This window comes from Oncorhynchus keta, unplaced genomic scaffold (genome assembly GCF_023373465.1).
Source record: "Oncorhynchus keta strain PuntledgeMale-10-30-2019 unplaced genomic scaffold, Oket_V2 Un_contig_1888_pilon_pilon, whole genome shotgun sequence".
In the NCBI taxonomy this organism is placed as follows: Eukaryota; Metazoa; Chordata; class Actinopteri; order Salmoniformes; family Salmonidae; genus Oncorhynchus; species Oncorhynchus keta.
This window is the reverse complement of record NW_026281161.1, coordinates 154683-226771: the sequence shown is the minus strand read 5'-3', so window position 1 is coordinate 226771 and position 72089 is coordinate 154683. Positions and strand designations below refer to the sequence as shown.

Genomic DNA, 72089 nt, shown 5'->3' with positions numbered 1-72089 from the left:
ATAAAACCATAGGAGCTGATTCACTTCTAACTGCAGTATAAAACCATAGGAGCTGATTCCTTCTAACTGCAGTATAAAACCATAGGAGCTGATTCACTTCTAACTGCAGTATAAAACCATAGGAGCTGATTCACTTCTAACTGCAGTATAAAACCATAGGAGCTGATTCACTTCTAACTGCAGTATAAAACCATAGGAGCTGAATCACTTGATTCCTTCTAACTGCAGTATAAAACCATAGGAGCTGATTCACTTGATTCCTTCTAACTGCAGTATAAAACCATAGGAGCTGATTCACTTGAACTGCAGTATAAAACCATAGGAGCTGAATCACTTCTAACTGCAGTATAAAACCATAGGAGCTGATTCACTTGATTCACTTCTAACTGCAGTATAAAACCATAGGAGCTGATTCACTTCCAACTGCAGTATAAAACCATAGGAGCTGATTCACTTGATTCACTTCTAACTGCAGTATAAAACCATAGGAGCTGATTCACTTCTAACTGCAGTATAAAACCATAGGAGCTGAATCCTTCTAACTGCAGTATAAAACCATAGGAGCTGATTAACTTGATTCCTTCTAACTGCAGTATAAAACCATAGGAGCTGATTCACTTGATTCCTTCTAACTGCAGTATAAAACCATAGGAGCTGAATCACTTGATTCACTTCTAACTGCAGTATAAAACCATAGGAGCTGATTCACTTGATTCACTTCAAACTGCAGCCTTCTGCCCCACTTATTACAGAGTCATTAACTTACAGTGGGGCAAAAAAGTATTTAGTCAGCCACCAATTGTGCATGTTCTCCCACTTAAAAAGATGAGAGAGGCCTGTAATTTTCATCATAGGTACACTTCAACTATGACAGACAAAATGAGAAAAAAAATCCAGAAAATCACATTGTAGGATATTTAATGAATTTATTTGCAAATTATGGTGGAAAATAAGTATTTGGTCACTTACAAACAAGCAAGATTTCTGGCTCTCACAGACCTGTAACTTCTTCTTTAAGAGAGTCCTCTGTCCTCCACTCGTTTCCTGTATTAATGGCAACCTGTTTGAACTTGTTATCAGTATAAAAGACACCTGTCCACAACCTCAAACAGTCACACTCCAAACTCCACTATGGCCAAGACCAAAGAACTGTCAAAGGACACCAGAAACAAAATTGTAGACCTGCACCAGGCTGGGAAGACTGAATCTGCAATAGGTAAGCAGCTTGGTTTGAAGAAATCAACTGTGGGAGCAATTATTAGGAAATGGAAGACATACAAGACCACTGATAATCTCCCTCGATCTGGGGCTCTACGCAAGATCTCACCCCGTGGGGTCAAAATGATCACAAGAACGGTGAGCAAAAATCCCAGAACCACACGGGGGGACCTAGTGAATGACCTGCAGAGATCTGGGACCAAAGTAACAAAGCCTACGATCAGTAACACACTACGCCGCCAGGGACTCAAATCCTGCAGTGCCAGACGTGTCCCCCTGCGTAAGCCAGTACATGTCCAGGCCCGTCTGAAGTTTGCTAGAGAGCATTTGGATGATCCAGAAGAAGATTGGGAGAATGTCATATGGTCAGATGAAACCAAAATATAACTTTTTGGTAAAAACTCAACTCGTCGTGTTTGGAGGACAAAGAATGCTGAGTTGCATCCAAAGAACACCATACCTACTGTGAAGCATGGGGGTGGAAACATCATGCTTTGGGGCTGTTTTTCTGCAAAGAGACCAGGACGACTGATCCGTGTAAAGGAAAGAATGAGTGGGGCCATGTATCGTGAGATTATGAGTGAAAACCTCCTTCCATCAGCAAGGGCATTGAAGTCGAAACGTGGCTGGGTCTTTCAGCATGACAATGATCCCAAACACACCGCCCGGGCAACGAAGGAGTGGCTTCGTAAGAAGCATTTCAAGGTCCTGGAGTGGCCTAGCCAGTCTCCAGATCTCAACCCCATAGAAAATCTTTGGAGGGAGTTGAAAGTCCGTGTTGCCCAGCAACAGCCCCAAAACATCACTGCTCTAGAGGAGATCTGCATGGAGGAATGGGCCAAAATACCAGCAACAGTGTGTGAAAACCTTGTGAAGACTTACAGAAAACGTTTGACCTCTGTCATTGCCAACAAAGGGTATATAACAAAGTATTAAGATAAACTTTTGTTATTGACCAAATACCTATTTTCCACCATAATTTGCAAATAAATTCAGCAGCCACTACTATTAAACCATTGGATCCCGCCCTTCTCTTTAAACACAGGTGACAGTTTTAATACTCACTACTTGTTAGAGGAATTTAATTACTTAATGTTCATTAACCAATTAAATTGTAACAAAGCAAAACACTATGTTCGTTTCTAATCATTGGTAAGGTTCTTATTTGCATAAAATAGACAGAGATCAGGCTCAAAATGAATCAGTAGCGTTTATTCTCGAGAGCTCTGGTCATAATACCATGTACATTGGTTTATATACCTCACATTTCGTCATAAATGTCCCTCCTCCTCTCAGATACAATGGAAATATAGTTCACAAGCCTTCTCACATTGTCTGCCACCTGTTAAAAAATCTACTACAAGCCCAAGGTCTCCCCCCTCCCTGGGTAGAGACAGAATGTCCTGTAAGGAACACAGCATTCCAGCCGGTCTGATGATAGCTCCATTAGTTTCTAACAAGGAACAGAAAGTCCTTGTTCTAATTCTTGACTAAAACTACACACGTTATATTCAGTATTCTGATTATAATAAGATTCATACATTCATACAGTACCAGAGTACTATTCTGTTTAGTTATAAGCTAAATGTATACATAATTTAGTCGTTATTCATAAAAATCCCATAACACCAGTGCATACTGTATTAGAAGGTTGGCTGGTCCTCAGTGTTAATACCACTACATACTGTATTAAAAGGTTGGCTGGTCCTCAGTGTTAATACCACTACATACTGTATTAAAAGGTTGGCTGGTCCTCAGTGTTAATACCACTACATACTGTATTAAAAGGTTGGCTGGTCCTCAGTGTTAATACCACTACATACTGTATTAAAAGGTTGGCTGGTCCTCAGTGTTAATACCACTACATACTGTATTAAAAGGTTGGCTGGTCCTCAGTGTTAATACCACTACATACTGTATTAAAAGGTTGGCTGGTCCTCAGTGTTAATACCACTACATACTGTATTAAAAGGTTGGCTGGTCCTCAGTGTTAATACCACTACATACTGTATTAAAAGGTTGGCTGGTCCTCAGTGTTAATACCACTACATACTGTATTAAAAGGTTGGCTGGTCCTCAGTGTTAATACCACTACATACTGTATTAAAAGGTTGGCTGGTCCTCAGTGTTAATACCACTACATACTGTATTAAAAGGTTGGCTGGTCCTCAGTGTTAATACCACTACATAGTGTATTAAAAGGTTGGCTGGTCCTCAGTGTTAATACCACTACATACTGTATTAAAAGGTTGGCTGGTCCTCAGTGTTAATACCACTACATACTGTATTAAAAGGTTGGCTGGTCCTCAGTGTTAATACCACTGCATACTGTATTAAAAGGTTGGCTGGTCCTCAGTGTTAATACTCACTACTACATACTGTATTAAAAGGTTGGCTGGTCATCAGTGTTAATACCACTACATACTGTATTAAAAGGTTGGCTGGTCCTCAGTGTTAATACTCCACAGGCAGCTACCATACTGTATTAAAAGGTTGGCTGGTCCAGTGTTAGACAGTACTCACCACTAGCCACTGTATTAAACAGGTTGGCTGAACTCCTCAGTGTTAATACAGTGAGCTACTACAGGACTGTATTAAAGGGGTTGGCTAGCTAGAGGAGCCAGGGAGAGACAGGCAGACAGTGAACTAACTAGTGGAGCCAGGGAGAGACAGGCAGACAGTGAACTAACTAGTGGAGCCAGGGAGAGACAGGGGTACAGTGAGCTAGCTAGAGGAGCCAGGGAGAAACAGGGGTACAGTGAGCTAGCTAGAGGAGACAGGGGTACAGTGAGCTAGCTAGAGGAGCCAGGGAGAGACAGGGGTACAGTGAGCTAGCTAGAGGAGCCAGGGAGAGACAGGGGTACAGTGAGCTAGCTAGAGGAGCCAGGGGTACAGTGAGCTAGCTAGAGGAGCCAGGGAGAGACAGGGAGACAGCGAGCTAGCTAGAGGAGCCAGGGAGAGACAGGGGTACAGTGAGCTAGCTAGAGGAGCCAGGGAGAGACAGGGGTACAGTGAGCTAGCTAGAGGAGCCAGGGAGAAACAGGGGTACAGTGAGCTAGCTAGAGGAGACAGGGGTACAGTGAGCTAGCTAGAGATGCCAGGGAGAGACAGACAGACAGCGAGCTAGCTAGAGGAGCCAGCGAGAGACAGGGGTACAGTGAGCTAGCTAGAGGAGCCAGGGAGACAGCGAGCTAGCTAGAGGAGCCAGGGAGAGACAGGCAGACAGCGAGCTAGCTAGTGGAGCCAGGGAGAGACAGGGGTACAGTGAGCTAGCTAGAGGAGCCAGGGAGACAGCGAGCTAGCTAGAGGAGCCAGGGAGAGACAGGCAGACAGCGAGCTAGCTAGAGGAGCCAGGGAGAAACAGGGGTACAGTGAGCTAGCTAGAGGAGACAGGGGTACAGTGAGCGAGCTAGAGGAGCCAGGGAGAGACAGGCAGACAGCGAGCTAGCTAGAGGAGCCAGGGAGAGACAGGGGTACAGTGAGCTAGCTAGAGGAGACAGGGGTACAGTGAGCTAGCTAGAGGAGCCAGGGAGAGACAGGGGTACAGTGAGCTAGCTAGTGGAGCCAGGGAGAGACAGGGAGACAGCGAGCTAGCTAGTGGAGCCAGGGAGAGACAGGCAGACAGCGAGCTAGCTAGAGGAGCCAGGGAGAGACAGGGAGACAGCGAGCTAGCTAGTGGAGCCAGGGAGAGACAGGCAGACAGCGAGCTAGCTAGAGGAGCCAGGGAGAGACAGGGGTACAGTGAGCTAGCTAGAGGAGCCAGGGAGAGACAGGGAGACAGCGAGCTAGCTAGTGGAGCCAGGGAGAGACAGGGGTACAGTGAGCTAGCTAGAGGAGCCAGGGAGACAGTGAGCTAGCTAGAGGAGCCAGGGAGAGACAGGCAGACAGCAAGCTAGCTAGAGGAGCCAGGGAGAGACAGGGGTACAGTGAGCTAGCTAGAGGAGCCAGGGAGAGACAGGGGTACAGTGAGCTAGCTAGAGGAGACAGGGAGAGACAGGCAGACATCGAGCTAGAAACATCTAGACTAGACAAAACTAACTGATCTAGAATATCAGATGATCTAGTAAAAGTGATTTAGACAGAAAAAGATGAAACCAGATGATCTCCAGACAATTAATGTTATTTATTTGATGACATTTAACCTACATCAAATATTATCTGTTATATTGACAAGATAGTCGAGTGACAGCTCTAATAATGAAAATACATGTTCTCAAAGATGGGAGGCGAGATCAGGTGGGACCATTCTAGCCAATGAGAGGTCAGATACACGTGTAAACAAGAGGCACAACTCCTGATGTAAATGTGTTTTTTTACGGAACTTCTATTTGAGCAAACTAGCAATTACATTTTTTGTTGACCAAATTTGTCTTTTTGATTTTTTTTTAATGGAGGTCAATGAGAAAGTGACTCACTTCGTGTAATTATCAATCAATGAAATTGATTTATATTTATAAAGCCCTTTTTACGTCAGTTGATGTCACAGAGTACTCAATAGAAACCCAGCCTAAAACCCCAAACAGGAAGCGATGCAGATGTAGGAGCACGGATATATTATTTCTGGTTTTAGTATTTTCTGAAACCCTCTTCCTCTCTGCAGACATCTACTACAGCGCACCAGGGCTGCCCAACACTGCTCCTGGGGCACTACTACCCTCTAGTGGTCAACACTGTTACTGCAGCACTACTACCCTCTAGTGGTCAACACTGTTACTGCAGCACTACTACCCTCTAGTGGTCAACACTGATATTGCAGCACTACTACCCTCTAGTGGTCAACACTGTGACTACTACCCTCTAGTGGTCAACACTGTTCCTGGGGCACTACTAACCTCTAGTGGTCAACACTGTTACTGCAGAACTACTACCCTCTAGTGGTCAACACTGTTACTGCAGCACTACTACCCTCGAGTGGTCAACACTGTTCCTGGGGCACTACTACCCTCTAGTGGTCAACACTGCTCCTGGGGCACTACTACCCTCTAGTGGTCAACACTGCTCCTGGGGCACTACTACCCTCTACTACCCTCTAGTGGTCAACACTGCTCCTGGGGCACTACTACCCTCTAGTGGTCAACACTGCTCCTGGGGCACTACTAACCTCTAGTGGTCAACACTGTTACTGCAGAACTACTACCCTCTAGTGGTCAACACTGCTCCTGGGGCACTACTACCCGCTAGTGATCAACACTGCTCCTGGGGCACTACTACCCTCTAGTGGTCAACACTGTTCCTGGGGCACTACTACCCTCTAGTGGTCAACACTGCTCCTGGGGCACTACTACCCTCTAGTGGTCAACACTGCTCCTGGGGCACTACTACAGGGTTGGACCAATAGGAGGGTCTCTCTCCAGGAACAGGGTTGGACCAATAGGAGGGTCTCTCTCCAGGAACAGGGTTGGACCAATTGGAGGGTCTCCCTCCAGGAACAGGGTTGGACCAATAGGAGGGTCTCTCTCCAGGAACAGGGTTGGACCAATAGGAGGGTCTCTCTCCAGGAACAGGGTTGGACCAATCAGGGTCTCTCTCCAGGAACAGGGTTGGACCAATAGGAGATCTCTCCAGGAACAGGGTTGGACCAATCAGGGTCTCCCTCCAGGAACAGGGTTGGACCAATAGGAGGGTCTCTCACCAGGAACAGGGTTGGACCAACAGGGTCTCTCTCCAGGAACAGGGTTGGACCAATAGGAGGGTCTCTCTCCAGGAACAGGGTTGGACCAATAGGAGGGTCTCTCTCCAGGAACAGGGTTGGACCAATAGGAGGGTCTCTCTCCAGGAACAGGGTTGGACCAATAGGAGGGTCTCTCTCCAGGAACAGGGTTGGACCAATAGGAGGGTCTCTCTCCAGGAACAGGGTTGGACCAATAGGAGGGTCTCTCTCCAGGAACAGGGTTGGACCAATAGGAGGGTCTCTCACCAGGAACAGGGTTGGACCAACAGGGTCTCTCTCCAGGAACAGGGTTGGACCAACAGGGTCTCTCTCCAGGAACAGGGTTGGACCAATAGGAGGGTCTCCCTCCAGGAACAGGGTTGAACCGATAGGAGGGTCTCTCTCCAGGAACAGGGTTGGACCAACAGGGTCTCTCTCCAGGAACAGGGTTGGACCAATAGTAGGGTCTCTCTCCAGGAACAGGGTTGGACCAATAGGAGGGTCTCCCTCCAGGAACAGGGTTGGACCAATAGAAGGGTCTCTCTCCAGGAACAGGGTTGGACCAATAGGAGGGTCTCCCTCCAGGAACAGGGTTGGACCAATAGGAGGGTCTCCCTCCAGGAACAGGGTTGGACCAATAGGAGGGTCTCTCTCCAGGAACAGGGTTGGACCAATAGGAGGGTCTCTCACCAGGAACAGGGTTGGACCAATAGAAGGGTCTCTCTCCAGGAACAGAGATGATGACGTGTTCTGGTAGATTAAACCCACTCCAGACATATCAATGGTTCTGGTAGATTAAACCCACTCCAGACATATCAGTGGTTCTGATGATGTTCTGGTTGATTAAACCCACTCCAGACATATCAGTGGTTCTGATGATGTTCTGATAGATTAAACCCACTCCAGACATATCAGTGGTTCTGATGATGTTCTGGTAGATTAAACCCACTCCAGACATATCAATGGTTCTGGTAGATTAAACCCACTCCAGACATATCAGTGGTTCTGATAGATTAAACCCACTCCAGACATATCAATGGTTCTGGTAGATTAAACCCACTCCAGACATATCATGGTTCTGATCAATGGTTCTGGTTCTGGTAGATTAAACCCACTCCAGACATATCAGTGGTTCTGGTAGATTAAACCCACTCCAGACATATCAGTGGTTCTGGTAGATTAAACCCACTCCAGACATATCAGTGGTTCTGGTAGATTAAACCCACTCCAGACATATCAATGGTTCTGGTAGATTAAACCCACTCCAGACATATCAATGGTTCTGATGATGTTCTGGTAGATTAAACCCACTCCAGACATATCAATGGTTCTGGTAGATTAAACCCACTCCAGACATATCAGTGGTTCTGATGATGTTCTGGTAGATTAAACCCACTCCAGACATATCAATGGTTCTGGTAGATTAAACCCACTCCAGACATATCAGTGGTTCTGGTAGATTAAACCCACTCCAGACATATCAGTGGTTCTGAGATTAAACCCACTCCAGACATATCAGTGGTTCTGGTAGATTAAACCCACTCCAGACATATCAGTGGTTCTGGTAGATTAAACCCACTCCAGACATATCAGTGGTTCTGATGATGTTCTGGTAGATTAAACCCACTCCAGACATATCAGTGGTTCTGGTTGATTAAACCCACTCCAGACATATCAATGGTTCTGATGATGTTCTGGTAGATTAAACCCACTCCAGACATATCAATGGTTCTGGATAGATTAAACCCACTCCAGACATATCAGTGGTTCTGATGTTCTGATTAAACCCACTCCAGACATATCAGTGGTTCTGGTAGATTAAACCCACTCCAGACATATCAGTGGTTCTGGTAGATTAAACCCACTCCAGACATATCAGTGGTTCTGGTAGATTAAACCCACTCCAGACATATCATGGTTCTGGTAGATTAAACCCACTCCAGACATATCAGTGGTTCTGACATATCAGTGGTTCTGGTAGATTAAACCCACTCCAGACATATCAGTGGTTCTGGTAGATTAAACCCACTCCAGACATATCAATGGTTCTGGTAGATTAAACCCACTCCAGACATATCAATGGTTCTGGTAGATTAAACCCACTCCAGACATATCAATGGTTCTGGTAGATTAAACCCACTCCAGACATATCAGTGGTTCAGACCCATATCAGTGGTTCTGGTAGATTAAACCCACTCCAGACATATCAATGGTTCTGGTAGATTAAACCCACTCCAGACATATCAATGGTTCTGGTAGATTAAACCCACTCCAGACATATCAATGGTTCTGAGATCTAAACCCACTCCAGACATATCAGTGGTTCTGGTAGATTAAACCCACTCCAGACATATCAGTGGTTCTGGTAGATTAAACCCACTCCAGACATATCAGTGGTTCTGGTAGATTAAACCCACTCCAGACATATCAGTGGTTCTGGTAGATTAAACCCACTCCAGACATATCAGTGGTTCTGGTAGATTAAACCCACTCCAGACATATCAGTGGTTCTGATGATGTTCTGGTAGATTAAACCCACTCCAGACATATCAGTGGTTCTGATGATGTTCTGGTAGATTAAACCCACTCCAGACATATCAGTGGTTCTGGTAGATTAAACCCACTCCAGACATATCAGTGGTTCTGGTAGATTAAACCCACTCCAGACATATCAGTGGTTCTGATGATGTTCTGGTAGATTAAACCCACTCCAGACATATCAGTGGTTCTGGTAGATTAAACCCACTCCAGACATATCAATGGTTCTGGATGTTCTGGTAGATTAAACCCACTCCAGACATATCAATGGTTCTGGTAGATTAAACCCACTCCAGACATATCAATGGTTCTGGTAGATTAAACCCACTCCAGACATATCAGTGGTTCTGGTAGATTAAACCCACTCCAGACATATCAGTGGTTCTGATGATTAAACCCACTCCAGACATATCAGTGGTTCTGGTAGATTAAACCCACTCCAGACATATCAGTGGTTCTGGTAGATTAAACCCACTCCAGACATATCAGTGGTTCTGGTAGATTAAACCCACTCCAGACATATCAGTGGTTCTGGTAGATTAAACCCACTCCAGACATATCAATGGTTCTGGTAGATTAAACCCACTCCAGACATATCTGGTGGTTCTGGAGATTAAACCCACTCCAGACATATCAGTGGTTCTGACATATCAGTGTAGATTAAACCCACTCCAGACATATCAGTGGTTCTGATGATGTTCTGGTAGATTAAACCCACTCCAGACATATCAATGGTTCTGGTAGATTAAACCCACTCCAGACATATCAGTGGTTCTGGTAGATTAAACCCACTCCAGACATATCAATGGTTCTGGTAGATTAAACCCACTCCAGACATATCAGTGGTTCTGGTAGATTAAACCCATGATGGTTCTGGTAGATTAAACCCACTCCAGACATATCAGTGGTTCTGGTAGATTAAACCCACTCCAGACATATCAATGGTTCTGGTAGATTAAACCCACTCCAGACATATCAATGGTTCTGACATATCAATGGTTCTGGTAGATTAAACCCACTCCAGACATATCAGTGGTTCTGAGATTAAACCCACTGACATATCAATGGTTCTGGTAGATTAAACCCACTCCAGACATATCAATGGTTCTGGTAGATTAAACCCACTCCAGACATATCAATGGTTCTGGTAGATTAAACCCACTCCAGACATATCAGGTGGTGGTTCTGATGATGTTCTGGTAGATTAAACCCACTCCAGACATATCAATGGTTCTGGTAGATTAAACCCACTCCAGACATATCAGTGGTTCTGATGATGTATCTGGTTCTGATTAAACCCACTCCAGACATATCAGTGGTTCTGGTAGATTAAACCCACTCCAGACATATCAACCCACTGGTTCTGATGATGTTCTGGTAGATTAAACCCACTCCAGACATATCAATGGTTCTGGTAGATTAAACCCACTCCAGACATATCAATGGTTCTGAGATTAAACCCACTCCAGACATATCAGTGGTTCTGGTAGATTAAACCCACTCCAGATATCAGTGGTTCTGGTAGATTAAACCCACTCCAGACATATCAGTGGTTCTGGTAGATTAAACCCACTCCAGACATATCAGTGGTTCTGGTAGATTAAACCCACTCCAGACATATCAGTGGTTCTGGTATATCAATGGTTCTGGTAGATTAAACCCACTCCAGACATATCAATGGTTCTGGTAGATTAAACCCACTCCAGACATATCAGTGGTTCTGGTAGATTAAACCCACTCCAGACATATCAGTGGTTCTGGTAGATTAAACCCACTCCAGACATATCAATGGTTCTGGTAGATTAAACCCACTCCAGACATATCAATGGTTCTGGTAGATTAAACCCACTCCAGACATATCATGGTTCAAGATGGTGGTTCTGGTAGATTAAACCCACTCCAGACATATCAATGGTTCTGGATGTTCTGGTTCTGGTAGATTAAACCCACTCCAGACATATCAGTGGTTCTGGTAGATTAAACCCACTCCAGACATATCAGTGGTTCTGGTAGATTAAACCCACTCCAGACATATCAGTGGTTCTGGTAGATTAAACCCACTCCAGACATATCAATGGTTCTGGTAGATTAAACCCACTCCAGACATATCAGTGGTTCTGGTAGATTAAACCCACTCCAGACATATCAGTGGTTCTGATGATGTTCTGGTAGATTAAACCCACTCCAGACATATCAGTGGTTCTGGTAGATTAAACCCACTCCAGACATATCAGTGGTTCTGGTAGATTAAACCCACTCCAGACATATCAGTGGTTCTGGTAGATTAAACCCACTCCAGACATATCAGTGGTTCTGGTAGATTAAACCCACTCCAGACATATCAGTGGTTCTGGATTAAACCCACTAGATTAAACCCACTCCAGACATATCAATGGTGGTTCTGGTAGATTAAACCCACTCCAGACATATCAATGGTTCTGGTAGATTAAACCCACTCCAGACATATCAGTGGTTCTGGTAGATTAAACCCACTCCAGACATATCATGGTTCTGGATGTTCTGGTAGATTAAACCCACTCCAGACATATCAGGTTCTGGATAGATTAAACCCAGACATATCAGACATATCAATGGTTCTGGTAGATTAAACCCACTCCAGACATATCAGTGGTTCTGGTAGATTAAACCCACTCCAGACATATCAGTGGTTCTGGTAGATTAAACCCACTCCAGACATATCAGTGGTTCTGGTAGATTAAACCCACTCCAGACATATCAGTGGTTCTGGTAGATTAAACCCACTCCAGACATATCAGTGGTTCTGGTAGATTAAACTGGTAGATTAAACCCACTCCAGACATATCAATGGTTCTGGTAGATTAAACCCACTCCAGACATATCAGTGGTTCTGGTAGATTAAACCCAGACTCCAGACATATCAGTGGTTCTGGTAGATTAAACCCACTCCAGACATATCAGTGGTTCTGGTAGATTAAACCCACTCCAGACATATCAGTGGTTCTGGTAGATTAAACCCACTCCAGACATATCAGTGGTTCTGGTAGATTAAACCCACTCCAGACATATCAGTGGTTCTGATGTAGATTAAACCCACTCCAGACATATCAGTGGTTCTGGTAGATTAAACCCACTCCAGACATATCAGACCCATATCAGTGGTTCTGGTAGATTAAACCCACTCCAGACATATCAAACCCACTCCAGACATATCAGTGGTTCTGGTAGATTAAACCCACTCCAGACATATCAGTGGTTCTGGTAGATTAAACCCACTCCAGACATATCAATGGTTCTGGTAGATTAAACCCACTCCAGACATATCAGTGGTTCTGGTAGATTAAAAACCCACTCCAGACATATCAATGGTTCTGGTAGATTAAACCCACTCCAGACATATCAATGGTTCTGGTAGATTAAACCCACTCCAGACATATCAGTGGTTCTGGTAGATTAAACCCACTCCAGACATATCAGTGGTTCTGGTAGATTAAACCCACTCCAGACATATCAGTGGTTCTGGTAGATTAAACCCACTCCAGACATATCAGTGGTTCTGGTAGATTAAACCCACTCCAGACATATCAATGGTTCTGGACATAGATTAAACCCACTCCAGACATATCAATGGTTCTGAGATTAAACCCACTCCAGACATATCAGTGGTTCTGGTAGATTAAACCCACTCCAGACATATCAGTGGTTCTGGTAGATTAAACCCACTCCAGACATATCAGTGGTTCTGGTAGATTAAACCCACTCCAGACATATCAGTGGTTCTGGTAGATTAAACCCACTCCAGACATATCAGTGGTTCTGGTAGATTAAACCCACTCCAGACATATCAGTGGTTCTGGTAGATTAAACCCACTCCAGACATATCAGTGGTTCTGGTAGATTAAACCCACTCCAGACATATCAGTGGTTCTGGTAGATTAAACCCACTCCAGACATATCAGTGGTTCTGGTAGATTAAACCCACTCCAGACATATCAGTGGTTCTGGTAGATTAAACCCACTCCAGACATATCAATGGTTCTGGTAGATTAAACCCACTCCAGACATATCAGTGGTTCTGGTAGATTAAACCCACTCCAGACATATCAGTGGTTCTGGTAGATTAAACCCACTCCAGACATATCAGTGGTTCTGGTAGATTAAACCCACTCCAGACATATCAGTGGTTCTGGTAGATTAAACCCACTCCAGACATATCAGTGGTTCTGGTAGATTAAACCCACTCCAGACATATCAGTGGTTCTGGTAGATTAAACCCACTCCAGACATATCAGTGGTTCTGGTAGATTAAACCCACTCCAGACATATCAGTGGTTCTGGTAGATTAAACCCACTCCAGACATATCAATGGTTCTGGTAGATTAAACCCACTCCAGACATATCAATGGTTCTGGTAGATTAAACCCACATCCAGACATATCAATGGTTCTGGTAGATTAAACCAGTGGTTCTGGTACTCCAGACATATCAGTGGTTCTGGTAGATTAAACCCACTCCAGACATATCAATGGTTCTGGTAGATTAAACCCACTCCAGACATATCAGTGGTTCTGGTAGATTAAACCCACTCCAGACATATCAATGGTTCTGGTAGATTAAACCCACTCCAGACATATCAATGGTTCTGATGAAACCCACTGTTCAATGGTTCTGGTAGATTAAACCCACTCCAGACATATCAATGGTTCTGGTAGATTAAACCCACTCCAGACATATCAGTGGTTCTGGTAGATTAAACCCACTCCAGACATATCAGTGGTTCTGGTAGATTAAACCCACTCCAGACATATCAATGGTTCTGGTAGATTAAACCCACTCCAGACATATCAGTGGTTCTGGTAGATTAAACCCACTCCAGACATATCAGTGGTTCTGGTAGATTAAACCCACTCCAGACATATCAGTGGTTCTGGTAGATTAAACCCACTCCAGACATATCAGTGGTTCTGGTAGATTAAACCCACTCCAGACATATCAGTGGTTCTGGTAGATTAAACCCACTCCAGACATATCAATGGTTCTGGTAGATTAAACCCACTCCAGACATATCAATGGTTCTGGTAGATTAAACCCACTCCAGACATATCAGTGGTTCTGGTAGATTAAACCCACTCCAGACATATCAGTGGTTCTGGTAGATTAAACCCACTCCAGACATATCAGTGGTTCTGGTAGATTAAACCCACTCCAGACATATCAGTGGTTCTGGTAGATTAAACCCACTCCAGACATATCAGTGGTTCTGGTAGATTAAACCCACCCATATCAGTGGTTCTGGTAGATTAAACCCACTCCAGACATATCAGTGGTTCTGGTAGATTAAACCCACTCCAGACATATCAATGGTTCTGGTAGATTAAACCCACTCCAGACATATCAGTGGTTCTGGTAGATTAAACCCACTCCAGACATATCAATGGTTCTGGTAGATTAAACCCACTCCAGACATATCAATGGTTCTGGTAGATTAAACCCACTCCAGACATATCAATGGTTCTGATGATGTTCTGGTAGATTAAACCCACTCCAGACATATCAATGGTTCTGGTAGATTAAACCCACTCCAGACATATCAATGGTTCTGGTAGATTAAACCCACTCCAGACATATCAATGGTTCTGATGATGTTCTGGTAGATTAAACCCACTCCAGACATATCAGTGGTTCTGGTAGATTAAACCCACTCCAGACATATCAGTGGTTCTGGTAGATTAAACCCACTCCAGACATATCAATGGTTCTGGTAGATTAAACCCACTCCAGACATATCAATGGTTCTGGTAGATTAAACCCACTCCAGACATATCAATGGTTCTGATGATGTTCTGGTAGATTAAACCCACTCCAGACATATCAGTGGTTCTGGTAGATTAAACCCACTCCAGACATATCAGTGGTTCTGGTAGATTAAACCCACTCCAGACATATCAATGGTTCTGGTAGATTAAACCCACTCCAGACATATCAGTGGTTCTGGTAGATTAAACCCACTCCAGACATATCAGTGGTTCTGGTAGATTAAACCCACTCCAGACATATCAGTGGTTCTGGTAGATTAAACCCACTCCAGACATATCAGTGGTTCTGGTAGATTAAAAACCACTCCAGACATATCAGTGGTTCTGGTAGATTAAACCCACTCCAGACATATCAGTGGTTCTGGTAGATTAAACCCACTCCAGACATATCAATGGTTCTGGTAGATTAAACCCACTCCAGACATATCAGTGGTTCTGGTAGATTAAACCCACTCCAGACATATCAGTGGTTCTGGTAGATTAAACCCACTCCAGACATATCAGTGGTTCTGGTAGATTAAACCCACTCCAGACATATCAGTGGTTCTGGTAGATTAAACCCACTCCAGACATATCAGTGGTTCTGGTAGATTAAACCCACATATCAGACATATCAGACATATGGTTCTGGTAGATTAAACCCACTCCAGACATATCAGTGGTTCTGGTAGATTAAACCCACTCCAGACATATCAGTGGTTCTGGTAGATTAAACCCACTCCAGACATATCAATGGTTCTGGTAGATTAAACCCACTCCAGACATATCAATGGTTCTGATGATGTTCTGGTAGATTAAACCCACTCCAGACATATCAATGGTTCTGGTAGATTAAACCCACTCCAGACATATCAGTGGTTCTGGTAGATTAAACCCACTCCAGACATATCAATGGTTCTGGTAGATTAAACCCACTCCAGACATATCAGTGGTTCTGGTAGATTAAACCCACTCCAGACATATCAGTGGTTCTGGTAGATTAAACCCACTCCAGACATATCAGTGGTTCTGGTAGATTAAACCCACTCCAGACATATCAATGGTTCTGGTAGATTAAACCCACTCCAGACATATCAGTGGTTCTGGTAGATTAAACCCACTCCAGACATATCAATGGTTCTGGTAGATTAAACCCACTCCAGACATATCAGTGGTTCTGGTAGATTAAACCCACTCCAGACATATCAATGGTTCTGGTAGATTAAACCCACTCCAGACATATCAGTGGTTCTGGTAGATTAAACCCACTCCAGACATATCAGTGGTTCTGGTAGATTAAACCCACTCCAGACATATGGTTCAGTGATGTTCTGGTAGATTAAACCCACTCCAGACATATCAGTGATGATGTTCTGGTAGATTAAACCCACTCCAGACATATCAGTGGTTCTGGTAGATTAAACCAGACATATCAGTGGTTCTGGTAGATTAAACCCACTCCAGACATATCAGTGGTTCTGGTAGATTAAACCCACTCCAGACATATCAGTGGTTCTGGTAGATTAAACCCACTCCAGACATATCAATGGTTCTGATGATGTTCTGGTAGATTAAACCCACTCCAGACATATCAATGGTTCTGGTAGATTAAACCCACTCCAGACATATCAGTGGTTCTGATGATGTTCTGGTAGATTAAACCCACTCCAGACATATCAGTGGTTCTGGTAGATTAAACCCACTCCAGACATATCAGTGGTTCTGATGATGTTCTGGTAGATTAAACCCACTCCAGACATATCAGTGGTTCTGGTAGATTAAACCCACTCCAGACATATCAATGGTTCTGGTAGATTAAACCCACTCCAGACATATCAGTGGTTCTGGTAGATTAAACCCACTCCAGACATATCAGTGGTTCTGGTAGATTAAACCCACTCCAGACATATCAGTGGTTCTGATGATGTTCTGGTAGATTAAACCCACTCCAGACATATCAGTGGTTCTGGTAGATTAAACCCACTCCAGACATATAAATGGTTCTGATGATGTTCTGGTAGATTAAACCCACTCCAGACATATCAATGGTTCTGGTAGATTAAACCCACTCCAGACATATCAGTGGTTCTGGTAGATTAAACCCACTCCAGACATATCAGTGGTTCTGGTAGATTAAACCCACTCCAGACATATCAGTGGTTCTGGTAGATTAAACTATCAATGGTTCTGGTATGATGTTCTGGTAGATTAAACCCACTCCAGACATATCAGTGGTTCTGATGATGTTCTGGTAGATTAAACCCACTCCAGACATATCAGTGGTTCTGATGAAACCCACTCCAGACATATCAATGGTTCTGGTATTTAAACCCACTCCAGACATATCAGTGGTTCTGATGATGTTCTGGTAGATTAAACCCACTCCAGACATATCAGTGGTTCTGGTAGATTAAACCCACTCCAGACATATCAGTGGTTCTGGTAGATTAAACCCACTCCAGACATATCAATGGTTCTGGATAGATTAAACCCACTCCAGACATATCAATGGTTCTGGTGATTCTGGTGGTTCTGGTAGATCCCACTCCAGACATATCAATGGTTCTGGTAGATTAAACCCACTCCAGACATATCAATGGTTCTGGTAGATTAAACCCACTCCAGACATATCAATGGTTCTGGTAGATTAAACCCACTCCAGACATATCAATGGTTCTGGTAGATTAAACCCACTCCAGACATATCAGTGGTTCTGGTAGATTAAACCCACTCCAGACATATCAGTGGTTCTGATGATGTTCTGGTAGATTAAACCCACTCCAGACATATCAGTGGTTCTGGTAGATTAAACCCACTCCAGACATATCAGTGGTTCTGGTAGATTAAACCCACTCCAGACATATCAGTGGTTCTGGTAGATTAAACCCACTCCAGACATATCAATGGTTCTGATGATGTTCTGGTAGATTAAACCCACTCCAGACATATCAGTGGTTCTGGTAGATTAAACCCACTCCAGACATATAAATGGTTCTGATGATGTTCTGGTAGATTAAACCCACTCCAGACATATCAGTGGTTCTGGTAGATTAAACCCACTCCAGACATATCAGTGGTTCTGGTAGATTAAACCCACTCCAGACATATCAGTGGTTCTGGTAGATTAAACCCACTCCAGACATATCAGTGGTTCTGGTAGATTAAACCCACTCCAGACATATCAGTGGTTCTGATGATGTTCTGGTAGATTAAACCCACTCCAGACATATCAGTGGTTCTGATGATGTTCTGGTAGATTAAACCCACTCCAGACATATCAGTGGTTCTGATGATGTTCTGGTAGATTAAACCCACTCCAGACATATCAGTGGTTCTGATGATGTTCTGGTAGATTAAACCCACTCCAGACATATCAATGGTTCTGATGATGTTCTGGTAGATTAAACCCACTCCAGACATATCAGTGGTTCTGGTAGATTAAACCCACTCCAGACATATCAATGGTTCTGGTAGATTAAACCCACTCCAGACATATCAATGGTTCTGGTAGATTAAACCCACTCCAGACATATCAATGGTTCTGGTAGATTAAACCCACTCCAGACATATCAGTGGTTCTGGTAGATTAAACCCACTCCAGACATATCAGTGGTTCTGGTAGATTAAACCCACTCCAGACATATCAATGGTTCTGGTAGATTAAACCCACTCCAGACATATCAGTGGTTCTGATGATGTTCTGGTAGATTAAACCCACTCCAGACATATCAGTGGTTCTGATGATGTTCTGGTAGATTAAACCCACTCCAGACATATCAATGGTTCTGGTAGATTAAACCCACTCCAGACATATCAGTGGTTCTGGTAGATTAAACCCACTCCAGACATATCAGTGGTTCTGGTAGATTAAACCCACTCCAGACATATCAGTGGTTCTGGTAGATTAAACCCACTCCAGACATATCATGGTTCTGGTATCAGTGGTTCTGGATTAAACCCACTCCAGACATATCAGTGGTTCTGGTAGATTAAACCCACTCCAGACATATCAATGGTTCTGGTAGATTAAACCCACTCCAGACATATCAGTGGTTATGGTTCTGGTAGATTAAACAGACATATCAGTGGTTCTGGTAGATTAAACCCACTCCAGACATATCAATGGTTCTGGTAGATTAAACCCACTCCAGACATATCAGTGGTTCTGGTAGATTAAACCCACTCCAGACATATCAATGGTTCTGATGATGTTCTGGTAGATTAAACCCACTCCAGACATATCAGTGGTTCTGGTAGATTAAACCCACTCCAGACATATCAATGGTTCTGGTAGATTAAACCCACTCCAGACATATCAATGGTTCTGGTAGATTAAACCCACTCCAGACATATCAATGGTTCTGGTAGATTAAACCCACTCCAGACATATCAATGGTTCTGGTAGATTAAACCCACTCCAGACATATCAATGGTTCTGGTAGATTAAACCCACTCCAGACATATCAATGGTTCTGGTAGATTAAACCCACTCCAGACATATCAGTGGTTCTGGTAGGTTAAACCCACTGACATATCAGTGGTTCTGGTAGATTAAACCCACTCCAGACATATCAGTGGTTCTGATGATGTTCTGGTAGATTAAACCACTCCAGACATATCAGTGGTTCTGATGATGTTCTGGTAGATTAAACCACTCCAGACATATCAGTGGTTCTGATGATGTTCTGGTAGATTAAACCACTCCAGACATATCAGTGGTTCTGATGATGTTTTATTAGAAGGTAAAAAAAAACATTCATAAAAACATGTTTATTATCAAACTATTTTACAACCATCTAGAGAGGTGGTGTATATGTTTCATAGTGTGTGTGTGTGTGTGAGAGAGGTGGTGTGTGTGTGTGTGTGTGTGTGTGTGTGTGTGTGTGTGTGTGTGTGTGAGAGAGAGAGGTGGTGTGTGTGTGTGTGTGTGTGTGTGTGTGTGTGTGAGAGAGAGAGGTGGTGTGTGTGTGTGTGTGTGAGAGGTGGTGTATATGTGTGTGTGTGTGTGTGTGTGTGTGTGTGTGTGTGAGAGAGAGGTGGTGTGTGTGTGTGTGTGTGTGTGTGTGTGTGAGAGAGAGAGGTGGTGTGTGTGTGTGAGAGAGGTGGTGTGTGTGTGTGAGAGAGGTGGTGTATATGTGTGTGTGTGTGTGTGTGTGTGTGTGTGTGTGTGTGTGTGTGTGTGTGTGTGTGTGTGTGTGTGTGTGTGTGTGTGAGAGAGGTGGTGTATATGTGTGTGTGTGTGTGTGTGTGTGTGTGTGTGTGTGTGTGAGAAAGAGAGAGGTGGTGTATATGTGTGTGTGTGTGTGTGTGTGTGTGTGTGTGTGTGTGTGTGTGTGTGTGTGTGTGTGTGTGTGTGAGAGAGAGAGGGGTGTAATATGTGTGTGTGTGTGTGTGTGTGTGTGTGTGTGTGTGTGAGAGAGAGAGGTGGTGTATATGTGTGTGTGTGTGTGTGTGTGTGTGTGTGTGTGTGTGTGTGTGTGTGTGTGTGTGTGTGTGTGTGTGTGTGTGTGTGTGTGTGTGTGAGAGAGAGAGAGGTGGGAGGGGCTCCTCCTCCTGAAGTGTGCACGTGTTCACTCCCCCACGTGGATTTAAAAGGACAGGTGCACCAACCAATCACGAGGAGAGAAGGAGTGGACACTTCTGGACGAGGGTACAGAATACGAGTGTCCGACCATCTCTCGGTATAATCTGTCTGCCCGTCCTAGCGAGGTGGGAACCCGCGGTGTGGACCCCCCCGCCCTCTGAACCCTCCCCTGTCCCCCCTAAAGGACCTGTTCCTCTCCCGGCCCCTGTCCCCCCCCCGGCCGGCGTTAGGACCCCCCCGACCTCCACGGGATGACCCCCCTCCACGGTCTGACTTCAGCTTGGAGGGAGGTGACTTGGGTCGCAGACGTTCTATCTCCTCCGTACAGCCTGGAGGACACATCAAGAGGAGAGAACAGAGGGATTAGACCAGAGAAGAAGAGATGGAGGAGAGAGAGGAGAGAACAGAGGGATTAGACCAGAGAAGAAGAGATGGAGGAGAGAACAGAGGGATTAGACCAGAGAAGAAGAGATGGAGGACACATCAAGAGGAGAGAACAGAGGGATTAGACCAGAGAAGAAGAGATGGAGGAGAGAGAGGAGAGAACAGAGGGATTAGACCAGAGAAGAAGAGATGGAGGAGAGAACAGAGGGATTAGACCAGAGAAGAAGAGATGGAGGACACATCAAGAGGAGAGAACAGAGGGATTAGACCAGAGAAGAAGAGATGGAGGAGAGAGAGGAGAGAACAGAGGGATTAGACCAGAGAAGAAGAGATGGAGGAGAGAACAGAGGGATTAGACCAGAGAAGAAGAGATGGAGGAGAGAGAGGAGAGAACAGAGGGATAAGACAAGAGAAGAAGAGATGGAGGAGAGAACAGAGGGAGTGAGAAGAGAAGAGAGAGATGAGAGAGGAGAGGAGAGAGGGATATGAGATGGAGAGAGCGAGGAGAGAAGATATGGAGGAGAGGGAGAGGAAAGAGAGATGAGATGGAGGGGAGAGAAGAGATGGAGAGGGAGAGGAGAGAAGAGATGGAGAGGGAGAGGAGAGAAGAGATGGAGAGGGAGAGGAGAGAAGAGATGGAGAGGGAGAGGAGAGAAGAGATGGAGAGGGAGAGGAGAGAGATGAGAGGGAGAGGAGAGAAGAGAAGGAGAGGGAGAGGAGAGAAGAGATGGAGAGGGAGAGGAGAGAAGAGATGGAGAGGGAGAGGAGAGGAGAGATGGAGAGGGAGAGGAGAGAAGAGATGGAGAAGAAATGGAGAAGAGGAGAGAGAACAGACAAGACAGATTGAGGTGTGTGTGGTGTGATTAAGGACCTACCTGAGAGGTGAGACTGTGTGACTGAGAAGTGGGAGGAGTAAGACTCTGAGTTGAAGTTACTGTTGGTCAGAGTAGGACCTACTGTCAACCACCCTGGAGAGAGAGAGAGAGAGACAGACAGAGAGGAGAAGAGAGATAGAGAGAGGGGGAGAGGAGGGAGAGAGAGGGGGAGAGGAGGGAGAGAGAGGGGGAGAGAGGAGAGGAGGGAGAGAGATAGAGAGAGAGAGAAATACATTTAACCAAAATAAATGGACCACGACCTGAACAAATCTAGAAGGCTACAATCATCCTCCAGTCCTCTATCTGAAGGATTCAGAGGATTCCTGATTTCCTGCCGATTCCAGGTCATCTTTTCTCCCCTGAAATCATGGAGGATTCAGATGATTCCTGATTCCCTGCCGATTCAGAAGATTCCTGATTCCCTGGGAAGGGAGAGGTTTCAGAGGATTCCTGATTCCCTGCACGATTCAGAAGATTCCTGATTCCCTGGAAGGGAGAGGAGAGGAATGAATGATTCCCTGCCGATTCAGAAGATTCCTGAGAGGAATGAATGGCCGATTCCCTCTCGTTTCAGAGGATTCCTGATCACCTGCCCCCTCTCGTTGATTAACTCTAGTTGAAGGCTGACTGGGGTACTGCAGGCTAGCTCAGTGCTGCCCCCTGAGAGGAATGAATGGTGTCACGTAGAGGAGGTGAGTGGAGGGGAAGGGAGAGGAGAGGAATGAATGGTGTCACGTAGAGGAGGTGAGTGGAGGGGAAGGGAGAGGAATGAATGGTGTCACGTAGAGGAGGTGAGTGGAGGGGAAGGGAGAGGAGAGGAATGAATGGTGTCACGTAGAGGAGGTGAGTGGAGGGGAAGGGAGAGGAGAGGAATGAATGGTGTCACGTAGAGGAGGTGAGTGGAGGGGAAGGGAGAGGAATGAATGGTGTCACGTAGAGGAGGTGAGTGGAGGGGAAGGGAGAGGAGAGGAATGGTGTCACGTAGAGGAGGTGAGTGGAGGGGAAGGGAGAGGAAGAAGGAATGAGGAGTGGAGGGTGAAAGGGAGAGGAGAGGAATGAATGGTGTCACGTAGAGGAGGTGAGTGGAGGGGAAGGGAGAGGAATGAATGGTGTCACGTAGAGGAGGTGAGTGGAGGGGAAGGGAGAGGAATGAATGGTGTCACGTAGAGGAGGTGAGTGGAGGGGAAGGGAGAGGAATGAATGGTGCCACGTAGAGGAGGTGAGTGGAGGGGAAGGGAGAGGAGAGGAATGAATGGTGTCACGTAGAGGAGGTGAGTGGAGGGGAAGGGAGAGGAGAGGAATGAATGGTGTCACGTAGAGGAGGTGAGTGGAGGGGAAGGGAGAGGAGAGGAATGAATGGTGTCACGTAGAGGAGGTGAGTGGAGGGGAAGGGAGAGGAGAGGAATGAATGGTGTCACGTAGAGGAGGTGAGTGGAGGGGAAGGGAGAGGAGAGGAATGAATGGTGTCACGTAGAGGAGGTGAGTGGAGGGGAAGGGAGAGGAGAGGAATGAATGGTGCCACGTAGAGGAGGTGAGTGGAGGGGAAGGGAGAGGAGAGGAATGGTGTCACGTAGAGGAGGTGAGTGGAGGGGAAGGGAGAGGAATGAATGGTGTCACGTAGAGGAGGTGAGTGGAGAGGAATGAATGGTGTCACGTAGACCTGGTCTGATGTCCCACCTGGTCTGATGCCCCACCTGGTCTGAGGACCCACCTGGTCTGTTGACCCACCTGGTCTGAGGACCCACCTGGTCTGATGACCCACCTGGTCTGAGGACCCACCTGGTCTGATGGTAGAGTCTCGTCCAAACAGGTGTAGTCTTCTGTCTCCCCCCGACAGAAGTGTTCTATGATATGAAATATCTCCACCGGCTTCCCACGTTCCCGATCTCAGGCTCCTCGGTAATAATCAGGTCGATATCCACGTTGGCGTGGATGAAATCCCCATCTGTAGACCGCCGGACTGTTCCTTTAATACCCATTAGACAGTGTTCCTAGAGAGGAGAGGGGAGAGGGGGAGGAGAGGGAGGGGAGGGGGAGAGGGGAGGGGGGAGGGGGAGGGAGAGGGAGGGGGGGGAGAGGGGGGAGAGGGGGAGAGGAGGGGAGGGGGAAGAGGGGGGGAGAGGAGAGGGAAGAGGGAGAGGAGGGTAAGAGGAGAGGGAGGGAGAGGGGGGAGAGGAGAGGGGAGGGGAGAGGAGAGGGGAGGGGGAAGAGGAGAGGGGGGAAGAGGAGAGGGGGGAAGAGGGAGAGGGGGGAAGAGGAGAGGGGAGGGGGGAGAGGAGAGGGGGAAGAGGAGAGGGAGGGAGAGGGGGAGAGGAGAGGGGGGTAGAGTCTCATCCAAACAGGTGTTGAGGGTCTCCCCAGGGAGAGGAGAGGGGGGGAGAGGAGAGGGAGAGAGAGGAGGGGAGGGAGGAAAGGATTTCTGTAAATTGTAATTTCTGTAAATTGTGCCATGAGACAGTGTGTGTGTTGGTGTCGCTGGTGTGTGTTACCTTGGTTCTCTGTTGAAACACAGCTTTAGGGTCGAGGGTTTTGGTCTTTCCAGGGTTGTTCTTGTTGGTTTGGTGTGTGTGTGTGTGTGTCATGGTGTGTGTGTGTGTCATGGTGTGTATGTGTGTCATGGTGTGTGTTACCTTGGTTCTCTGAAACACAGCTTTAGGGTCGAGGGTTTTGGTCTTTCCAGGGTTGTTCTTGTTGGTTTTGATCCAACAGATATCCTCACAACGCCTGAAACCCCACTTTCTCAGACACTGTGGAGGAGGAAGAGGAGGGAGAGGAGGGAGAGGGGGAGAGGGGAGAGGAGGGAGAGGAGAGGAGGGAGGGAGAGAGGAGGGAGAGGGGGAGGAAGGAGGGAGAGAGAGGAGAGAGAGGGGGGAGAGGAGGGAGAGGAGAGAGAGGAGGGAGAGGGGGTAGAGGAGAGAGAGGAGAGAGAGAGGAAGGAGGGAGAGGGGGAGAGGGGAGGGAGAAGGGGGAGAGGAGAGAGAGAGGAGAGGAAGGAGGGAGAGGGGGAGAGGAGGGAGAAGGGGGAGAGAGAGAGAGGAGAGGAAGGAGGGAGAGGAGGGAGAGGAGGGGAGGAGGGAGAGGAGAGGGGGAGGGAGAGAGGAGGGAGAGGGGGAGGAAGGAGGGAGAGGAGAGAGAGGGGGAGAGGGAGGGAGAGGAGAGAGAGGGAGGGAGAGGGGGTAGAGGAGAGAGAGAGGAGAGAGAGAGGAAGGAGGGAGAGGGGGAGAGGAGGGAGAAGGGGGAGAGGAGAGAGAGAGGAGAGGAAGGAGGGAGAGGGGGAGAGGAGGGAGAAGGGGAGAGGAGAGAGAGAGAGAGGAAGGAGGGAGAGGAGGGAGAAGGGGGAGAGGAGAGAGAGAGGAGAGGGAGAGGAGGGAGAGGGGGAGAGGAGGGAGAGAGGAGAGGAAGGAGGGAGAGGGGAGGGAGAGGGGGAGAGAGGAGGGAGAGGAGAGAGAGGGGGAGAGGAGGGAGAGTAGAGGAAAGAGGGAGAGTAGAGGAAGGAGGGAGAGGGGAGAGAGAGACAATAACAGCTGTATTGTCCCTCTCTCTGTGTATAATACCATTCATAATACCAGTCCCCTCTCTCTCTGTGTATAATACCATTCATAATACCAGTCCCCCTCTCTGTGTATAATACCATTCATAATACCAGTCCCCCTCTCTCTGTGTATAATACCATTCTCCCCAGGTCCCTCTCTCTGTGTATAATACCATTCTCCCCAGGTCCCTCTCTCTGTGTGTATAATACCATTCTCCCCAGGTCCCTCTCTCTGTGTATAATACCATTCTCCCCAGGTCCCTCTCTGTGTATAATACCATTCTCCCCAGGTCCCTCTCTCTGTGTATAATACCATTCTCCCCAGGTCCAGTCCCTCTCTCTGTGTATAATACCATTCATAATACCAGTCCCCCTCTCTCTGTGTATAATACCATTCATAATACCAGTCCCTCTCTCTGTGTATAATACCATTCATAATACCAGTCCCCCTCTCTCTGTGTATAATACCATTCTCCCCAGGTCCCTCTCTCTGTGTATAATACCATTCTCCCCAGGTCCCTCTCTCTGTGTATAATACCATTCTCCCCAGGTCCCTCTCTGTGTATAATACCATTCTCCCCAGGTCCCTCTCTGTGTATAATACCATTCTCCCCAGGTCCAGTCCCTCTCTCTGTGTATAATACCATTCTCCCCAGGTCCCTCTCTCTGTGTATAATACCATTCTCCCCAGGTCCCTCTCTGTGTATAATACCATTCTCCCCAGGTCCCTCTCTGTATATAATACCATTCTCCCCAGGTCCCTCTCTCTGTGTATAATACCATTCTCCCCAGGTCCCTCTCTGTGTATAATACCATTCTCCCCAGGTCCCTCTCTCTGTGTATAATACCATTCTCCCCAGGTCCCTCTCTCTGTGTATAATACCATTCTCCCCAGGTCCCTCTCTCTGTGTATAATACCATTCTCCCCAGGTCCCTCTCTCTGTGTATAATACCATTCTCCCCAGGTCCCTCTCTCTGTGTATAATACCATTCTCCCCAGGTCCCTCTCTGTATATAATACCATTCTCCCCAGGTCCCTCTCTCTGTGTATAATACCATTCTCCCCAGGTCCCTCTCTCTGTATATAATACCATTCTCCCCAGGTCCCTCTCTGTGTATAATACCATTCTCCCCAGGTCCCTCTCTGTGTATAATACCATTCTCCCCAGGTCCCTCTCTCTGTGTATAATACCATTCTCCCCAGGTCCCTCTCTCTGTGTATAATACCATTCTCCCCAGGTCCCCCTCTCTCTGTGTATAATACCATTCTCCCCAGGTCCCTCTCTCTGTGTATAATACCATTCTCCCCAGGTCCCTCTCTCTGTGTATAATACCATTCTCCCCAGGTCCCTCTCTCTGTGTATAATACCATTCTCCCCAGGTCCCTCTCTCTGTGTATAATACCATTCTCCCCAGGTCCAGTCCCTCTCCTGATCCACACCAGAGAAAGACAAAGGAACGCAGGGCTGATATCTCCTCTATCTCCAGCTTCATTATCTAGAGGGAGAGAAGAAGAGGGAGAGAGAAGGGAGGAGGGGAGAGAGAGGAGGGGAGAGAAGGAGAGGGGAGGAGGGAGAGAAAGGAGAGGGAGGAGGGGAGAGAAGGAGGGGAGAGAAGGAGAGGTGATGAGAGAAGGGGGAGAGAGGAGGGGGAGAGGAGAGGGGAGGAGAGAAGGGTGAGAGAAGGGGGAGAAGGAGGGGAGAGAGAGGAGGGGGAGAGAAGGAGAGGGAGGAGAGGGAAGGAGGGGAGAGAGAGGAGGGGAGAGAAGAGGGGAGAGAGAAGGGGGAGAGAAGGGGGAGGAAAGAGGGGGGAGAGAGAAGAGGGGGGTAGGAGAGAAGAGGGGAGGAGAGAAGAGGGGAGGAGAGAAGAGGGGGAGAGATGAGAGAAATCAACAGAAAGCTTTAAACAATGCTTCTATTAAATATCTTCATTATTATAAATTCATGTTCTTTACACAGTAACTCACATCGTCCCAGGTCCAGTACCCCCCCCACCCCCCCCAGTAACTCACATCGTCCCAGTTCCAGTAGCGTTCTGTGTGGGGTATTCCTGACTCTCTGTAGTACTCCTCAAGCCTCTCTGGGCTCCAGCAGGATCACATCAAACTTAGTCTTCAGATCACGCAGGTCAAAGTGCTCTGGGTCGGCCTGCAGATACCTACATGAACACGCGAGTCATTTAGCAGACTCTCCTATCAGGGAGTCATTTAACAGACTCTCCTATCAGGGAGTCATTTAACAGACTCTCCTATCAGGGAGTCATTTAACAGACTCTCCTATCAGGGAGTCATTTAACAGACTCTCCTATCAGGAGTCATTTAACAGACTCTCCTATCAGGGAGTTATTTAACAGACTCTCCTATCAGGGAGTCATTTAACAGACTCTCCTATCAGGGAGTCATTTAACAGACTCTCCTATCAGGAGTCATTTAACAGACTCTCCTATCAGGGAGTCATTTAACAGACTCTCCGATCAGGAGTCATTTAACAGACTCTCCTATCAGGAGTCATTTAACAGACTCTCCTATCAGGAGTCATTTAGCAGACTCTCCTATCAGGGAGTCATTTAGCAGACTCTCCTATCAGGGAGTCATTTAACAGACTCTCCTATCAGGGAGTCATTTAACAGACTCTCCTATCAGGAGTCATTTAACAGACTCTCCTATCAGGGAGTCATTTAACAGACTCTCCTATCAGGGAGTCATTTAACAGACTCTCCTATCAGGGAGTCATTTAACAGACTCTCCTATCAGGGAGTCATTTAACAGACTCTCCTATCAGGGAGTCATTTAACAGACTCTCCTATCAGGGAGTCATTTAACAGACTCTTCTATCAGGGAGTCATTTAACAGACTCTTCTATCAGGGAGTCATTTAACAGACTCTCCTATCAGGGAGTCTTAACAGACTCTCCTATCAGGGAGTCATTTAACAGACTCTCCTATCAGGGAGTCATTTAACAGACTCTCCTATCAGGGAGTCATTTAACAGACGACTCCTATCAGGGAGTCATTTAACAGACTCTCCTATCAGGGAGTCATTTAACAGACTCTCCTATCAGGGAGTCATTTAACAGACTCTCCTATCAGGGAGTCATTTAACAGACTCTCCTATCAGGGAGTCATTTAACAGACTCTCCTATCAGGGAGTCATTTAACAGACTCTCCTATCAGGAGTCATTTAACAGACTCTCCTATCAGGGAGTCATTTAACAGACTCTCCTATCAGGGAGTCATTTAACAGACTCTCCTATCAGGGAGTCATTTAACAGACTCTCCTATCAGGGAGTCATTTAACAGACTCTCCTATCAGGGAATCATTTAACAGACTCTCCTATCAGGGAGTCATTTAACAGACTCTCCTATCAGGGAGTCATTTAACAGACTCTCCTATCAGGAGTCATTTAACAGACTCTCCTATCAGGGAGTCATTTAACAGACTCTCCTATCAGGGAGTCATTTAACAGACTCTCCTATCAGGAGTCATTTAACAGACTCTCCTATCAGGGAGTCATTTAACAGACTCTCCTATCAGGAGTCATTTAACAGACTCTCCTATCAGGAGTCATTTAACAGACTCTCCTATCAGGAGTCATTTAACAGACTCTCCTATCAGGGAATCATTTAACAGACTCTCCTATCAGGAGTCATTTAACAGACTCTCCTATCAGGAGTCATTTAACAGACTCTCCTATCAGGGAGTCATTTAACAGACTCTCCTATCAGGGAGTCATTTAACAGACTCTCCTATCAGGGAGTCATTTAACAGACTCTCCTATCAGGGAGTCATTTAACAGACGACTCCTATCAGGGAGTCATTTAACAGACTCCACTATACACCTCTCATGGGGGGTTAAATGACTGCGACCTACATGGAGGGGGGGGGGGTTAAATGACTGGGACCTACATGGGGGGGTTAAATGACTGGGACCTATGTGGGGGTTAAATGACTGGGACCTACATGGAGGGGTTAAATGACTGGGACCTACATGGGGGTTAAATGACTGGGACCTACATGGGGGTTAAATGACTGGGACCTACATGGGGGTTAAATGACTGGGACCTACATGGGGGTTAAATGACTGGGACCTACATGGGGGTTAAATGACTGGGACCTACATGGGGGTTAAATGACTGGGACCTACATGGGGGTTAAATGACTGGGACCTACATGGGGGTTAAATGACTGGGACCTACATGGGGGTTAAATGACTGGGACCTACATGGGGGTTAAATGACTGGGACCTACATGGGGGTTAAATGACTGGGACCTACATGGGGGTTAAATGACTGGGACCTACATGGAGGGGGTTAAATGACTGGGACCTACATGGGGGTTAATGACTGGGACCTACATGGGGGGGGGGTTAAATGACTGGGACCTACATGGGGGGTTAAATGACTGGGACCTACATGGGGGTTAAATGACTGGGACCTACATGGGGGTTAAATGACTGGGTCCTACATGGAGGGGTAAATGACTGGGACCGACATGGGGGGGTTAAATGACTGGGACCTACATGGGGGTTAAATGACTGGGACCTACATGGGGGGGTTAAATGACTGGGACCTACATGGAGGGGTAAATGACTGGGACCTACATGGGGGTTAAATGACTGGGACCTACATGGGGGTTAAATGACTGGGACCTACATGGAGGGGTAAATGACTGGGACCTACATGGGGGAGGTAATGACTGGGACCTACATGGGGGTTAAATGACTGGGACCTACATGGGGGTTAAATGACTGGGACCTACATGGGGGTAAATGACTGGGACCTACATGGGGGAGGTAATGACTGGGACCTACATGGGGGGAGGTAATGACTGGGACCTACATGGGGGTTAAATGACTGGGACCTACATGGGGGTTAAATGACTGGGACCTACATGGGGTGGTTAAATGACTGGGACCTACATGGGGGTTAATGACTGGGACCTACATGGGGGTTAAATGACTGGGACCTACATGGGGGTTAATGACTGGGACCTACATGGGGGGGGGTTAAATGACTGGGACCTACATGGGGGTTAAATGACTGGGACCTACATGGGGGTTAAATGACTGGGACCTACATGGGGGTTAAATGACTGGGACCTACATGGGAGGTTAAATGACTGGGACCTACATGGGGGGTTAAATGACTGGGACCTACATGGGGGTTAATGACTGGGACCTACATGGGGGGTTAAATGACTGGGACCTACATGGGGGGGTTAAATGACTGGGACCTACATGGGGGGTTAAATGACTGGGACCTACATGGGGGGTTAATGACTGGGACCTACATGGGCAGGGGGTTAAATGACTGGGACCTATATGGGGGGGAAATGACTGGGACCTATATGGGGGTTAAATGACTGGGACCTACATGGGGGTTAAATGACTGGGACCTACATGGGGGTTAAATGACTGGGACCTACATGGGGGTTAAATGGCTGGGACCTACATGGGGGGTTAAATGACTGGGACCTACATGGGGGTTAAATGACTGGGACCTACATGGGGGGTTAAATGACTGGGACCTACATGGGGGTAAAATGACTGGGACCTACATGGGGGTTAAATGACTGGGACCTACATGGGGGGTAAAATGACTGGGACCTACATGGGGGGGTTAAATGACTGGGACCTACATGGGGGGTTAAATGACTGGGACCTACATGGGGGGGTTAAATGACTGGGACCTACATGGGGGGGTTAAATGACTGGGACCTACATGGGGGGGTTAAATGACTGGGACCTACATGGGGGGAAATGACTGGGACCTACATGGGGGGGGTTAATGACTGGGACCTACATGGGGGGTAAAATGACTGGGACCTACATGGGGGGGTAAATGACTGGGACCTACATGGGGGTTAAATGACTGGGACCTACATGGGGGTTAAATGACTGGGACCTACATGGGGGTTAAATGACTGGGACCTACATGGGGGGGGTAAATGACTGGGACCTACATGGGGGGTAATGACTGGGACCTACATGGGGGTGTTGGTGGTTGAGATCAGTTCATCCTTCAGTCTGATCAGCTCTCTGAGTTTAGGATACTCTTCAAACCGGTCTGCCAGACCTGAAACACACAGATTACAGACAGAGATTACACACAGACACACAGATTACAGACAGAGATTACACACACAGACACAGATTACACACAGACACACAGATTACAGACAGATCTTACACACAGACACACAGATTATACACACAGACACACAGATTATACACACAGATTACACACAGACACACAGATTATACACACAGACACACAGATTACACACAGACACACAGATTATACACACAGACACACAGATTATACACACAGATTACACACAGAGATTACACACAGACACACAGATTATACACAGACACACAGATTATACACAGACTACACACAGACACAGATTACACACACAGATTACACACAGAGATTACACACAGACACACAGATTATACACACAGATTACACACACAGACACAGATTACACACAGACACAGATTACACACACAGACACAGATTACACACAGACACAGATTACACACACACACAGATTACACACAGACACAGATTACACACATATTACAACAGACACAGATTACACACAGACACAGATTACACACAGACACAGATTACACACAGACACAGATTACACACAGACACACAGGTTATACACACAGATTACACACACAGACACAGATTACAGACAGAGATTATACACAGACACACAGATTATACACACAGACACACAGATTATACACACAGACACAGATTACAGACACACGGTCGTACCGACGTCTCTGATGAAGTTCTGTGGTCGGTGTCCGGTGTCGACAAAGTGTTGACAGTAGTCATTATGGGGGTTCAGACTCTGGGTACCCTGATACAGACAGACAGACAGTTAACCTATAACAACAGTGTTGACAGTAGTCATTATGGGGGTTCAGACTCTGGGTCCCCTGATACAGACAGACAGACAGTTAACCTATAACAACAGTGTTGACAGTAGTCATTATGGGGGTTCAGACTCTGGGTCCCCTGATACAGACAGACAGACAGTTAACCTATAACAACAGTGTTGACAGTAGTCATTATGGGGGTTCAGACTCTGGGTCCCCTGATACAGACAGACAGACAGTTAACCTATAACAACAGTGTTGACAGTAGTCATTATGGGGGTTCAGACTCTGGGTACCCTGATACAGACAGACAGACAGTTAACCTATAACAACAGTGTTGACAGTAGTCATTATGGGGGTTCAGACTCTGGGTCCCCTGATACAGACAGACAGACAGTTAACCTATAACAACAGTGTTGACAGTAGTCATTATGGGGGTTCAGACTCTGGGTACCCTGATACAGACAGACAGACAGACAGTTAACCTATAACAACAGTGTTGACAGTAGTCATTATGGGGGTTCAGACTCTGGGTACCCTGATACAGACAGACAGACAGTTAACCTATAACAACAGTGTTGACAGTAGTCATTATGGGGGTTCAGACTCTGGGTACCCTGATACAGACAGACAGACAGTTAACCTATAACAACAGTGTTGACAGTAGTCATTATGGGGGTTCAGACTCTGGGTACCCTGATACAGACAGACAGACAGTTAACCTATAACAACAGTGTTGACAGTAGTCATTATGGGGTTCAGACTCTGGGTCCCCTGATACAGACAGACAGACAGTTAACCTATAACAACAGTGTTGACAGTAGTCATTATGGGGGTTCAGACTCTGGGTCCCCTGATACAGACAGACAGACAGTTAACCTATAACAACAGTGTTGACAGTAGTCATTATGGGGGTTCAGACTCTGGGTACCCTGATACAGACAGACAGACAGTTAACCTATAACAACAGTGTTGACAGTAGTCATTATGGGGGTTCAGACTCTGGGTACCCTGATACAGACAGACAGTTAACCTATAACAACAGTGTTGACAGTAGTCATTATGGGGGTTCAGACTCTGGGTACCCTGATACAGACAGACAGACAGTTAACCTATAACAACAGTGTTGACAGTAGTCATTATGGGGGTTCAGACTCTGGGTCCCCTGATACAGACAGACAGACAGTTAACCTATAACAACAGTGTTGACAGTAGTCATTATGGGGGTTCAGACTCTGGGTACCCTGATACAGACAGACAGACAGTTAACCTATAACAACAGTGTTGACAGTAGTCATTATGGGGGTTCAGACTCTGGGTACCCTGATACAGACAGACAGACAGTTAACCTATAACAACAGTGTTGACAGTAGTCATTATGGGGGTTCAGACTCTGGGTCCCCTGATACAGACAGACAGACAGACAGTTAACCTATAACAACAGTGTTGACAGTAGTCATTATGGGGGTGTAGTGAGAGGTGTGTGTGTGTGTTACCTTCAGGAAGGTGGTAGAGTCCTTGTACACCTCCTCATAAGGGTTGCTCTCATCGGGCGGCTGCATCTCCAACTCTTCCTACACACACACACACACACACACACACACACACACACACACACACACACACAATGAAACAGAGACGTTCCTCTCAGTGATCCAGTCTATCACAGAGACGTTCCTCTCAGTGATCCACTCTATCACAGAGACGTTCCTCTCAGTGACAAAGTCTATCACAGAGACGTTCCTCTCAGTGATCCAGTCTATCACAGAGTTGTTCCTCTCAGTGATCCAGTCTATCACAGAGACGTTCCTCTCAGTGATCCAGTCTATCACAGAGACGTTCCTCTCAGTGACCCAGTCTATCACAGAGATGTTCCTCTCAGTGATCCAGTCTATCACAGAGACGTTCCTCTCAGTGATCCACTCTATCACAGAGACGTTCCTCTCAGTGACAAAGTCTATCACAGAGACGTTCCTCTCAGTGATCCAGTCTATCACAGAGACGTTCCTCTCAGTGACCCAGTCTATCACAGAGTTGTTCCTCTCAGTGATCCAGTCTATCACAGAGATGTTCCTCTCAGTGAACCAGTCTATCACAGAGACGTTCCTCTCAGTGATCCAGTCTATCACAGAGACGTTCCTCTCAGTGATCCAGTCTATCACAGAGACGTTCCTCTCAGTGACAAAGTCTATCACAGAGACGTTCCTCTCAGTGATCCAGTCTATCACAGAGTTGTTCCTCTCAGTGATCCAGTCTATCACAGAGACGTTCCTCTCAGTGATCCAGTCTATCACAGAGACGTTCCTCTCAGTGACCCAGTCTATCACAGAGATGTTCCTCTCAGTGATCCAGTCTATCACAGAGACGTTCCTCTCAGTGACCCAGTCTATCACAGAGTTGTTCCTCTCAGTGATCCAGTCTATCACAGAGATGTTCCTCTCAGTGAACCAGTCCTACCTTCGGCTCCTCAACGTCCTCCTCTGTGTCCTCTCCCTCCACCTGATGCTTCCTCTTGGAGCTCGGCCCGGCAGCATCCAACGATGCCCTACACATACACAATTTGTGGAATAGTTAAACCAAGTGATTGGGCTGGGCTGGAACAAAAATGTGCGCACTCCTGTGGTCCCCAAGGAATTGAGAAACACTCAATGATTGCTGGAAGTGTGTGTGTATACCTGTAACAGCAGTCTGTGTGTGTGTGTGTGTGTGTGTGTGTGTGTGTGTGTGTGTGTGTGTGTGTGTGTGTGTGTGTGTGTGTGTGTGTACCTGTATGTCTCTCTGGTCTCCTCAATCTCCTTCAGTTCGTCTTTGCTGTTCAGAACGGCGCCTATACTGTCCGCACTCTCTGCTCCCAACTAGGACAGGAACAGACCAGTTAGCTAGCTGTTAGTGTTAGCTAGGACAGGAACAGACAAGTTAGTTAGCTGTTAATGTTAGCTAGGACAGGAACAGACAAGTTAGTTAGCTAGGACAGGAACAGACAAGTTAGCTAGCTGTTAGTGTTAGCTAGGACAGGAACAGACCAGTTAGTTAGCTGTTAGTGTTAGCTAGGACAGGAACAGACCAGTTAGTTAGCTGTTAATGTTAGCTAGGACAGGAACAGACAAGTTAGTTAGCTAGGACAGGAACAGACAAGTTAGCTAGCTGTTAGTGTTAGCTAGGACAGGAACAGACCAGTTAGCTAGCTGTTAGTGTTAGCTAGGACAGGAACAGACCAGTTAGTTAGCTGTTAGTGTTAGCTAGGACAGGAACAGACCAGTTAGTTAGCTGTTAATGTTAGCTAGGACAGGAACAGACCAGTTAGCTAGCTGTTAGTGTTAGCTAGGACAGGAACAGACAAGTTAGTTAGCTAGGACAGGAACAGACCAGTTAGCTAGCTGTTAGTGTTAGCTAGGACAGGAACAGACCAGTTAGTTAGCTGTTAATGTTAGCTAGGACAGGAACAGACAAGTTAGTTAGCTGTTAATGTTAGCTAGGACAGGAACAGACCAGTTAGCTAGCTGTTAGTGTTAGCTAGGACAGGAACAGACCAGTTAGTTAGCTGTTAATGTTAGCTAGGACAGGAACAGACCAGTTAGTTAGCTAGGACAGGAACAGACAAGTTAGTTAGCTAGGACAGGAACAGACAAGTTAGCTAGCTCTTAATGTTAGCTAGGACAGGAACAGACAAGTTAGTTAGCTAGGACAGGAACGGACAAGTTAGTTAGCCATCAATGTTAGCTAGGACAGGAACGGACAAGTTAGCTAGCTATTAGTGTTAGCTAGGACAGGAACGGACAAGTTAGTTAGCTAGGACAGGAAAGGACAAGTTAACTAGCTAGTAATGTAGCTAGGACAGGAACGGACAAGTTAGTTAACTAGTAATGTTAGCTAGGACAGGAACAGACAAGTTAGTTAGCTAGGACAGGAACAGACCAGTTAGCTAGCTATTACTGTTAGCTAGGACAGGAACGGACAAGTTAGTTAGCTATCAATGTTAGCTAGGACAGGAACGGACAAGTTAGCTAGCTATTAATGTTCGCTAGGACGGGAACGGACAAGTTAGCTAGCTATTAGTGTTAGCTAGGACAGGAACGGACAAGTTAGTTAGCTATTAATGGTAGCTAGGACAGGAACGGACAAGTTAGTTGACTAGTAATGTTAGCTAGGACAGGAACGGACAAGTTCGCTAGCTATTAATGTAGCTAGGACAGGAACGGACAAGTTAGTTGACTAGTAATGTTAGCTAGGACAGGAACGGACAAGTTCGCTAGCTATTAATGTTAGCTAGGACAGGAACGGACAAGTTAGTTAGCTATCAATGTTAGCTAGGACAGGAACGGACAAGTTAGCTAGCTAGTAATGTAGCTAGGACAGGAACGAACAAGTTAGCTTTTAGCTAACATTACTAGTTAACTATCACTCTTTGTTCCCAACTAGGAGAGGACCAGACAAGTTAGTTAACTAGTAATGTTAGCTAAAAGCCATCACTCTTCGCTCCCAACTAGGAGAGGACCAGACAAGTTAGTTAACTAGTAATGTTATCTAAAAGCTATCACTCTTCGCTCCCAACTAGGAGAGGACCAGACAAGTTAGTTAACCAGTAATGTTATCTAAAAGCTATCACTCTTTGCTCCCAACTAGGAGAGGACCAGACAAGTTAGTTAACTAGTAATGTTAGCTAAAAGCTATCACTCTTTGCTCCCAACTAGGAGAGGACCAGACAAGTTAGTTAACTAGTAATGTTAGCTAAAAGCTATCACTCTTCGCTCCCAACTAGGAGAGGACCAGACAAGTTAGTTAACTAGTAATGTTAGCTAAAAGCTATCACTCTTTGCTCCCAACTAGGAGAGGACCAGACAAGTTAGTTAACTAGTAATGTTATCTAAAAGCTATCACTCTTTGCTCCCAACTAGGAGAGGACCAGACAAGTTAGTTAACTAGTAATGTTATCTAAAAGCTATCACTCTTCGCTCCCAACTAGGAGAGGACCAGCAGACAAGTTAGTTCAATACAAAGATAAGCTACAAGCTGAACCAGTATCTGTGCGGTATGTAAAAATAAACTCCCATTCACCAGCTCTGCAAAAGCGTTATGTCAAAATACATGAGTTGATTCACCAAATATGGAGCTTCGCTATGACCTTTATTTACTCCAGTTGTAGCCAGTATGTACCTCCAAAACAGGGCTAAATAAATGAGCTGCAGTAAACTCCCAACCTGCAAGGCAGTAATGAGGTAAACATGAGGTGACAACTAGAATGTATTGAGCTGTAGTAAACTTCCAACCTGCAAGGCAGTAATGAGGTAAACGTGAGGTGCCAACTAGAATGTATTGAGCTGTAGTAAACTTCCAACCTGCAAGGCAGTAATGAGGTAAACGTGAGGTGCCAACTAGAATGTATTGAGCTGTAGTAAACTTCCAACCTGCAAGGCAGTAATGAGGTAAACGTGAGGTGCCAACTAGAATGTATTGAGCTGTAGTAAACTTCCAACCTGCAAGGCAGTAATGAGGTAAACATGAGGTGCCAACTAGAATGTATTGAGCTGTAGTAAACTTCCAACCTGCGAGGCAGTAATGAGGTAAACGTGAGTTGCCAACTAGAATGTATTGAGCTGTAGTAAACTCCCAACCTGCACTGAGATGCAGTGTCTCAGACCACTGCGTCATTCGGGAGCGATCTAAAAAATAATCCTCTTTGGCACCTCATGGAAACTCCATTACTGCCAGTAATGAGGATTATTTATCTTTGTTTTAGATGGCTGAGACACTGCATCTCAGTGCAAGAGGTGTCACTGCAGTACCTGGTTTGAATCCAGGCCGCATCACATCTGGCCGTGATCGGGAATCCCGCAGGGCGGCGCACATTTGGCCGTATTGTAAATAAGAATTGGTTCTTAACTGACATATACTTAACAAAAAGCAGATACGCAACAACTTCAATGATTCTTACTGAGTTAGTTCATATAAGGAAATCAATAAATTCATTAGGCCCTAATCTATGGATTTCACATGACTGGGCAGGGGCACAGCCATGGGTGGGCCTGGGAGGGCATAGGCCCACCCACTGGGGAGCCAGGTCCAGCCAATCAGAATGTGTTTTTTTCCCCCACAAAAGGGCTTTATCACAGCCAGAAATACTCCTCAGTTTCATCAGCTGTCCAGGTGGCTGGTCTCAGATGATCCTGCAGGTGAAGAAGCCGGACGTTGGAGGTCCTGGGTTGGCGTGGTTACACGTGGTCTGCGGTTGTGATGCCGGTTGGACGTATTGCCAAATTCTTTAAAACAACGTTGGAGGCGGCTTATGGTAGAGAAATTAACATTCAATTCTCTGGCTACAGCTCTGGTGGACATTCCTGCAGTCAGAATACCAATTGCACACTCCCTCAACTTGAGACATCTGTGGCATTGTGTTGTGACAAAAAAATGTGCATTTTTGTGGCCTTTTTATTGTCCCCAGCACAAGGTGCACCTGTGTAACGATCATGCTAGTGCAATCAGGTTCTTGATACGCCACACCTTTCAGATGGATGGATTCTCTTGGTAAAGGAGAAACACTCCACTAACAGGGATGTTGACAAATTAAGAGCACAAAGGTTGAGCGACATAATGCTTTTTGTGCTTATAGATCATTTCAGGTCATGAAACGTCACATGTTGCATTTATATTTTAGTTCAGTGTATATACACACCGGCATAACGGGAGTAAATGAAGACAGTTGTTCAGCGAAACTCCATATTTGGTATGAACGGTTGCAGAGCTGGTTAATAATGGGATTTTGAATCTTTCTGGGCGTTAGAGACCCCTCTATAATGCACAGAGATAATGGTTCATCCCTAGAAGTGATCCGTCTCTTAGCAACAATCATAGTTAGAGACGCCTCTAATGCACAGAGATAATGGTTCATCTAGAAGTGATCCGTCTCTTAGCAACAATCATAGTTAGAGACGCCTCTAATGCACAGAGATAATGGTTCATCTAGAAGCGATCCGTCTCTTAGCAACAATCATAGTTAGAGACGCCTCTAATGCACAGAGATAATGGTTCATCTAGAAGCGATCCGTCTCTTAGCAACAATCATAGTTAGAGACGCCTCTAATGCACAGAGATAATGGTTCATCTGGAAGCGATCCGTCTCTTAGCAACAATCATAGTTAGAGACGCCTCTAATGCACAGAGATAATGGTTCATCTAGAAGCGATCCGTCTCTTAGCAACAATCATAGTTAGAGACCCCTCTAATGCACAGAGATAATGGTTCATCTGGAAGTGATCCGTCTCTAAGCTACAATCATAGTTAGAGACGCCTCTAATGCACAGAGATAATGGTTCATCTGGAAGCGATCCGTCTCTTAGCAACAATCATAGTTAGAGACGCCTCTAATGCACAGAGATTATGGTTCATCTGGAAGCGATCCGTCTCTTAGCAACAATCATAGTTAGAGACGCCTCTAATGCACAGAGATAATGGTTCATCTAGAAGTGATCCGTCTCTTAGCAACAATCATAGTTAGAGACGCCTCTAATGCACAGAGATAATGGTTCATCTAGAAGCGATCCGTCTCTTAGCTACAATCATAGTTAGACGCCTCTAATGCACAGAGATAATGGTTCATCTAGAAGTGATCCGTCTCTTAGCAACAATCATAGTTAGAGACGCCTCTAATGCACAGAGATAATGGTTCATCTAGAAGCGATCCGTCTCTTAGCTACAATCATAGTTAGAGACGCCTCTAATGCACAGAGATAATGGTTCATCTGGAAGTGATCCGTCTCTTAGCAACAATCATAGTTAGAGACGCCTATAATGCACAGAGATAATGGTTCATCTGGAGAAGCGATCCGTCTCTTAGCTACAATCATACGTTAGAGACCCCTCTAATGCACAGAGATAATGGTTCATCTAGAAGTGATCCGTCTCTTAGCTACAATCATACGTTAGAGACCCCTCTAATGCACAGAGATAATGGTTCATCTAGAAGCGATCAGTCTCTTAGCAACAATCATAGTTAGAGACGCCTCTAATGCACAGAGATTATGGTTCATCTGGAAGCGATCCGTCTCTTAGCTACAATCATAGTTAGAGACCCCTCTAATGCACAGAGATTATGGTTCATCTGGAAGCCATCCGTCTCTTAGCAACAATCATAGTTAGAGACGCCTCTAATGCACAGAGATTATGGTTCATCTGGAAGCGATCAGTCTCTTAGCAACAATCATAGTTAGAGACGCCTCTAATGCACAGAGATAATGGTTCATCTAGAAGTGATCCGTCTCTTAGCTACAATCATACGTTAGAGACTCCTCTAATGCACAGAGATAATGGTTCATCTGGAAGCGATCAGTCTCTTAGCAACAATCATAGTTAGAGACGCCTCTAATGCACAGAGATAATGGTTCATCTGGAAGCGATCAGTCTCTTAGCAACAATCATAGTTAGAGACGCCTCTAATGCACAGAGATAATGGTTCATCTGGAAGCGATCAGTCTCTTAGCAACAATCATAGTTAGAGACGCCTCTAATGCACAGAGATTATGGTTCATCTAGAAGTGATCCGTCTCTTAGCAACAATCATACGCAGAAAATGCTCTCACGTCATAACAGTAACTAATGTAACTATTATGAGTTGATAAAAGATGCGTTGGTTAACTAATATACGTTTAGCTTTTCCACTCAACCCAAAATCAAGGTCAATTGGCGTCACTTCACTGCCACAAAATAAGCCGAAATAACAATAATATTTACAGTAACTCCGATCGTTAACTAACAACAAGTTAATAGCTAACTAGAGGCTCACTTTGGTCGATGTGCTAAATGTAAATGACATGTTAAGTCATGATAATAGCTGACGTTACCCGTTGACCTGATCCTATTCAGTTAAACCAAACACAGTAGCATAACGTTACATGTTTACATTAACTACAAATGTCAGTCAACTCACAAGGTATGGTAGTTATGATACATAGATAGATGTCTCTTCCCTCGGGCTTAAAGGCTTTAGTGGCCCAGCATGTAACCTCCTCTTATCGCACCTCATTTTACTCACATTGTATACAGACTTGTTTTTCTACTGTATTATTGACTGTATGTTTGTTTATGTGTAAACTCTGTGTTGTTGTTATGTGTCGAACCGATTTGCTTTATCTTGGTCGGGGTTTCAGATGTAAATGAGAACTTGTTCTCAACTGGCCTACCTGGTTAAATAAAGGTGGAATAAATCAAATAAACTCAAAAACAAGAAGACAACGCATGTAGTATAACTAGCTTAGCTACAGCTAGCTACCTGTTGAGCGAGAAGCTGGCGTCGCAGCTTCTGCTTTTCCCGTATCTCCTGTAGGCGACTATTCATTTCTTTATCGGTGATTAGTTTAATAAAGTATTTCGTCAGTCACACACAAAAAAAAATAGTTTAAAACTTGTTTTTTTTTTTTTTCTTGCGGCGGTGTCGGAGGTGGAAACGCTGTTTTACTCGAAAACAATGAACGTGAGTCGAGTTGTGATGACGTCCGTCCGGTTCGAATGCTGCGCATGTGATTTGCGTCACAGTTCGTCGCGTTCCTGTCTTTCTGCTGGTGCAATGGAGTAGATGCGACCACACGGTGGTGATGTTGTATCGCGTTATTCCACCGTGAATAAACTGTGAACAATGATCATCAGAAAGGCCGTTTGTCACCAATTCTCTCTCTACTTCCGCCCAAAGTGTGCTGGAAGAGGGGCGTTAACTTCCTCGAGCGAGCCCATGCCTCTACCAACCTACAGCTTTCAGATGTTGCTGTAGAGAGCAGTGAAGGTGTAGACTTCAGGAGGAAAGAGAGATTATTGTGTTCCAGTAGCAGGGTTGTTCCAGTAGCAGGGCCGTTCCAGTAGCAGGGCTGTTCCAGTAGCAGGGTCGTTCCAGTAGTAGGGTCGTTCCAGTAGCAGGGTCGTTCCAGTAACAGGGTCGTTCCAGTAGCAGGGTTGTTCCAGTAGCAGGGCCGTTCCAGTAGCAGGGCCGTTCCAGTAGCAGGGTCGTTCCAGTAGCAGGGTCGTTCCAGTAGCAGGGCCGTTCCAGTAGCAGGGCCGTTCCAGTAGCAGGGCCGTTCCAGTAGCAGGGCCGTTCCAGTAGCAGGGTCGTTCCAGTAGTAGGGTCGTTCCAGTAGCAGGGCTGTTCCAGTAGAAGGGTCGTTCCAGTAGCAGGGTCGTTCCAGTAGCAGGGCTGTTCCAGTAGCAGGGCTGTTCCAGTAGCAGGGCTGTTCCAGTAGCAGGGTCGTTCCAGTAGCAGGGTCGTTCCAGTAGCAGGGTCGTTCCAGTAGCAGGGTCGTTCCAGTAGTAGGGTCGTTCCAGTAGTAGGGTCGTTCCAGTAGCAGGGCTGTTCCAGTAGCAGGGTCGTTCCAGTAGCGGGGCTGTTCCAGTAGCGGGGCTGTTCCAGTAGCAGGGTCGTTCCAGTAGCAGGGCCGTTCCAGTAGCAGGGTCGTTCCAGTAGCGGGGCTGTTCCAGTAGCAGGGTCGTTCCAGTAGCAGGGTCGTTCCAGTAGCAGGGCCGTTCCAGTAGCAGGGCCGTTCCAGTAGCAGGGTTGTTCCAGTAGCAGGACTGTTCCAGTAGCAGGGTCGTTCCAGTAGCAGGGTTGACCAGAACAGGGTTGACCAGAACAGGGTTGACCGGAACAGGGTTGACCAGAACAGGGATGACCGGAACAGGGTTGACCGGAACAGGGATGACCGGAACAGGGATGACCGGAACAGGGTTGACCAGAACAGGCTTGACCGGAACAGGGTTGACCAGAACAGGGTTGACCGGAACAGGGATGACTGGAACAGGGATGACTAGAACAGGGTTGACCAGAACAGGGATGACTGGAACAGGGATGACCGGAACAGGGATGACCGGAACAGGGATGACTGGAACAGGGTTGACTGGAACAGGGATGACTGGAACAGGGATGACCGGAACAGGGATGACCGGAACAGGGATGACCGGAACAGGGTTGACCGGAACAGGGTTGACCAGAACAGGGATGACCGGAACAGGGTTGACTGGATCAGGGATGACCGGAACAGGGATGACTGGAACAGGATGACCGGAACAGGGATGACCGGAACAGGGATGACCGGAACAGGGTTGACTGGAACAGGGATGACCGGAACAGGTTTGACCGGAACAGGTTTGACCTGAACAGGGTTGACCGGAACAGGGATGACCAGAAGCGGGATGACCAGAACAGGGATGACCGGAACAGGGTTGACTGGAAAAGGGATGACCGGAACAGGGATGACCGGAACAGGGATGACCGGAACAGGGTTGACTGGAACAGGGATGACCGGAACAGGGATGACTGGAACAGGGTTGACCGGAACAGGGATGACTGGAACAGGGATGACTGGAACAGGGATGACCGGAACAGGGATGACCGGAACAGGGTTGACCAGAACAGGGTTGACCGGAACAGGGATGACCGGAACAGGGTTGACCGGAACAGGGTTGACTGGAACAGGGTTGACTGGAACAGGGTTGACCGGAACAGGGTTGACTGGAACAGGGATGACCGGAACAGGGTTGACTGGAACAGGGATGACCGGAACAGGGATGACCGGAACAGGGTTGACTGGAACCAGGATGACCGGAACAGGGATGACTGGAACAGGGATGACCGGAACAGGGATGACCGGAACAGGGTTGACTGGAACAAGGATGACCGGAACAGGGATGACCGGAACAGGGTTGACTGGAACCAGGATGACCGGAACAGGGATGACTGGAAAAGGGATGACCGGAACAGGGATGACCGGAACAGGGATGACCGGAACAGGGTTGACTGGAACCAGGATGACCGGAACAGGGATGACTGGAACAGGGTTGACTGGAACAGGGATGACTGGAACAGGGATGACCGGAACAGGGATGACCGGAACAGGGTTGACCAGAACAGGGTTGACCGGAACAGGGATGACCGGAACAGGGATGACCGGAACAGGGTTGAATGGAACCAGGATGACCGGAACAGGGATGACTGGAACAGGGATGACTGGAACAGGGATGACTGGAACAGGGATGACCGGAACAGGGATGACCGGAACAGGGTTGACCGGAACAGGGTTGACTGGAACAGGGTTGACTGGAACAGGGTTGACCGGAACAGGGTTGACTGGAACAGGGATGACCGGAACAGGGTTGACTGGAACAGGGATGACCGGAACAGGGTTGACTGGAACAGGGATGACCGGAACAGGGTTGACTGGAACAGGGATGACCGGAACAGGGTTGACTGGAACAGGGATGACCGGAACAGGGTTGAATGGAACCAGGATGACCGGAACAGGGATGACTGGAACAGGGATGACTGGAACAGGGATGACTGGAACAGGGATGACTGGAACAGGGATGACCGGAACAGGGTTGACTGGAACCGGGATGACCGGAACAGGGATGACTGGAACCAGGATGACCGGAACAGGGATGACTGGAACAGGGTTGACTGGAACAGGGATGACCGGAACAGGGATGACTGGAACCAGGATGACCGGAACAGGGATGACTGGAACAGGGATGACCGGAACAGGGTTGACTGGAACAGGGTTGACCGGAACAGGGACCGGAACAGGGATGACCAGAACAGGGTTGACCGGAACAGGGTTGACCAGAACAGGGTTGACCGGAACAGGGATGACTGGAACAGGGATGACTAGAACAGGGTTGACCAGAACAGGGTTGACCGGAACAGGGTTGACTGGAACAGGGATGACCAGAACAGGGATGACTAGAACAGGGATGACTGGAACAGGGTTGACCGGAACAGGGTTGACCAGAACAGGGTTGACCGGAACAGGGTTGACCAGAACAGGGTTGACCGGAACAGGGATGACTAGAACAGGGTTGACCAGAACAGGGTTGACCGGAACAGGGTTGACCGGAACAGGGATGACCAGAACAGGGATGACTAGAACAGGGATGACTGGAACAGGGTTGACCGGAACAGGGTTGACTGGAACAGGGTTGACTGGAACAGGGTTGACCAGAACAGGGTTGACCGGAACAGGGTTGACCAGAACAGGGTTGACTGGAACAGGGATGACTGGAACAGGGATGACCGGAACAGGGTTGACCGGAACAGGGATGACCGGAACAGGGTTGACCGGAACAGGGATGACTGGAACAGGGTTGACCGGAACAGGGTTGACCAGAACAGGGTTGACCGGAACAGGGTTGACCAGAACAGGGTTGACCGGAACAGGGATGACTAGAACAGGGTTGACCAGAACAGGGTTGACCGGAACAGGGTTGACCGGAACAGGGATGACCAGAACAGGGATGACTAGAACAGGGATGACTGGAACAGGGTTGACCGGAACAGGGTTGACTGGAACAGAGATGACTGGAACAGGGTTGACTGGAACAGGGTTGACCAGAACAGGGTTGACCGGAACAGGGTTGACCAGAACAGGGTTGACTGGAACAGGGATGACTGGAACAGGGATGACCGGAACAGGGTTGACTGGAACAGGGATGACCGGAACAGGGTTGACCGGAACAGGGATGACTGGAACAGGGATGACTGGAACAGGGATGACTGGAACAGGGATGACCGGAACAGGGATGACCGGAACAGGGTTGACCGGAACAGGGTTGACTGGAACCAGGATGACCGGAACAGGGTTGACTGGAACCAGGATGACCGGAACAGGGATGACTGGAACAGGGTTGACTGGTACAGGGATGACCGGAACAGGGATGACTGGAACAGGGATGACCGGAACCAGGATGACCGGAACAGGGATGACCGGAACAGGGTTGACTGGAACAAGGATGACCGGAACAGGGATGACCGGAACAGGGTTGACTGGAACCAGGATGACCGGAACAGGGATGACTGGAACAGGGATGACCGGAACAGGGATGACCGGAACAGGGTTGACTGGAACCAGGATGACCGGAACAGGGATGACTGGAACAGGGATGACCGGAACAGGGATGACCGGAACAGGGTTGACTGGAACCAGGATGACCGGAACAGGGATGACTGGAACAGGGATGACCGGAACAGGGATGACCGGAACAGGGATGACTGGAACAGGGTTGACTGGAACAGGGATGACTGGAACAGGGATGACCGGAACAGGGATGACCGGAACAGGGTTGACCGGAACAGGGTTGACTGGAACCAGGATGACCGGAACAGGGATGACTGGAACAGGGATGACTGGAACAGGGATGACCGGAACAGGGATGACTGGAACAGGGTTGACTGGAACAGGGATGACTGGAACAGGGATGACCGGAACAGGGATGACCGGAACAGGGTTGACCGGAACAGGGTTGACCTGAACAGGGATGACCGGAACAGGGTTGACTGGAACAGGGATGACCGGAACAGGGGTGACTGGAACCAGGATGACCGGAACAGGGATGACCGGAACAGGTATGACCGGAACAGGGTTGACTGGAACAGGGATGACCGGAACAGGGATGACTGGAACAGGGATGACCGGAACCAGGATGACCGGAACAGGGATGACCGGAACAGGGTTGACTGGAACAAGGATGACCGGAACAGGGATGACCGGAACAGGGTTGACTGGAACCAGGATGACCGGAACAGGGATGACTGGAACAGGGTTGACTGGGACAGGGATGACCGGAACAGGGATGACCGGAACAGGGTTGACTGGAACCAGGATGACCGGAACAGGGATGACTGGAACAGGGATGACCGGAACAGGGATGACCGGAACAGGGTTGACTGGAACAAGGATGACCGGAACAGGGATGACCGGAACAGGGTTGACTGGAACCAGGATGACCGGAACAGGGATGACTGGAAAAGGGATGACCGGAACAGGGATGACCGGAACAGGGATGACCGGAACAGGGTTGACTGGAACCAGGATGACCGGAACAGGGATGACTGGAACAGGGATGACTGGAACAGGGATGACTGGAACAGGGATGACCGGAACAGGGATGACCGGAACAGGGTTGACCAGAACAGGGTTGACCGGAACAGGGATGACCGGAACAGGGTTGACTGGAACAGGGATGACCGGAACAGGGTGACCGGAACAGGGTTGAATGGAACCAGGATGACCGGAACAGGGATGACTGGAACAGGGATGACTGGAACAGGGATGACTGGAACAGGGATGACTGGAACAGGGATGACCGGAACAGGGATGACCGGAACAGGGTTGACTGGAACCGGGATGACCGGAACAGGGATGACTGGAACCAGGATGACCGGAACAGGGATGACTGGAACAGGGTTGACTGGAACAGGGATGACCGGAACAGGGATGACTGGAACCAGGATGACCGGAACAGGGATGACTGGAACAGGGATGACCGGAACAGGGTTGACCGGAACAGGGTTGACTGGAACAGGGATGACCGGAACAGGGATGACTGGAACAGGGATGACCGGAACAGGGATGACCGGAACAGGGTTGACCGGAACACAGGGATGACTGGAACAGGGATGACTGGAACAGGGATGACCGGAACAGGGATGACTGGAACAGGGATGACCGGAACAGGGATGACCGAACAGGGTTGACCGGAACAGGGTTGACTGGAACAGGGATGACCAGAACAGGGATGACTAGAACAGGGATGACTGGAACAGGGTTGACCAGAACAGGGTTGACCAGAACAGGGTTGACCGGAACAGGGTTGACCAGAACAGGGTTGAACCGGAACAGGGATGACTAGAACAGGGATGACCAGAACAGGGTGACCGGAACAGGGGGATGACTGACCGGAACAGGGATGACCAGAACAGGGATGACTAGAACAGGGTTGACCAGAACAGGGTTGACCGGAACAGGGATGACCAGAACAGGGATGACTAGAACAGGGATGACTGGAACAGGGTTGACCGGAACAGGGTTGACCAGAACAGGGTTGACCGGAACAGGGTTGACCAGAACAGGGTTGACTGGAACAGGGATGACTGGAACAGGGATGACTACAACAGGGTTGACCAGAACAGGGTTGACCGGAACAGGGTTGACCGGAACAGGGATGACCAGAACAGGGATGACTAGAACAGGGATGACTGGAACAGGGTTGACCGAACAGGGTTGACTGGAACAGGGATGACCGGGGTTGACTGAACAGGGATGACTGGAACAGGGTTGACTGGAACAGGGTTGACCAGAACAGGGTTGACCGAACAGGGTTGACCAGAACAGGGTTGACTGGAACAGGGATGACTGGAACAGGGATGACCGGAACAGGGTTGACTGGAACAGGGATGACCGGAACAGGGTTGACCGGAACAGGGTTGACTGGAACAGGGATGACTGGAACAGGGATGACTGGAACAGGGATGACTGGAACAGGGATGACCGGAACAGGGTTGACTGGAACCAGGATGACCGGAACAGGGATGACTGGAACAGGGTTGACTGGGACAGGGATGACCGGAACAGGGATGACCGGAACAGGGTTGACTGGAACCAGGATGACCGGAACAGGGATGACTGGAACAGGGATGACCGGAACAGGGATGACCGGAACAGGGTTGACTGGAACAAGGATGACCGGAACAGGGATGACCGGAACAGGGTTGACTGGAACCAGGATGACCGGAACAGGGATGACTGGAAAAGGATGACAGGAACAGGGATGACCGGAACAGGGATGACCGGAACAGGGTTGACTGGAACCAGGATGACCGGAACAGGGATGACTGGAACAGGGATGACTGGAACAGGGATGACTGGAACAGGGATGACCGAACAGGGATGACCGGAACAGGGTTGACCAGAACAGGGTTGACCGGAACAGGGATGACCGGAACAGGGTTGACTGGAACAGGGATGACCGAACAGGGATGACCGAACAGGGTTGAATGGAACCAGGATGACCGGAACAGGGATGACTGGAACAGGGATGACTGGAACAGGGATGACTGGAACAGGGATGACTGGAACAGGGATGACCGGAACAGGGATGACCGAACAGGGATGTGACAGGGGATTGACTGGAACAGGGATGACCGGAACAGGGTGACCGGAACAGGGTTGAATGGAACCAGGATGACCGGAACAGGGATGACTGGAACAGGGATGACTGGAACAGGGATGACTGGAACCGGGATGACCGGAACAGGGATGACTGGAACAGGGATGACCGGAACAGGTTTGACCTGAACAGGGATGACCGGAACAGGGATGACCGGAACAGGGTTGACTGGAACCGGGATGACCGGAACAGGGATGACTGGAACCAGGATGACCGGAACAGGGATGACTGGAACAGGGTTGACTGGAACAGGGATGACCGGAACAGGGATGACTGGAACCAGGATGACCGGAACAGGGATGACTGGAACAGGGATGACCGGAACAGGGTTGACCGGAACAGGGTTGACTGGAACAGGGATGACCGGAACAGGGATGACTGGAACAGGGATGACCGGAACAGGGATGACCGGAACAGGGTTGACCGACACAGGGATGACTGGAACAGGGATGACTGGAACAGGGATGACCGGAACAGGGATGACTGGAACAGGGATGACCGGAACAGGGATGACCGGAACAGGGTTGACCGGAACAGGGTTGACTGGAACAGGGATGACCAGAACAGGGATGACTAGAACAGGGATGACTGGAACAGGGTTGACCAGAACAGGGTTGACCAGAACAGGGTTGACCGGAACAGGGTTGACCAGAACAGGGTTGACCGGAACAGGGATGACTAGAACAGGGTTGACCAGAACAGGGTTGACCGGAACAGGGTTGACCGGAACAGGGATGACCAGAACAGGGATGACTAGAACAGGGTTGACCAGAACAGGGTTGACCGGAACAGGGATGACCAGAACAGGGATGACTAGAACAGGGATGACTGGAACAGGGTTGACCGGAACAGGGTTGACCAGAACAGGGTTGACCGGAACAGGGTTGACCAGAACAGGGTTGACTGGAACAGGGATGACTGGAACAGGGATGACTACAACAGGGTTGACCAGAACAGGGTTGACCGGAACAGGGTTGACCGGAACAGGGATGACCAGAACAGGGATGACTAGAACAGGGATGACTGGAACAGGGTTGACCGGAACAGGGTTGACTGGAACAGGGATGACCGGAACAGGGTTGACTGGAACAGGGTTGACTGGAACAGGGTTGACCAGAACAGGGTTGACCGGAACAGGGTTGACCAGAACAGGGTTGACTGGAACAGGGATGACTGGAACAGGGATGACCGGAACAGGGTTGACTGGAACAGGGATGACCGGAACAGGGTTGACCGGAACAGGGTTGACTGGAACAGGGATGACTGGAACAGGGATGACTGGAACAGGGATGACCGGAACAGGGATGACCGGAACAGGGTTGACCGGAACAGGGTTGACTGGAACCAGGATGACCGGAACAGGGTTGACTGGAACAAGGATGACCGGAACAGGGATGACCGGAACAGGGTTGACTGGAACCAGGATGACCGGAACAGGGATGACTGGAACAGGGTTGACTGGGACAGGGATGACCGGAACAGGGATGACCGAACAGGGACCGACTGGAACCAGGGATGACCGGAACAGGGATGACTGAACAGGGATGACCGGAACAGGGATGACCGAACAGGGTTGACTGGAACAAGGATGACCGGAACAGGGATGACCGGAACAGGGTTGACTGGAACCAGGATGACCGGAACAGGGATGACTGGAAAAGGGATGACCGGAACAGGGTTGACCGGAACAGGGATGATTGGAACAGGGTTGACTGGAACAGGGATGACTGGAACAGGGATGACCGGAACAGGTTTGACCGGAACAGGTTTGACCGGAACAGGGTTGACCGGAACAGGGTTGACCGGAACAGGGTTGACCAGAACAGGGATGACCGGAACAGGGTTGACTGGAACAGGGATGACTGGAACAGGGATGACCGGAACAGGGTTGACCAGAACAGGGTTGACCGGAACAGGGTTGACCAGAACAGGGTTGACTGGAACAGGGATGACTGGAACAGGGATGACTAGAACAGGGTTGACCAGAACAGGGTTGACCGGAACAGGGTTGACCGGAACAGGGATGACCAGAACAGGGATGACTAGAACAGGGATGACTGGAACAGGGTTGACCGGAACAGGGTTGACCAGAACAGGGTTGACCGGAACAGGGTTGACCAGAACAGGGTTGACCGGAACAGGGATGACTGGAACAGGGATGACTAGAACAGGGTTGACCAGAACAGGGTTGACCGGAACAGGGTTGACCGGAACAGGGATGACCAGAACAGGGATGACTAGAACAGGGATGACTGGAACAGGGTTGACCGGAACAGGGTTGACTGGAACAGGGATGACCGGAACAGGGTTGACTGGAACAGGGATGACCAGAACAGGGATGACCAGAACAGGGATGACTGGAACAGGGTTGACTGGAACAGGGATGACCAGAACAGGGATGACCAGAACAGGGTTGACCGGAACAGGGTTGACTGGAACAGGGTTGACTGGAACAGGGATGACCAGAACAGGGATGACCAGAACAGGGATGACCAGAACAGGGTTGACTGGAACAGGGATGACCAGAACAGGGATGACCAGAACAGGGTTGACCGGAACAGGGTTGACTGGAACAGGGTTGACTGGAACAGGGATGACTGGAACAGGGTTGACTAGAACAGGGTTGACTGGAACAGGGTTGACCAGAACAGGGTTGACCGGAACAGGGTTGACCAGAACAGGGTTGACTGGAACAGGGATGACTGGAACAGGGATGACCGGAACAGGGTTGACCGGAACAGGGATGACCGGAACAGGGTTGACCGGAACAGGGTTGACTGGAACAGGGATGACTGGAACAGGGATGACTGGAACAGGGATGACTGGAACAGGGATGACCGGAACAGGGATGACCCGGAACAGGGATGACCGGAACAGGGTTGACCGGAACAGGGTTGACTGGAACAAGGATGACCGGAACAGGGTTAACTGGAACCAGGATGACCGGAACAGGGATGACCGGAACAGGGTTGACTGGAACCAGGATGACCGGAACAGGGATGACTGGAACAGGGTTGACTGGGACAGGGATGACCGGAACAGGGATGACCGGAACAGGGTTGACTGGAACCAGGATGACCGGAACAGGGATGACTGGAACAGGGATGACCGGAACAGGGATGACCGGAACATGGTTGACTGGAACAAGGATGACCGGAACAGGGATGACCGGAACAGGGTTGACTGGAACCAGGATGACCGGAACAGGGATGACTGGAAAAGGGATGACCGGAACAGGGATGACCGGAACAGGGATGACCGGAACAGGGTTGACTGGAACCAGGATGACCGGAACAGGGATGACTGGAACAGGGTTGACTGGAACAGGGATGACTGGAACAGGGATGACCGGAACAGGGATGACCAGAACAGGGTTGACCGGAACAGGGTTGCCCAGAACAGGGATGACCAGAACAGGGATGACCAGAACAGGGTTGACCGGAACAGGGTTGACTGGGACAGGGTTGACCAGAACAGGGTTGACCGGAACAGGGTTGACCAGAACAGGGTTGACCGGAACAGGGATGACCGGAACAGGGTTGACTGGAACAGGGATGACCGGAACAGGGATGACCGGAACAGGGTTGACTGGAACAGGGATGACCGGAACAGGGATGACCGGAACAGGGTTGACTGGAACAGGGATGACCGGAACAGGGATGACTGGAACCAGGATGACCGGAACAGGGTTGACCGGAACAGGGATGACTGGAACAGGGATGACCAGAACAGGGTTGACTAGAACAGGGATGACCGGAACAGGGTTGACCGGAACAGGGTTTATCCAGAGAGACTGCATCCCATTACACTGATCTAAGGTCAGTAAAATGGTTTATCCAGAGAGACTTACAGTCTTGCTGCATCCCATTACACTGATCTAAGGTCATTACAAGGGTTTATAAGGCAAGAGAGAGAGAGATGGAGGGATAGATGGATAGATGGAGGGATAGATAGAGGGAGAGATAGAGGGATAGATGGAGAGGGATAGATGGAGAGATAGAGGGATGAAGGGATAGATGAGGGAGAGATAGAGGGAGAGAGGGATGAAGGGAGAGATGAAGGGAGAGATAGAGGGATAGATGGAAAGATGGAGGGATGTTTATCACACCCTAGTGAAGGGAGAGATGGAGGGATGTTTATCACACCCTAGTGAAGGGAGAGATAGAGGGATGTTTATCACCCTAGTGAAGGGAGAGATAGAGGGATGTTTATCACCCTAGTGAAGGGAGAGATAGAGGGATGTTTATCACACCCTAGTGAAGGGAGAGATGGAGGGATGTTTATCACACCCTAGTGAAGGGAGAGATGGAGTTTATCACCCTAGTGAAGGGAGAGATGGAGGATGTTTATCACACCTAGTGAAGGGAGAGATGGAGGGATGTTTATCACACCTAGTGAAGGGAGAGATGGAGGGATGTTTATCACACCCTAGTGAAGGGAGAGATGGAGGGATGTTTATCACCCTAGTGAAGGGAGAGATGTTTATCACACCCTAGAGGGATGTTTATCACACCTAGTGAAGGGAGAGATGGAGGGATGTTTATCACACCCTAGTGAAGGGAGAGATGGAGGGATGTTTATCACACCCTAGTGAAGGGAGAGATGGAGGGATGTTTATCACACCCTAGTGAAGGGAGAGATAGAGGGATGTTTATCACACCCTAGTGAAGGGAGAGATGGAGGGATGTTTATCACACCCTAGTGAAGGGAGAGATGGAGGGATGTTTATCACACCCTAGTGAAGGGAGAGATAGAGGGATGTTTATCACACCTAGTGAAGGGAGAGATGGAGGGATGTTTATCACACCCTAGTGAAGGGAGAGATGGAGGGATGTTTATCACACCCTAGTGAAGGGAGAGATGGAGGGATGTTTATCACACCCTAGTGAAGGGAGAGATGGAGGGATGTTTATCACACCCTAGTGAAGGGAGAGATGGAGGGATGTTTATCACACCCTAGTGAAGGGAGAGATGGAGGGATGTTTATCACACCCTAGTGAAGGGAGAGATGGAGGGAGAGATGGATGTTTATCACACCTAGTGAAGGGAGAGATGGAGGGATGTTTATCACACCCTAGTGAAGGGAGAGATGGAGGGGATGTTTATCACACCCTAGTGAAGGGAGAGATGGAGGGATGTTTATCACACCCTAGTGAAGGGAGAGATGGAGATGTTTATCACACCCTAGTGAAGGGAGAGATGGAGGGATGTTTATCACACCCTAGTGAAGGGAGAGATGGAGGGATGTTTATCACACCCTAGTGAAGGGAGAGATGGAGGGATGTTTATCACACCCTAGTGAAGGGAGAGATGGAGGGATGTTTATCACCCTAGTGAAGGGAGAGATGGAGGGATGTTTATCACCCTAGTGAAGGGAGAGATGGAGGGATGTTTATCACACCTAGTGAAGGGAGAGATGGAGGGATGTTTATCACCCTAGTGAAGGGAGAGATGGAGGGATGTTTATCACACCCTAGTGAAGGGATGAGATGGAGGGATGTTTATCACACCTAGTGAAGGGATGGAGGGATGTTTATCACACCCTAGTGAAGGGAGAGATGGAGGGATGTTTATCACCCTAGTGAAGGGAGAGATGGAGGGATGTTTATCACACCCTAGTGAAGGGAGAGATGGAGGGATGTTTATCACCCCTAGTGAAGGGAGAGATGGAGGGATGTTTATCACACCCTAGTGAAGGGATGGAGGGATGTTTATCACACCCTAGTGAAGGGAGAGATGGAGGGATGTTTATCACACCCTAGTGAAGGGAGAGATGGAGGGATGTTTATCACCCTAGTGAAGGGAGAGATGGAGGGATGGAGGGATGTTTATCACCCTAGTGAAGGGAGAGATGGAGGGATGTTTATCACCCTAGTGAAGGGAGAGATGGAGGGATGTTTATCACCCTAGTGAAGGGAGAGATGGAGGGATGTTTATCACACCCTAGTGAAGGGAGAGATGGAGGGATGTTTATCACCCTAGTGAAGGGAGAGATGGAGGGATGTTTATCACACCCTAGTGAAGGGAGAGATGGAGGGATGTTTATCACACCCTAGTGAAGGGAGAGATGGAGGGATGTTTATCACACCCTAGTGAAGGGAGAGATGGAGGGATGTTTATCACACCCTAGTGAAGGGAGAGATGGAGGGATGTTTATCACACCCTAGTGAAGGGAGAGATGGAGGGATGTTTATCACACCCTAGTGAAGGGAGAGATGGAGGGATGTTTATCACACCCTAGTGAAGGGAGAGATGGAGGGATGTTTATCACACCCTAGTGAAGGGAGAGATGGAGGGATGTTTATCACCCTAGTGAAGGGAGAGATGGAGGGATGTTTATCACCCTAGTGAAGGGAGAGATGGAGGGATGTTTATCACACCCTAGTGAAGGGATGTTTTATCACACCCTAGTGAAGGGGTGAAGGGAGAGAGATGGAGGGATGTTTATCACACCCTAGTGAAGGGAGAGATGGAGGGATGTTTATCACACCTAGTGAAGGGAGAGATGGAGGGATGTTTATCACACCCTAGTGAAGGGAGAGATGGAGGGATGTTTATCACACCTAGTGAAGGGAGAGATGGAGGATGTTTATCACACCCTAGTGAAGGGAGAGATGGAGGGATGTTTATCACCCTAGTGAAGGGAGAGATGGAGGGATGTTTATCACACCCTAGTGAAGGGAGAGATGGAGGGATGTTTATCACACCCTAGTGAAGGGAGAGATGGAGGGATGTTTATCACACCTAGTGAAGGGAGAGATGGAGGGATGTTTATCACACCCTAGTGAAGGGAGAGATGGAGGGATGTTTATCACACCCTAGTGAAGGGAGAGATGAGGGATGTTTATCACACCCTAGTGAAGGGAGAGATGGAGGGATGTTTATCACCCTAGTGAAGGGAGAGATGGAGGGATGTTTATCACACCCTAGTGAAGGGAGAGATGGAGGGATGTTTATCACACCCTAGTGAAGGGAGAGATGGAGGGATGTTTATCACACCCTAGTGAAGGGAGAGATGGAGGGATGTTTATCACCCTAGTGAAGGGAGAGATGGAGGGATGTTTATCACACCCTAGTGAAGGGAGAGATGGAGGGATGTTTATCACACCCTAGTGAAGGGAGAGATGGAGGGATGTTTATCACACCCTAGTGAAGGGAGAGATGGAGGGATGTTTATCACACCCTAGTGAAGGGAGAGATGGAGGGATGTTTATCACACCCTAGTGAAGGGAGAGATGGAGGGATGTTTATCACACCCTAGTGAAGGGAGAGATGGAGGGATGTTTATCACACCCTAGTGAAGGGAGAGATGGAGATCACACCCTAGGAAGGGAGAGATGGAGGGATGTTTATCACACCTAGTGAAGGGAGAGATGGAGGGATGTTTATCACACCCTAGTGAAGGGAGAGATGGAGGGATGTTTATCACACCTAGTGAAGGGAGAGATGGAGGGATGTTTATCACACCCTAGTGAAGGGAGAGATGGAGGGATGTTTATCACACCTAGTGAAGGGATGAGGGATGGAGGGATGTTTATCACACCCTAGTGAAGGGAGAGATGGAGGGATGTTTATCACAGTGAAGGGAGAGATGGAGGGATGTTTATCCCCTAGTGAAGGGAGAGATGGAGGGATGTTTATCACACCCTAGTGAAGGGAGAGATGGAGGGATGTTTATCACACCCTAGTGAAGGGAGAGATGGAGGGATGTTTATCACACCCTAGTGAAGGGAGAGATGGAGGGATGTTTATCACACCCTAGTGAAGGGAGAGATGGAGGGATGTTTATCACACCCTAGTGAAGGGAGAGATGGAGGGATGTTTATCACACCCTAGTGAAGGGAGAGAGATGGAGGGATGTTTATCACACCCTAGTGAAGGGAGAGATGGAGGATGTTTATCACACCTAGTGAAGGGAGGATGGAGGGATGTTTATCACACCCTAGTGAAGGGAGAGATGGAGGGATGTTTATCACACCCTAGTGAAGGGAGAGATGGAGGGATGTTTATCACACCCTAGTGAAGGGAGAGATGGAGGGATGTTTATCACACCCTAGTGAAGGGAGAGATGGAGGGATGTTTATCACACCCTAGTGAAGGGAGAGATGGAGGGATGTTTATCACACCCTAGTGAAGGGAGAGATGGAGGGATGTTTATCACACCCTAGTGAAGGGAGAGATGGAGGGATGTTTATCACACCCTAGTGAAGGGAGAGATGGAGGGATGTTTATCACACCCTAGTGAAGGGAGAGATGGAGGGATGTTTATCACACCCTAGTGAAGGGAGAGATGGAGGGATGTTTATCACACCCTAGTGAAGGGAGAGATGGAGGGATGTTTATCACACCCTAGTGAAGGGAGAGATGGAGGGATGTTTATCACCCTAGTGAAGGGAGAGATGGAGGGATGTTTATCACACCCTAGTGAAGGGAGAGATGGAGGGATGTTTATCACACCCTAGTGAAGGGAGAGATGGAGGGATGTTTATCACACCCTAGTGAAGGGAGAGATGGAGGGATGTTTATCACACCCTAGTGAAGGGAGGGATGATGGAGGGATGTTTATCACACCCTAGTGAAGGGAGAGAGAGGGATGTTTATCACACCCTAGTGAAGGGAGAGATGGAGGGATGTTTATCACAACCTAGTGAAGGGAGAGATAGAGGGATGTTTATCACACCCTAGTGAAGGGAGAGATGGAGGGATGTTTATCACCCTAGTGAAGGGAGAGATGGAGGGATGTTTATCACACCCTAGTGAAGGGAGAGATGGAGGGATGTTTATCACACCCTAGTGAAGGGAGAGATGGAGGGATGTTTATCACACCCTAGTGAAGGGAGAGATGGAGGGATGTTTATCACACCTAGTGAAGGGAGAGATGGAGGGATGTTTATCACACCCTAGTGAAGGGAGAGATGGAGGGATGTTTATCACACCCTAGTGAAGGGAGAGATGGAGGGATGTTTATCACACCCTAGTGAAGGGGAGAGATGGAGGGATGTTTATCACACCCTAGTGAAGGATGAGGGAGATGGAGGGATGTTTATCACACCCTAGTGAAGGGAGAGATGGAGGGATGTTTATCACACCCTAGTGAAGGGAGAGATGGAGGGATGTTTATCACACCCTAGTGAAGGGAGAGATGGAGGGATGTTTATCACACCCTAGTGAAGGGAGAGATGTTTATCACACCCTAGAGGGATGTTTATCACACCCTAGTGAAGGGAGAGATGGAGGGATGTTTATCACACCCTAGTGAAGGGAGAGATGGAGGGATGTTTATCACACCCTAGTGAAGGGAGAGATGGAGGGATGTTTATCACACCCTAGTGAAGGGATGTTTTATCACACCCTAGTGAAGGGAGAGATGGAGGGATGTTTATCACACCTAGTGAAGGGAGAGATGGAGGGATGTTTATCACACCCTAGTGAAGGGAGAGATAGAGGGATGTTTATCACACCCTAGTGAAGGGAGAGATGGAGGGATGTTTATCACCCTAGTGAAGGGAGAGATAGAGGGATGTTTATCACCCTAGTGAAGGGAGAGATGGAGGGATGTTTATCACACCCTAGTGAAGGGAGAGATGGAGGGATGTTTATCACACCCTAGTGAAGGGATGTTTATCACACCCTAGTGAAGGGAGAGATGGAGGGATGTTTATCACACCCTAGTGAAGGGAGAGATGGAGGGATGTTTATCACACCTAGTGAAGGGAGAGATGAGGGATGTTTATCACACCCTAGTGAAGGGAGAGATGGAGGGATGTTTATCACACCCTAGTGAAGGGAGAGATGGAGGGATGTTTATCACACCCTAGTGAAGGGAGAGATGGAGGGATGTTTATCACCCTAGTGAAGGGAGAGATGGAGGGATGTTTATCACACCCTAGTGAAGGGAGAGATGGAGGGATGTTTATCACACCCTAGTGAAGGGAGAGATGGAGGGATGTTTATCACACCCTAGTGAAGGGAGAGATGGAGGGATGTTTATCACACCCTAGTGAAGGGAGAGATGGAGGGATGTTTATCACACCCTAGTGAAGGGAGAGATGGAGGGATGTTTATCACACCCTAGTGAAGGGAGAGATGGAGGGATGTTTATCACCCTAGTGAAGGGAGAGATGGAGGGATGTTTATCACACCCTAGTGAAGGGAGAGATGGAGGGATGTTTATCACACCCTAGTGAAGGGAGAGATGGAGGGATGTTTATCACACCCTAGTGAAGGGAGAGATGGAGGGATGTTTATCACCCTAGTGAAGGGAGAGATGGAGGGATGTTTATCACACCCTAGTGAAGGGAGAGATGGAGGGATGTTTATCACCCTAGTGAAGGGAGAGATGGAGGGATGTTTATCACACCTAGTGAAGGGAGAGATGGAGGGATGTTTATCACACCCTAGTGAAGGGAGAGATGGATGTTTATCACACCCTAGTGAAGGGAGATGGAGGGATGTTTATCACACCCTAGTGAAGGGAGAGATGGAGGGATGTTTATCACACCCTAGTGAAGGGAGAGATGGAGGGATGTTTATCACACCCTAGTGAAGGGAGAGATGGAGGGATGTTTATCACACCACTAGTGAAGGGAGAGATGGAGGGATGTTTATCACACCTAGTGAAGGGAGAGATGGAGGGATGTTTATCACACCCTAGTGAAGGGAGAGATGGAGGGATGTTTATCACACCCTAGTGAAGGGAGAGATGGAGGGATGTTTATCACACCCTAGTGAAGGGAGAGATGGAGGGATGTTTATCACACCCTAGTGAAGGGAGAGATGGAGGGATGTTTATCACACCCTAGTGAAGGGAGAGATGGAGGGATGTTTATCACACCCTAGTGAAGGGAGAGATGGAGGGATGTTTATCACACCTAGTGAAGGGAGAGATGGAGGGATGTTTATCACACCCTAGTGAAGGGAGAGATGGAGGGATGTTTATCACACCCTAGTGAAGGGAGAGATGGAGGGATGTTTATCACACCCTAGTGAAGGGAGAGATGGAGGGATGTTTATCACACCCTAGTGAAGGGAGAGATGGAGGGATGTTTATCACACCCTAGTGAAGGGAGAGATGGAGGGATGTTTATCACACCCTAGTGAAGGGAGAGATGGAGGGATGTTTATCACCCTAGTGAAGGGAGAGATGGAGGGATGTTTATCACACCCTAGTGAAGGGAGAGATGGAGGGATGTTTATCACACCCTAGTGAAGGGAGAGATGGAGGGATGTTTATCACACCCTAGTGAAGGGAGATGATGGGGGATGTTTATCACACCCTAGTGAAGGGAGAGATGGAGGGATGTTTATCACACCTAGTGAAGGGAGAGATGGAGGGATGTTTATCACACCCTAGTGAAGGGAGAGATGGAGGGATGTTTATCACACCCTAGTGAAGGGAGAGATGGAGGGATGTTTATCACACCCTAGTGAAGGGAGAGATGGAGGGATGTTTATCACACCCTAGTGAAGGGAGAGATGGAGGGATGTTTATCACACCCTAGTGAAGGGAGATGAGGGATGTTTATCACACCCTAGTGAAGGGATGGAGGGATGTTTATCACACCTAGTGAAGGGAGAGATGGAGGGATGTTTATCACACCCTAGTGAAGGGAAGGGAGAGATAGAGGGATGTTTATCACACCCTAGTGAAGGATGGAGGGATGTTTATCACACCCTAGTGAAGGGAGAGATGGAGGGATGTTTATCACACCCTAGTGAAGGGAGAGATGGAGGGATGTTTATCACACCCTAGTGAAGGGAGAGATGGAGGGATGTTTATCACACCCTAGTGAAGGGAGAGATGGAGGGATGTTTATCACACCCTAGTGAAGGGAGAGATGGAGGGATGTTTATCACACCCTAGTGAAGGGAGAGATGGAGGGATGTTTATCACACCCTAGTGAAGGGAGAGATGGAGGGATGTTTATCACCCTAGTGAAGGGAGAGATGGAGGGATGTTTATCACACCCTAGTGAAGGGAGAGATGGAGGGATGTTTATCACACCCTAGTGAAGGGAGAGATGGAGGGATGTTTATCACACCCTAGTGAAGGGAGAGATGGAGGGATGTTTATCACACCCTAGTGAAGGGAGAGAGAGGGATGTTTATCACACCCTAGTGAAGGGAGAGATGGAGGGATGTTTATCACACCCTAGTGAAGGGAGAGATGGAGGGATGTTTATCACACCCTAGTGAAGGGAGAGATGGAGGGATGTTTATCACACCCTAGTGAAGGGAGAGATGGAGGGATGTTTATCACACCCTAGTGAAGGGAGAGATGGAGGGATGTTTATCACACCCTAGTGAAGGGAGAGATGGAGGGATGTTTATCACACCCTAGTGAAGGGAGAGATGGAGGGATGTTTATCACACCCTAGTGAAGGGAGAGATGGAGGGATGTTTATCACACCCTAGTGAAGGGAGAGATGGTGAAGGGATGGAGGGATTTTATCACACCCTAGTGAAGGGAGAGATGGAGGGATGTTTATCACACCCTAGTGAAGGGAGAGATGGAGGGATGTTTATCACACCTAGTGAAGGGAGAGATAGAGGGATGTTTATCACACCCTAGTGAAGGGAGAGATGGAGGGATGTTTATCACACCCTAGTGAAGGGAGAGATGGAGGGATGTTTATCACACCCTAGTGAAGGGAGAGATGGAGGGATGTTTATCACACCCTAGTGAAGGGAGAGATGGAGGGATGTTTATCACACCCTAGTGAAGGGAGAGATGGAGGGATGTTTATCACACCCTAGTGAAGGGAGAGATGGAGGGATGTTTATCACACCCTAGTGAAGGGAGAGATGGAGGGATGTTTATCACCCTAGTGAAGGGAGAGATGGAGGGATGTTTATCACACCCTAGTGAAGGGAGAGATGGAGGGATGTTTATCACCCTAGTGAAGGGAGAGATGGAGGGATGTTTATCACACCCTAGTGAAGGGAGAGATAGAGGGATGTTTATCACACCCTAGTGAAGGGAGAGATGGAGGGATGTTTATCACACCCTAGTGAAGGGAGAGATGGAGGGATGTTTATCACACCCTAGTGAAGGGAGAGATGGAGGGATGTTTATCACACCCTAGTGAAGGGAGAGATGGAGGGATGTTTATCACACCCTAGTGAAGGGAGAGATGGAGGGGGAGAGATGGAGGGTGTTTATCACACCCTAGTGAAGGGAGAGATGGAGGGATGTTTATCACACCTAGTGAAGGGAGAGATGGAGGGATGTTTATCACACCTAGTGAAGGGAGAGATGGAGGGATGTTTATCACACCTAGTGAAGGGAGAGATGGAGGGATGTTTATCACACCTAGTGAAGGGAGAGATGGAGGGATGTTTATCACCCTAGTGAAGGGAGATGGAGGGATGTTTATCACCCTAGTGAGGGGATGTTTATCACACCCTAGTGAAGGGAGAGATGGAGGGATGTTTATCACACCCTAGTGAAGGGAGAGATGGAGGGATGTTTATCACACCCTAGTGAAGGGAGAGATGGAGGGATGTTTATCACACCCTAGTGAAGGGAGAGATGGAGGGATGTTTATCACACCTAGTGAAGGGAGAGATGGAGGGATGTTTATCACACCCTAGTGAAGGGAGAGATGGAGGGATGTTTATCACACCTAGTGAAGGGAGAGATGGAGGGATGTTTATCACACCCTAGTGAAGGGAGGGAGAGATGGAGGGATGTTTATCACACCCTAGTGAAGGGAGAGATGGAGGGATGTTTATCACACCTAGTGAAGGGAGATGGATGTTTATCACACCCTAGTGAAGGGATGTTTTATCACACCTAGTGAAGGGAGAGATGGAGGGATGTTTATCACACCCTAGTGAAGGGAGAGATGGAGGGATGTTTATCACACCCTAGTGAAGGGAGAGATGGAGGGATGTTTATCACACCTAGTGAAGGGAGAGATGGAGGGATGTTTATCACACCCTAGTGAAGGGAGAGATGGAGGGATGTTTATCACACCTAGTGAAGGGAGAGATGGAGGGATGTTTATCACACCCTAGTGAAGGGAGAGATGGAGGGATGTTTATCACACCCTAGTGAAGGGAGAGATGTTTATCACCCTAGAGGGATGTTTTATCACACCCTAGTGAAGGGAGAGATGGAGGGATGTTTATCACACCTAGTGAAGGGAGAGATGGAGGGATGTTTATCACACCCTAGTGAAGGGAGAGATGGAGGGATGTTTATCACACCCTAGTGAAGGGAGAGATGGAGGGATGTTTATCACCCTAGTGAAGGGAGAGATGGAGGGATGTTTATCACCCTAGTGAAGGGAGAGATGGAGGGATGTTTATCACCCTAGTGAAGGGAGAGATGGAGGGATGTTTATCACACCCTAGTGAAGGGAGAGATGGAGGGATGTTTATCACACCCTAGTGAAGGGAGAGATGGAGGGATGTTTATCACACCTAGTGAAGGGAGAGATGGAGGGATGTTTATCACCCTAGTGAAGGGAGAGATGGAGGGATGTTTATCACACCCTAGTGAAGGGAGAGATGGAGGGATGTTTATCACACCCTAGTGAAGGGAGAGATGGAGGGATGTTTATCACACCCTAGTGAAGGGAGAGATGGAGGGATGTTTATCACACCCACCCTAGTGAAGGGAGAGATGGAGGGATGTTTATCACACCTAGTGAAGGGAGAGATGGAGGGATGTTTATCACACCCTAGTGAAGGGAGAGATGGAGGGATGTTTATCACACCCTAGTGAAGGGAGAGATGGAGGGATGTTTATCACACCCTAGTGAAGGGAGAGATGGAGGGATGTTTATCACCCTAGTGAAGGGAGAGATGGAGGGATGTTTATCACACCCTAGTGAAGGGAGAGATGGAGGGATGTTTATCACACCCTAGTGAAGGGAGAGATGGAGGGATGTTTATCACCCTAGTGAAGGGAGAGATGGAGGGATGTTTATCACACCCTAGTGAAGGGAGAGATGGAGGGATGTTTATCACACCCTAGTGAAGGGAGAGATGGAGGGATGTTTATCACACCCTAGTGAAGGGAGAGATGGAGGGATGTTTATCACACCCTAGTGAAGGGAGAGATGGAGGGATGTTTATCACACCCTAGTGAAGGGAGAGATGGAGGGATGTTTATCACACCCTAGTGAAGGGAGAGATAGAGGGATGTTTTATCACACCTAGTGAAGGGAGAGATGGAGGGATGTTTATCACACCCCCTGTGAAGGGAGAGATGGAGGGATGTTTATCACACCCTAGTGAAGGGAGAGATGGAGGGATGTTTATCACACCCTAGTGAAGGGAGAGATAGAGGGATGTTTATCACACCCTAGTGAAGGGAGAGATAGAGGGATGTTTATCACACCCTAGTGAAGGGAGAGTCTAACATAAAGGCCTGCTTTGTCCACAACTCTGAACTGTGTGACTGCTCACACACACACACACACACACATGGACACACACACACACACACACACACACACACACACACACAATGACTGTCATTCCACAAGGCATTGTTTGACAGAGTAGTGCTAAGTGCAGTGTGTGTGTGGTCATTCCTGTAGACATTGTTTGACAGGGCAGTGCTGTGTTAAAGAGAGAGAACTAAGATAGGTTTGTTGTTCAGACTAACATTTGGTACTAAACTACAGCATATCTGGGAAAGACAGGGTATATAGACCCTAGGGGAGAAAGATATATATAGAGAGAGAGAGAGAGAGAGATGAGATGATAGAGATGTTTATCAGAGTGAAGAGAGAGAGAGAGGAGATGTTTATCAGACCCTAGAGGAGATGAAGAGAGAGAGATGAGAGGATGAGGATGATCAGAAGAGAGAGAGATAGACAGGATGTTTATCAGACCCTAGAAGGGAGAGAGAGGGATACAGAGAGAGAGAGAGGGATATGGGTGGGGGGGTTAAGAGAAAGAGACGACAGAGAAAGACAGAGACAGAGAGAGAACGAGAGACAGCAAATGAGAGAGAGGTGTTAGGATCCTAAATGATAACAGGAAGGGTTTGGATGTGTTAGGATCCTAAAAGATATATCAGGAAGTGTTAGGATTGTAAATTATACACAAAACAGGAATTGTTAAGATCCTAAAAGCAATTTGTTTGTCCGTTAAAATATTATAAAATTGATCAGAAATACAGTGTAGACATTGTTAATGTTGTAAATGACTGTTGTAGCTGGAAACGACTGTTTAATGGAATATCTAAATAGGAGTTCAGAGTTCAGAGTTCAGAGGTCCATTATCAGCAACCGTCACTCCTGTGTTCCAATGGCACGTTGTGTTAGCTAATCCAAGTTTATCATTTTGATCATTCTCATTGATCATTAGAAAACCTTTTCGGGTATCTACATAGGCGTTCAGAGTCCCATTATCAGGGAACCACTGTTCCCCCTGAACAAGGCAGTTAACCCACTGTTCCCCCTGAACAAGGCAGTTAACCCACTGTTCCCCTGAACAAGGCAGTTAACCCACTGTTCCCCCTGAACAAGGCAGTTAACCCACTGTTCCCCTGAACAAGGCAGTTAACCCACTGTTCCCCTGAACAAGGCAGTTAACCCACTGTTCCCCCTGAACAAGGCAGTTAACCCACTGTTCCCCCTGAACAAGGCAGTTAACCCACTGTTCCCCTGAACAAGGCAGTTAACTCACTGTTCCCCCTGAACAAGGCAGTTAACCCACTGTTCCCCCTGAACAAGGCAGTTAACCCACTGTTCCCCTGAACAAGGCAGTTAACCCACTGTTCCCCTGAACAAGGCAGTTAACCCACTGTTCCCCTGAACAAGGCAGTTAACCCACTGTTCCCCTGAACAAGGCAGTTAACCCACTGTTCCCCTGAACAAGGCAGTTAACCCACTGTTCCCCTGAACAAGGCAGTTAACCCACTGTGCCCCTGAACAAGGCAGTTAACCCCACTGTTCCCCCTGAACAAGGCAGTTAACCCACTGTTCCCCTGAACAAGGCAGTTAACCCCACTGTTCCCCTGAACAAGGCAGTTAACCCACTGTTCCCCTGAACAAGGCAGTTAACCCACTGTTCCCCTGAACAAGGCAGTTAACACACTGTTCCCCTGAACAAGGCAGTTAACCCCACTGTTCCCCTGAACAAGGCAGTTAACCCCACTGTTCCCCTGAACAAGGCAGTTAACCCACTGTACCCCTGAACAAGGCAGTTTACCCACTGTTCCCCTGAACAAGGCAGTTAACCCACTGTTCCCCTGAACAAGGCAGTTTACCCACTGTTCCCCTGAACAAGGCAGTTTACCCACTGTTCCCCTGAACAAGGCAGTTTACCCACTGTCCCCCTGAACAAGGCAGTTAACCCACTGTTCCCCTGAACAAGGCAGTTAACCTACTGTTCCACTGAACAAGGCAGTTAACCTACTGTTCCCCTGAACAAGGCAGTTAACCCACTGTTCCCCCTGAACAAGGCAGTTAACCCACTGTTCCCCTGAACAAGGCAGTTAACCCACTGTTCCCCCTGAACAAGGCAGTTAACCCCACTGTTCCCCTGAACAAGGCAGTTAACCCACTGTTCCCCTGAACAAGGCAGTTAACCCACTGTTCCCCTGAACAAGGCAGTTAACCCACTGTTCCCCTGAACAAGGCAGTTAACCCACTGTTCCCCTGAACAAGGCAGTTAACCCACTGTTCCCCTGAACCCACTGTTCCCCTGAACAAGGCAGTTAACCCACTGTTCCCCTGAACAATGCAGTTAACCCACTGTTCCCCTGAACAAGGCAGTTAACCCACTGTTCCCCTGAACAAGGCAGTTAACCCACTGTTCCCCTGAACAAGGCAGTTAACCCACTGTTCCCCTGAACAAGGCAGTTAACCCACTGTTCCCCTGAACAAGGCAGTTAACCAACTGTTCCCCAGAACAAGGCAGTTAACCCACTGTTCCCCTGAACAAGGCAGTTAACCCACTGTTCCCCTGAACAAGGCAGTTAACCCACTGTTCCCCTGAACAATGCAGTTAACCCACTGTTCCCCTGAACAAGGCAGTTAACCCACTGTTCCCCTGAACAAGGCAGTTAACCCCACTGTTCCCCTGAACAAGGCAGTTAACCCACTGTTCCCCTGAACAAGGCAGTTAACCCACTGTTCCCCTGAACAAGGCAGTTAACCCACTGTTCCCCTGAACAAGGCAGTTAACCCCACTGTTCCCCTGAACAAGGCAGTTAACCCACTGTTCCCCCTGAACAAGGCAGTTAACCCACTGTTCCCACTGAACAAGGTAGTTAACCCACTGTTCCCCTGAACAAGGCAGTTAACCCACTGTTCCCCTGAACAAGGCAGTTAACCCACTGTTCCCCTGAACAAGGCAGTTAACCCCACTGTTCCCCTGAACAAGGCAGTTAACCCACTGTTCCCCTGAACAAGGCAGTTAACCAACTGTTCCCCAGAACAAGGCAGTTAACCCACTGTTCCCCTGAACAAGGCAGTTAACCCACTGTTCCCCTGAACAAGGCAGTTAACCCACTGTTCCCCTGAACAATGCAGTTAACCCACTGTTCCCCTGAACAAGGCAGTTAACCCACTGTTCCCCTGAACAAGGCAGTTAACCCACTGTTCCCCTGAACAAGGCAGTTAACCCACTGTTCCCCAGAACAAGGCAGTTAACCCACTGTTCCCCTGAACAAGGCAGTTAACCCACTGTTCCCCTGAACAAGGCAGTTAACCCACTGTTCCCCTGAACAATGCAGTTAACCCACTGTTCCCCTGAACAAGGCAGTTAACCCACTGTTCCCCTGAACAAGGCAGTTAACCCCACTGTTCCCCTGAACAAGGCAGTTAACCCACTGTTCCCCTGAACAAGGCAGTTAACCCACTGTTCCCCAGAACAAGGCAGTTAACCCACTGTTCCCCTGAACAAGGCAGTTAACCCTGAACGTGTATATATATATATATATATATTTATATAGCAGGAAGTGTTTGGATCCTAAATTATATGAGAGATCAGATACCCGTTGGACAATCAAAAACACACACAAAGTTTTTTAAAAACATCCTAGTTTTATGAGGCAACGCAGACAGGGTTTAGCATCCTAAATGGGCCCCTAGATGGGCCCCTAAATGGGCCCCTAGATGGGCCCCTAAATGGGCCCCTAGATGGGCCCCTAAATGGGCCCCTAGATGGGCCCCTAGTCCTGATGTAGTACAGTACATTGAGTCAACACAGACAGGGTCAGCATCCTAGATGGGCCACTAGATGGGCCCCTAGATGGGCCCCTAAATGGGCCCCTAAATGGGCCCCTAGTCCTGATGTAGTACAGTACATTGAGTCAACACAGACAGGGTTAGCATCCTAAATGGGCCACTAGATGGGCCCCTAGTCCTGATGTAGTACAGTACATTGAGGCAACGCAGACAGGGTTTAGCATCCTAAATGGGCCCCTAGTCCTGATGTAGTACAGTACATTGAGTCAACACAAACCAATCACAATCCTAGACCCAACATTAGATACTAGTGTGCTGTTCCTATAAACCTGACAGAGATAGATTACCACTAAGAAACAATCCTAGACCCAACATTAGATACTAGTGTGTTGTTCCTATAAACCTGACAGAGATAGATTAGTTCTCAGATTAAGTCTAGTTGAGAATCTGTTCATCAAACGTCCGTAGCAAAGCAACAAAACGTTCTCAGATTAAGTCCAGTTAAGAATCTGTTCATCAAACGTCCGTAGCAAAGCAACAAAACGTTCTCAGATTAAGTCTCGTTAAGAATCTGTTCATCAAACCAGGAGTTGATTTAACCTTAAATAGTGTTCCCTCAAAAGGGTTAGATTAAATAAGTGCTGATAAAGAGGAGTTGAGATTGTGTTCAGTAGAGGAGTGAGGGAACGAGGAGGAAGAGAGAGAGGGAACGAGGAGGAAGAGAGAGAGGGAACGAGGAGGAAGAGAGAGAGGGAACGAGGAGGAAGAGAGAGGGAACGAGGAGGTAGAGAGGAGGAACGAGGAGGAAGAGAGGGGGAACGAGGAGGAAGAGAGAGGGAACGAGGAGGTAGAGAGGAGGAACGAGGAGGAAGAGAGAGGGGGAACAAGGAGGAAGAGAGAGAGGGAACGAGGAGGAAAGAGAGAGGAACGAGGAGGAAGAGAGAGGGAACAAGGAGGTAGAGAGGAGGAACAAGGAGGAAGAGAGAGGGGGAATGAGGAGGAAGAGAGAGAGGGAATGAGGAGGAAGAGAGAGGGAACAAGGAGGAAAGAGAGAGGGAACGAGGAGGAGGAGAGAGAGGGAACGAGGAGGAGAGAGGGGGAATGAGGAGGAAGAGAGAGGGAACAAGGAGGAAAGAGAGAGGGAACAAGGAGGAGAGAGAGGGAACGAGGAGGATGAGAGAGAGGGAACGAGGAGGAAGAGAGAGAGGGAACGAGGAGGAGAGAGAGGGAACAAGGAGGAAAGAGAGGGAACAAGGAGGTAGAGAGGAGGAACGAGGAGGAAGAGAGGGGGAACGAGGAGGAAAGAGAGAGGGAACGAGGAGGAAGAGAGAGAGGGAACGAGGAGGAGAGAGAGGGAACAAGGAGGAAAGAGAGGGAACAAGGAGGTAGAGAGGAGGAACGAGGAGGAAGAGAGGGGGAACGAGGAGGAAGAGAGAGGGGGAACAAGGAGGTAGAGAGGAGGAACGAGGAGGAAGAGAGAGGGAACAAGGAGGAAAGAGGGGGAATGAGGAGGAAGAGAGAGGGAACGAGGAGGAAGAGAGAGAGGGAATGAGGAGGAAGAGAGAGAGGGAACGAGGAGGAGAGAGAGGGAACAAGGAGGTAGAGAGGAGGAACGAGGAGGAAGAGAGGGGGAACGAGGAGGAAGAGAGAGGGGGAACAAGGAGGTAGAGAGGAGGAACGAGGAGGAAGAGAGAGGGAACAAGGAGGAAAGAGGGGGAATGAGGAGGAAGAGAGAGGGAACGAGGAGGAAGAGAGAGAGGGAATGAGGAGGAAGAGAGAGAGGGAACGAGGAGGTAGAGAGGAGGAACGAGGAGGAAGAGAGAGGGGAACAAGGAGGTAGAGAGGAGGAACGAGGAGGAAGAGAGGGGGAACAAGGAGGTAGAGGGGAGGAACGAGGAGGAAGAGAGAGGGGGAACAAGGAGGTAGAGAGGAGGAACGAGGAGGAAGAGAGGGGGAACGAGGAGGAAGAGAGAGGGAACGAGGAGGAGGAGAGAGGGGGAATGAGGAGGAAGAGAGAGAGGGAATGAGGAGGAAGAGAGAGAGGGAACGAGGAGGATGAGAGAGAGGGAACGAGGAGGAAGAGAGAGGGAACGAGCAGAAAGATGAGAGGGGAAAGGAGAGAGAGTGAGAGGTGGTAAAGGGGGAGAGGTGGATATGAAAGAGAGACAGGGGTGAGATTGGTCAAGCCTTTCAACTGGTTTAAACAGCTTATTTTATTAACCAATCAAATCACAAGCTCCAAATACAGTTCTTCTCAATTGGCCAGTCCGTTATCTACCACTGTCTCACATTGGCTGTCATCTCTTCATGCCCTTATCCCAATGTCCAATCACCTTGCAGATCCACTTCCTATATTCTTCCCATTGTCCAATCACCTTGACGATCCAGTTTCTGTATCCATCTCATTGTCCAATCACCTTGTGTATCCAGGGTGTGAAGGCGGAGACTTTAGTGTAGACGCCAGGTGAGTGTTGCGTGCGACAGGAGTGACCCCACGATGTCACACCGTACACTACCCACCCTCCGCCCGGACGCTCACACACCAACGGGCCGCCGCTGTCTCCACGGCAACTGTCCACGCGGCGCTCCGATTGGCTGTCTGTCCCGGCGCAGAGCATGCGGCTAGTGAAGGCTCCGTGGTAACGCTGTTGGCAATGACGACGGGGGAGGAGAGAGAGAGGAGCCTGTTGGAGGGTCTTAGAGTAGGAGCGACCTGGAGGACAGAGAGAGGAGCCTGTTGGAGGGTCTTAGAGTAGGAGCGACCTGGAGGACAGAGAGAGGAGCCTGTTGGAGGGTCTTAGAGTAGGAGCGACCTGGAGGACAGAGAGAGGAGCCTGTTGGAGGGTCTTAGAGTAGGAGTGACCTGGAGGAGAGAGAGAGGAGCCTGTTGGAGGGTCTTAGAGTAGGAGTGACCTGGAGGAGAGAGAGAGGAGCCTGTTGGAGGGTCTTAGAGTAGGAGCGACCTGGAGGACAGAGAGAGGAGCCTGTTGGAGGGTCTTAGAGTAGGAGCGACCTGGGAGGAGAGTAGGAGCAGAGAGAGAGAGCCTGTTGGAGGGTCTTAGAGTAGGAGCGACCTGGAGGAGAGAGAGAGGAGCCTGTTGGAGGGTCTTAGAGTAGGAGCGACCTGGAGGACAGAGAGAGGAGCCTGTTGGAGGGTCTTAGAGTAGGAGCGACCTGGAGGACAGAGAGAGGAGCCTGTTGGAGGGTCTTAGAGTAGGAGCGACCTGGAGGAGAGAGAGAGGAGCCTGTTGGAGGGTCTTAGAGTAGGAGCGACCTGGAGGACAGAGAGAGGAGCCTGTTGGAGGGTCTTAGAGTAGGAGCGACCTGGAGGACAGAGAGAGGAGCCTGTTGGAGGGTCTTAGAGTAGGAGCGACCTGGAGGACAGAGAGAGGAGCCTGTTGGAGGGTCTTAGAGTAGGAGCGACCTGGAGGACAGAGAGAGGAGCCTGTTGGAGGGTCTTAGAGTAGGAGCGACCTGGAGGACAGAGAGAGGAGCCTGTTGGAGGGT

The 72089-nt window shown here is 48.3% G+C and overlaps 1 protein-coding gene, 3 long non-coding RNA genes and 1 pseudogene across 46 annotated transcripts in view; 2 read left to right on the top strand and 3 right to left on the bottom strand.

Moving 5' to 3' along the window:
• Nucleotides 1–20616: 20616 nt before the first annotated feature.
• Nucleotides 20617–41958, bottom strand: LOC127920303 (N6-adenosine-methyltransferase non-catalytic subunit-like; annotated as a pseudogene).
• LOC127920304 (uncharacterized) lies at nt 22619–23661 on the top strand. 13 transcript variants are annotated; one of them, XR_008105735.1, is made up of 5 exons: nt 22619–22767; nt 22815–22965; nt 23102–23195; nt 23243–23346; nt 23603–23661. It is a non-coding gene; the product is annotated as an uncharacterized LOC127920304 (long non-coding RNA). The 13 variants fall into 13 exon arrangements; XR_008105731.1 differs by having other exon boundaries at nt 23243–23502; XR_008105730.1 differs by lacking the exon at nt 23243–23346 and adding an exon at nt 23347–23502 and having other exon boundaries at nt 23555–23658.
• Nucleotides 25680–26973, top strand: LOC127920305 (uncharacterized). 31 transcript variants are annotated; one of them, XR_008105755.1, is made up of 8 exons: nt 25680–25740; nt 25778–25880; nt 26106–26171; nt 26212–26279; nt 26313–26555; nt 26589–26623; nt 26659–26794; nt 26832–26961. It is a non-coding gene; the product is annotated as an uncharacterized LOC127920305 (long non-coding RNA). The 31 variants fall into 31 exon arrangements; XR_008105757.1 differs by lacking the exon at nt 26589–26623 and having other exon boundaries at nt 26313–26415; nt 26902–26973; XR_008105763.1 differs by lacking the exon at nt 26659–26794 and having other exon boundaries at nt 26589–26658; nt 26832–26967.
• A 28798-nt stretch (nt 41959–70756) lies between the features above and the next one.
• prss12 (serine protease 12) overlaps nt 70757–72089 on the bottom strand; it is a 107342-nt gene continuing 106009 nt past the window's right edge. The window contains exon 15 of the mRNA XM_052504225.1: nt 70757–71304. Within this exon, the coding sequence (XP_052360185.1) occupies nt 70985–71304 (320 nt within the window). The 3' untranslated portion in view covers nt 70757–70984. The remainder of the gene's footprint in view (nt 71305–72089) is intronic.
• Nucleotides 71626–72089, bottom strand: part of LOC127920301 (uncharacterized) — a 6992-nt gene continuing 6528 nt past the window's right edge. Inside the window, exon 7 of the long non-coding RNA XR_008105714.1 lies at nt 71626–71706. This is a non-coding gene — a long non-coding RNA (uncharacterized LOC127920301). The remainder of the gene's footprint in view (nt 71707–72089) is intronic.